This window comes from Muscardinus avellanarius (assembly GCF_963383645.1).
Source record: "Muscardinus avellanarius genome assembly, chromosome: X".
Taxonomy (NCBI): Eukaryota; Metazoa; Chordata; class Mammalia; order Rodentia; family Gliridae; genus Muscardinus; species Muscardinus avellanarius.
Genome location: NC_137792.1, coordinates 46,769,529 through 46,841,396, shown reverse-complemented (window position 1 = coordinate 46,841,396; position 71,868 = coordinate 46,769,529). Strand labels below are relative to the sequence as shown.

At 47.8% G+C, this 71,868-nt stretch overlaps 2 protein-coding genes across 2 annotated transcripts; one reads left to right on the top strand and one right to left on the bottom strand.

Moving 5' to 3' along the window:
• Nucleotides 1-16,220: 16,220 nt before the first annotated feature.
• Nucleotides 16,221-22,538, bottom strand: MAGED2 (MAGE family member D2; the record flags this gene model as incomplete). The annotated part of the gene is made up of 11 exons (XM_080719119.1): nt 16,221-16,673; nt 17,075-17,189; nt 18,241-18,303; nt 18,597-18,639; nt 18,733-18,812; nt 19,634-19,728; nt 20,198-20,277; nt 20,538-20,601; nt 20,722-21,030; nt 21,621-22,112; nt 22,494-22,538. The coding sequence occupies 11 exons, from the start codon at nt 22,536-22,538 to the stop codon at nt 16,221-16,223; spliced, it is 1,839 nt and encodes a 612-aa protein (XP_080575245.1).
• A 12,082-nt stretch (nt 22,539-34,620) lies between these two features.
• ITIH6 (inter-alpha-trypsin inhibitor heavy chain family member 6) lies at nt 34,621-68,075 on the top strand (the record flags this gene model as incomplete). Its single annotated transcript, XM_080718382.1, has 13 exons — nt 34,621-34,722; nt 35,775-35,929; nt 44,081-44,191; nt 45,058-45,305; nt 47,498-47,667; nt 51,405-51,521; nt 57,582-57,753; nt 58,677-60,722; nt 63,352-63,444; nt 64,932-64,967; nt 65,145-65,258; nt 66,147-66,524; nt 67,864-68,075. The coding sequence occupies 13 exons, from the start codon at nt 34,621-34,623 to the stop codon at nt 68,073-68,075; spliced, it is 3,954 nt and encodes a 1,317-aa protein (XP_080574508.1).
• Between the last annotated feature and the right edge of the window lie 3,793 nt (nt 68,076-71,868).

Sequence of the window (71,868 nt, the reverse complement as noted above, 5' to 3'; positions counted from 1 at the left end):
AGCAGGGATTTAGAGGAGGATGCTGAGCAGAGGACAAGGAGGAGGAAGACAAGCTCAGCCCAGCAGCAGCTCCTGCCTGCGGGCTCAGGGGCCCGGGCAGCAGGTGCGCCTGTGGCTGGGAGCCAGCCTGCTCGTAGGCTAAGGGAACTGGATGGGGAGCGTGCTCTGACAGAACGTGGGCGCTCTGTCCCCCAAAGGCATGACCACGTGACCGCAGAATGGAGGGGTGCCCTCTTGAGAGGTGGTTCGAAGGAAGCTGAAAGCCTTCGTAGAAACCAGGCACAGAAAGAAAGCCGGAGCGGACCCTGGCACACCAGGGCTGCAGAAAGCAGGAGCGACATGTTTTAGGCAGGGCCTCCCTTCTCACGGGGGTTTGCTCCACGTGGCCTAGGGCCCCATTCAACCGGGAATGGCTGACTGGCACCTCGACTTCACCTTCCAGTTCCCTTCTCTGGCCCCGTGGGAACTCAGAGGTGCGGCCCTTGTCTTGATACATGGAACTCAGCTTGCTCTGGCCTTGCCTGAGGGAGACTTGCTGAGCATCCCGAGCGGACCGCAGCGCTGCCCCGGCCTGTCCCATCGCAGAGCCCGGGGGCCTTTCCCGTCCTTGTGCCCCCTCACCTGCACGTCCCCGATGATGTCCTGCATGGCCACGTCGTACTGCACTATGAACTCAGCCATGAGGCCCGAGCCGGAGAAGGCAGACTGGTCTCCCAGTGAGGGGCAGTAGGTGACCCGCACACAGGTCTCTCCCCTCTCGATCCTGGTGGACGGGGGCGACTCCGTGGCACCTGGGCGGATGGAGAAGTTTGGGGTGCGTGGCACAGAGGGCGGGGCAGACAAAAGGGCCACCAGCAGGTAGAGCCAAAGGGCCAGTGTCTAGGCACAAGATGCATGGATCCCCCACCCTCACCTGCCGCTCCCTGTGCCCCTGACAGCCTTCCACCGACCCAGCGCTGATGCCTCCCCAGCCCCAGCGGTCGCTCCTGCAGCACTCTTCATCCATCATCCCAGCCCAACAGGCCTGCCCTGCTGCCGTCCCCACGCTGGGACCCGCTCTTTCGCTGGCTCCCAGCCTGGCCCTGCCTCCCTTCCCATCCGGTGTGGCCCTCTCTGTTGTGGTGTCAGGGCCCCAGGTGGGCTGCAACCTGCTCTCTCCCCCACCTCACTCCCACCCCAAGACAGGCAGCGTGGTGGATTCAGTGAGGACAGAGCCAGACACACACAAGGGCCTGCCCCTGCCCGCTCACTGAGTGTGACCCGAAGGCCCCGTGGGCTTCTCTGTGGGGGAGAATTTCCTGCGTTCTCTCCTTCCCCTCTGCCTCCTGCACCCCGCGTGTGAAGGAGCCTTTAGCGGCTCATGAAATCACTGGTGACTTTCTGGTCCCGGATGTTTGCCGAGCTGGCCGCAAGAGCGACTCCTCTGGAATTTTAGTCCAAGACAAGTGTCCATTTAGAAATGTCTGTGTGCCTCCTTTTTGTCCCAGAAGATGGAGACATGGGAATTCTGCTCCCCCCTTCCCGCGACAGCTGCCAGGAAGCTTAGGGGCACACTGAGCCCCCATACTCTCCGCGGCGCCTGCTCACATACATTGCCTGGGCTTCCTTCCTTCCAGGGCTCTTTGTTCTGTTTTATCCCCACAGGATTGCTTCTATCCTCTGTTTTAACCTTTAAGGAGCAAGAGGCGGGAGCTGCCATTTATAGCTTGGGCCTTAAGAGTCCATGCAGCCCGCAGAGCTCAGATGGCCTGCGCGCCCAGGTCCCTGCCGCAGCCCTGCCTCGTCCCTTGATGAGTCCTCTCTCCCTCTTCCTCTCCCTTTCCCTCTACCTTTCCCTCTCCCTCTCCCTCTCCCTCTCCCTCTCCTTCTCCCTCTCCCTCTCCCTCTCTCTCTGTCTGTCAGCCTCAGTCTGCACACCTGTAGTATGAGGAGGACATTAGCTCCTAGTTCACGTACCGTGTTGGGGGGATTAAATGTGGGCCTTGGGGTAAGCCTTGAAACCACACGTGGATCCTCATACATGCCAACGACCGGGGACTATCTATTACAGCCAGCGTCCCATAGTCACTACTCCACATCAAGTCCCATGGAGGGAGGAGAATTCTCACATTCTCACCCTGCTCCGGGGCCATGGGTGGTCTGTCCTCCATTTCACAGATAGAATGCCTAGCTTCCATGGCCCCACGTTGGGGGAGCATCAAAGCCGGGCTTTGAGCCATCCTTTGTGCCCGTGTCTGTCCACTCCGCCCACTGCACTGCCTGTCTGGGTGAGCGGGGTCAAATCAGCCAGGACCTCCAAGGCTCTGGGCTCCGTGAGTGTGGCCACAGGAGCCAGGGGATTTCCCTGTGGCCTCACCTCTCAGATGAGGTGTGCAGGCTGCTGCAGCAGCTACCAGCCTAGCTGGACATCAAGTCCTGAACCTGCTTAAGGATGCAGATTCCCGGTCCCCACTCCAAACCCGTAAGCCAGGCTCTGAGGCGGAGGTGCAGGAATCTGTGTCTCTAGCAGCTCAGGGTGTCACTGTGCTGTGGGGAGTCCGGCCTTCCCAGTTGTCCTCTGCAAGGCATTCGAAGGCAGCTTGGCAGGGAGCAGCCTTTGTGCCCCCAGGACCTGGGCAGCCCGTGCTTCCTGGCCTCCTGTGGTCCTCCCTCTATGTAGGATCGGCCCAGTGGCCTGGGTCCTGCTCAGTGGGATAAACTGGCAACTTTCCTGGAGACTCACCAGAGCCCCAGCTGCACCTCCGTTCTCTGGGATCCATGCCCTCTCTGGCGGCTCCTTCACCCACTCTTGTTACTCACACGCTCCGCCTTCCTTCTGCAGTGACATTCACTCTGCTTCGGGATGTTGTCAAAGGCAGATGGTGCCCTCCATAGGAGGACTGCGTATCCATGACTGAGGACTCGAATCAGAGGGGCCGGTGTTTTGGAGCCCACAGTCACAGTCTGCCTCCCCAGGACTGCAGCAGTCAAAAGGCATCACCGCCCCAAGAACCTGAGGCCCAGGAGCAGGGGAGTTGCAGGGAACCGGCCATGTCGCAGCCACAGAAGTGCGTGCTGGAGAGAGCTGTGGCCGCGGTTGGCGGAGCTGCCCTGAAGCAGAGGCCCAGCCAGCTCACAGGGGCGTGGGTTTAAACGCACCTGTCCCCTCTGCCCACACTCGGGGAGCCGAGAAGAGGGCCCCCAACACCAGCCCCTGAGAGGCCCTTGCTCCCACTGGTGTCTGGCGCAGCCACCTGTCCTACATCAAGGTCTCTGACGTGGACACATGCTACTTGGTGAACCGAGTGCAGGACCACATCCAGAGCCGCTCCGTCTACTACCTCGTGAACATCCTTGTCACACCCCGCTCCATCTACCTGTGCCGGCGTGGCGACAGTGAACTCAGCCTCAGAGGCCGCATCGGCGGTGACTCTGGCCTCTCCGCTTGGGGCCAGCAGGGAGGGAGGGACACGCATACTCAGGTGGCTTTGGCGAGATGGCCTGGGTGCCATTGCTACTGCCTGGGTCCTGAGGAAGGGTTACTATTATAATTTGGGGTTGGAATGTCCTACTAAATGTTCATGTGTTGAAAGCATGTCTCCAATGCAGTGAGGTTCAGAGATAGAGCATGTCTGGAGGAGGTGGGGCACTGTGGCGGGGCTTGTGGACTCGCTATGTCCCACCTCTTCCCCCCCCCTTTCTGCTTCCAGCCTACATGATGCGAGGGTGGTATCCCTCCACTATGCACCCTGTGGCATAGTGCCAACCATCCCTGGACTGAACCCACTGGAAACCAAGAAACCACAAACCTCAATAAAGATTTCTATCTCTAAGTTGTGCTTGTCAGGTATTTTGATCACAGTTATGGAAAAACTCATTGAGTCCAAAATTGGTGCAGAAGAGTGAGCTATCACTGTCACTAAACTTGGCTATGTGGTACAGAAGCCTTTGGAACTGGTTTGTGGGAGGAGTTTGGAAAGGTCTAGAAATGCAAGCTTGAAAAGCCTTAGAATTTTATAAACAGCCCTTAGAGAGTGATTCTGGTGGGAGGATGAAAGGCCAGAATGCTGATAGGAATGTAGACAGTAAGGACCATGTTTGTGAAGTTTCACATGGCAAGGAGGACACCACAGGGAAATGGAGTAGAGGTCACATGTCTTACATTCTCTCAAAGAACTTATCTACACTTTGCCCGTGTCCTGAAACTTTGAGTGAAGCCTAATTTAAAGAAGATGGACTAATTAATCTGACAGTGGAAATTTTAAGGCAGCTAACACTCTGGTGGAAGCATGGTAGATTTTAGGTAGATTTGCTGTGATAAGAGGCAATAAGCTTGGTATGGTGGCGCACACTTATAATCCCAGCATTTGGGAGTCTGAGACAGGAGGATCATAAATTTGCAGACAGCCTCAGCTACTACTTAGTAAGGCCCTTTGCAACTCAGTGAAACCCTGTTTCAAATAAATAGTAAAAAATAGGCCTGGGGTGTATCTCAGAAGTAAAATGGCCCTGGGTTCTGTCCCCAGTACCAAAAAAAAAAAAGAGGGAACAGAAAGCAGAAGAGAAAGAAGATTTGGGAAAGTTATAGTTTGGCCAGAAAAGCACATATAAAATGGGCTAATAAAGTTGTGGTTGCTGAAGAGATTTTGGTCACTAAAACGAAGTAAAATACTTTGTACAGTGACAATAGGAAGGGTGTTTTGAGGATAATTGGGCAATCAACAAGAACCCACACACTGTAGGTTCATGGTGGAAACTTGCTTAAAGAGGTCATTTCAAAAAGAGACCCTAGAAGGTCACTTCCCGTGTGGGTGTTGATTTCCTGCAGTGTTTCCATCCTCTCTCTTTTTGCTGCCAGAGAGCTGCCATCATGGATCACATACGCTCCCAGGAAGGGCCTGTTACAGGCAGCTCTGTGTTCCCACCTGACAGAAGTTGACATCTGACGATGTAAAGGAGCAGATTTATAAACTGGCCAAGAAGGGTCTAACTCCCTCACAGATTGGTGTGATCCTGAGGGACTCATATATCATGGCCCAAGTGCATTTTGTGACAGGCAAAAAATATTGAAAATCCAGAAATCAAAAGGACTTGCTTTCGATCTTCCTGAGGATTTCTACCATTTAATTAAGAAAACAGTTGCTGTTCGAAATCATCTTGATCTACAGATTCAACACAATACTTATTAAATTACCAAGGCCATTCCTTACAGACATAGAAAAATCAGTCCTTCAATTCATTTGGAACAACAAAAGCCCCAGAATAGCCAAAGTAGTTCTCAGCAACAAGAACCATGCAGGAGGTATCACAGTACCTGACTTCAAACTACACTACAAAGCCATAGTCATAAAAACAACATGGTATTGGCATAAAACAGACACATAGACCAGTGGAGCAGAATAGAAGACTCAGAAACAAATCCACACACTTACAGCCAATTGATTTTTGACAAAGGGGTCAAAAACATATAATGGAAAAAAATAGCCTCTTCAACAAATGATGTTAGCAAAACTGGTTAACCATATACAGGAAAATGGAAATAAATCCCACTTTTTCACCCTGCACAATAGTCAATTTAAGATGGATCAAACACTTGGAAATCAGACCAGAGACCTTGAAGCTCCTTGAAGAGAGCATTGGTCCAACACTTCAACATACAGGCACAGGTAAAAACTTTCTCAACAAGACCACAAAGGCACAAGAAACTAAAACGCAGATCAAAGTATGGGATTACATTAAACTTAAGCGCTTCTGTACAGCAAAGGAAACTATCAAGAACCTCAACCGAGAGCCAACAGAATGGGAGAAAAATTTTGCCAATTACTCCTCTGATAGAGGACTAATATCTAGAATATACAGAGAACTCAAGAAACTCAGCACTAAGAAAACAAATAAACAAAAATGGCCAAGTGAACTAAATAGACACTTTGCAAAAGAAGAAATTTAAATGGCCAATAAATGCGTGAAAATAATGCTCAACATCATTAGTGATCAGAGTGGTGCAAATCAAAACTACCTTGAGATTTCACCTAACCCTAATTAGAAAAGCAATCATTAAAAATACAAACAACAGCAAACACTGGCAAGGGTGTGGAGAAGTGGGAACTCTAGTACATTGTTGGTGGAATTGCAAATTAGTGCAACCACTTTGGAAAACAGTATGAAGGATCCTCAGAAGAATGAGAATGAACCTACCATATGATCCACCAATACCACTTCTGGGTATCTACTACAAAAAATGGAAACCAAACTACCAAACTAATACATGTGTATCTATGTTCATAGCCACACAATACCCAGTTGTCAAACTATGGAAGTAGCCAAGATGTCCATCAACAAATGAATGGGTTACAAAACTATGGGATATGTACACAATGCAATTTTACTCGGCCATAAAGAAGAACAAAATTATGTCATTTGCAGGGAAATGGATGGAACTGGAGGACATTATGCTAAAGGAGATTGGTCAGTCACAAAAAGTAAGGAAGCAGATGTTCTCCCTAATATTTGGAAGCTAAGAAGAAAATGGGTCATGGGAAGAACTCTAGACAAAGAAGGAGAAACCATAGATGAGCAAATAAGGCAACATACTGAGGGGAATGAGAGGAAGGAAGAGAGAAATTTCCTAATGTACATGATGTACATTCACAAACATATCACAGTCAACCAGTAAGCCAAACATTAGAAGGAGGGAGGGGGCAGGAAATGAGGTGGGAAGTGAGGAAAGGATAACGAGTAATGTGTGCCTGTATGCCTCTACCATATTGTACATCATTAAGATGTATGACTGCAATGCACCAATTAAAAAAAACAAAAATACAGCCGAGTATGGTGGAACACACTTGTAATCCCAGTGCTTGGGAGGCTGAGACAGGAGGATCGCGGTTCTATGACAGCCTCAGCTACTACTTAGTGAGGCCCTCTGCAAATCATTGACACATGGTTTCAAAATGAAGAATAAAGGACTCCCCCCCACCCGGAAGGCCCTGGAGGTCTGGGTCGCATGGCCCCAACCCCGGGAGGGTGGGCGGGCATGGGTGGGGCTCCCTTAGATGACCCCCCACCCAGAAGGCCCCAACCTGGGGGTGGGCAGGTAGAAATAGGTAACATACACCAGAACCAGAGAAACAAGATTTTCCATGCAACAGACAACTAAGATTGGTTATCTTTGGAGATTCATTATTTATGTCAGTCTTTTACCTATTTCTAAATTATATTGTTTGCTTTTATTGTGGCTAATTTTTAGGATTTCTATTTAGAATATTAATATACTTTCAGATATAGCATTTGGAAATATTTTATCCCATTCTATCAGTAACTTTTAACTCTGTTTACAATGTCTTTGGATATACAATATTTTTTTATTTTTATGGAGTTTGTTTACCCTTCTGTTACCTGTGCCATTGAAATCATATCCAAGAAATCACTGCCAATTTCAGTGTTGTGAGGTTTTATGACCCAGATTTTCTTCTAAAAGTTTATAGTCTTAAGATATATATTTAGGTCTTTTATCTATTTTGAGTTAATATTTGTATATGGTGTTAGGTAAGGGTCCAATTTTATTCTTTTTCATGTAATTATTATTTTTCAACAATATTTAGTTAAAAGATTATTATTTCCTTCATCAAATATTCGTGGAAACCTTGTCAAAAATAAGTTGACAATATATGGAAGAATTTATCTCTAGGCTTTTATTTAACTCCAATGGTTTATATATCTGCCTTTAGAACAGTACTACACTGTTTCAATTATTGTACCTTTATATGGTTTGAAATCAGAAATTATACATCTTCTAGCTTTGTTCTTTTTCGAGATCACTTTAAGTGTCTAGAGTCCATATTCCATATTAGGATAGATTTTTTTCTGAAAAATAAATAAATAAATGTATGATAGTTTCACCTTAAAAAAAGAAAAAAATGGTAAGAAAGAAAGCAAAAAGAAATATTGAAATGTTATCTTTAAATCATCAAAAGCTTGGTATCAGACAAATGAAGTTGTTATGTGAGATTATCATTTTTAATTTTGGATAAATTGCTATAACACTAGATGTCAACCACTAAGCCAAGCATGGGAAGGAGGGATGGGGAGGGAATGGGGTGGGGATCGGGTGGGGGTTAACTGGGCAATGTGTGCATGTATGTCTACAAAAGTTTTTTTTATCCCATTATGATGTATGAATACAGTGCACCAATAAAAAAATTTTAAAAAAGATTTGAAATGGTGGAGGCAGTTGCATTGGCAGCGGCAAGTACTCAGGGGAGACAGAGATCTGACGTAATATACCTGGAACTTTTGAAGAAATTACCTCAGAGGCAGAATACTACCACCACGCACCCTTGGGAAGGTGGGACAACCTGCTGGGTGAAGAGGGGTGAGGCTGGTGCCAGGGCCAGCGAGGCTGGGATCTCAGCCTGCTGTGAGGCAAGGCCGCTACTGAGGCCTCCAAGGCCGGGAACAGAGCCTGCCGAGGGGTTAGGCTGGTCCTGGGGTCAGTGAGGATGGAATCGGAGCCTGCCGTGAGGCAAGGCCGGTTCTGGGGCCTCCAAGGGCGGGATCAGAGCCTGCTGAGCATTTGGGCTGCTGCTGGGGCCAGCGAGGCCAGGATCAGAGCCTGCTGTGAGACAAGGCTGGTACTGGGGCCTCCAAGGCCGGGATTGGAGCCTGCTGTGGGGTTAGGCCAGTCAGGGCCAACAAGGCTGGGATCAGAGCCTGCCGTGAGGCAAGGCCGGTGCTGGGCCCTCCAAGGTCCGGATCGGAGCTAGCTGATGCATTAGGCCAGTGCCGGAGCCAGCAAGGCTGGAATCGGAGCCTGCCATGAGACAAGGCTGGTACTGAGGCCTCCGAGGCCGGGATCAGAGACTGCCGAGGTGTTAGGCCTGTGCCGGGGCTATGGAGGCCGGGATCGGAGCCTGCTGTGAGGCAAGGCAGGTGCTGGGGCCTCCGAGGCCTGGATTGGAGCCTGCCGAGGGGTTAGGCCAGTGCCGGGGCCAACAAGGCCGGGATCGGAGCATGCTGTGAGGCAAGGCTGCTACTGAGACCTCCGAGGCAGGGATCAGCACCAGCAAAGGGGTAAAGCCTGTGCCAGCGCCAGCGAGGTCGGGATCGGAAACTTCTGTGAGGCAAAGATGGAGCTGGGACTTGCAAGACCATGATAGGAGTATGCCAAGGGGTTAGGCCAGTGCCAGGGTCAGTGAGGCTGGGATTGGAGCCTGCCTTGAGGCAAGGCCGGTGCTGGGGCCTCTGGGGCCAGGAGAGGAGCCAGCTGAGAGGCTAGTTCGGTGTGGGGGCCAGCAAGGCCAGGATCGGGGCCTCCCATGAGGCAAGGCTGGTTCTGGAGCCAGCGAGATCAGGATCAGAGTCCTCCGGGTGGCCAGGCCACTACTAGGGCCGTCAAGAGTGGGATCAGAACTTGCAATGTGGCATGCACAGAGAAATAGCGCAGAAAATAAAATCCAGATGCTTCCCCTTATTAGCAAGAACTAGGAGGAAAGGGGTAACAGGAGGAGGTCGAGTAGTAGAAAAGGCCCTATTAAGAAGCAATTAAGGTGACCAATCAGAAGGGAGTGGATGGGGGAGGATGGAATCTCTTTAAAACTCATGAGGTGCATAAACCATTATATCAAAGATAATCACCAATTAAGTATGGAATCAAGGGAGGGGGAGGGAATGGGACGTGGATTGGATGAGGGCTTATTGGATGATATGTGCTTGTATATCCTCTCAAGTCTTGTATTCCAAAGTAATGTATGATTACAAAAAATAATAATAATAAATAATTGCCACAAATAATAAAGAATAAAAATAGGGCTGGGGGTGAAGCTCAGAGGTAGAATACCCCTGGGTTCCATCCCCAGTACTGGAAAAAATAAATTAATATTTAGTTAATTTAATTAAATAAAAATTGAAATTTTTTTAATAGAAAAGAAAGCACTTAGGAGGAACAGAAAGGATAAGGATGCTAAATTCCATCTAATTCTGATAGAGATCAGAATTCACTAATTGACTCATTATTATAAGACCAAACATGTCCTTCCCCCAATTGAAAATACAAGTCATCCACAGTCTCTGTCCTAGTGGCATAGATTTGTCTGTGTACTCAAGCAATAAAATATTTTAACTAAAAATATAAAAATAAAATAAAAAGAGGCCCTGTTGAGCATGCTACTTACATGAGGCCACCTAGGAAGTTTTTTTCCCCCCAGGATTCATTTCACCATGCTCAGCTGGCCAGACACTCAGGCCATTGCTGCCATGGTCTGAAGGGACCCAGCTATGGCTGAAGCTGGCGGCAGACCTTAGCATAGTTCATGTGGTGCTGGCTCTGCAGGAATGCGAGATGCTGGAGTTTAGTCTCATGAAGACAACTCCCAAGGTTTCAAAGGAAGGCCTGGGAGGCCAGGGGATGTGTAGCAACGTCAGAATCCCCGTGGGTAGACCTGAGTGGGCCGCTTGAGAAGCTGAGAGCGAGGCCAAAGCAGCAATAGACACCCCAGGTAGCAAGAAATTCCAGGAACATGGAACATCTGCTGAGGACGACATACAAGCTGCAGGTAGTGGCAGCAGGCCAAAAGAGCCGCCACTGGCTGCAACTAGCACTGCCATGGCGGAGGGCTGCCGAGGCCCTTTGGAGATCGCATCTCACCACCGTGTTCCCCAGAAGACAAGACAGGCAGCTACAGGATTTAATGTTGCTCTTGCTGCATTTTGGTCTTGCTTTTGTCCCATTCCCTCTTTCTGTGGCCCTCTTTCTCCCTTTGGGAATAGAAATGTTTACTCTGAACACTGTATATTGGAAGCACTTAACAGCTGTTCTCTTTTAGAGGGGCATGGAGCTAAGAGTTTGCCTCGAGTCTCAGAAGATATTTGGCCTTGGGCTTTTGAGCAATGCTGGAACTGTTAAGACTGTGGAGACTCTTGGAGACGGACTGAATGCATTTTGCACTGCAAGATGGGCATGAGTTTTGGGGGGCCAGGGACAGAGTACTATTGTTTGGGATTGGACTGTCCCCCCAAAGGCTCGTATAGAAAGCATGTCTCCAATACAGCAAGGTTCAAAAGTGAGGCATGGCAGGAGGAGATGGCTCATCTGGGATGGGCCTTGGGACTCTATATATACCTGACCCCCTTTCTGGCCTCTTCGCTTCTGGCTGCCACGGTGTGAGGGTGTCATCTCTGTGGCATGTGCCTGTAGACACAGTGCCAAACAGCCACACTGGAACCTCTGGAGCCTCTGAAAGTGTGAGCCCCAATAAGCCTTCCTTCCTCCAAGTTGTACTTGTCAGGTATTTTGGTCACAGTGACAGAAAAGCTGACTAAAACAGATACCCAGTGATGGGGAAGGAGCAGACTCTGGTCCACACCACCAGACACTCAGTCTTCAACTCAGCCAGTGAGATGTTCTTTCATGTGTAACTGCTTGGTCCTGATCCTCTAGACCTGCCCAAACCTGGCTGCTTCTGCAGCCCTGTCACAGCAATCACCCTGTGCCCCCACTGATGGGTCCTCTCATCATCCTCATGACTCTGGGCCTTTGCTCCTGTCCAGCTGGCTGCCCTCCTCTGTCCCCGGTCAGCTGGTGGCCACCAAGTGCACAGGCAGCTGCTCTAGGGGCCCCCTCCTGAGTCCCTCTTCTCCCCGCCTCAGGGCTGATACTCACCCCCACTCTGCCTCCCTGACAGACACAAGAGTCACACTGTCAGCATTTTCCCTGTCCCTTATCGTGTGTCCCTGTCTTCCCTGTTTTCTCCCAGCACCCAGCTCCTGCTCCAAATCTGGTCCAGGAAGCTCTCCCCACCCGCCCCTCCTCCCAGACTCCACCTCTCCCCATGTCTTTTCATCTAAGCCACTCACAGGGCAAGAGTCTTTTCCCCCAACCAAGCACAGTGACCTGTACCTTCTGGGTGCTGGCCACATAAAGAGACACATGTCCCCAGAATCTGGCCCTGTGCCTGGGCTTGTTAGCACATTGGTCACAATGCTTGTTAGGCATTGGTCACTGGAGGATGGCTGGGGATAGGACAAATGGTAAGTGGATTGCTGCAGGGACACTCATTGTTGCTATTGACATTTATTGGACACCTGTGCACAGTACCGGTACCATCTGCTTGCACACGTGTGGCCTTGTTCCGTCTTCACCACAGCTGCGTGGGGGGGTGGCATTACCATCACTGGTTTATGGGATGAGGAAGCTGCAATGCAGAGAGATACCAGGAGCATTCCCAGGTCACACTGTGACACAGGACAGAGTGAAGTCTGGATCCCCATCCCTCAGTGCTGGATGGCGAGGAAGTGTCCCAGGTCTAGACCTCAGGGCTGTTCTCTGTTGCCTCCCCTTGAGGAGGCTCTGATCTGGCTCCCACTTCTGCTCCTCACAGCAGAGGCACAGGCTGCTGGAGGGGTCACCCTGCCCCATGGCCACCACCTGCATCCCGGGATCTCTTGACTAGAGCTGATTTCAATCCGCACACATGCTTCACACACACACAAGCATGCATACATGCACACATACACACCTGGTACCAGGCCTGGTTTAAAAGCACTTTCCCCAGAGGGATGCCATGGAAGTAGAAGGGGTACCAGTAGGGAGTGAGGGAGTGGGGGGCAGTATCAGGGGTGAAATGGATGAAACTGAATTTTATATATGCACACATACACTTCACACCTTCAGTGTGAAGCCCATGGTTATGTATAATCAAGATATGCTAAAAAAAAAGTAAAAAAAAAATGAAAGCACATTCCCATTGACTGTGACCCCTTCCTTCCCTGTAACTGTCACTCATGAAGCACCTACTGTGTGCCAGGGAGTAGTTGGGGTGCTCCCGGCTCACCATCCAAAGTGGTGTTCACGGAGATCAGGCTAGAGAGCAAACACTGGCACCTTACAGGTAGGATACGAGGCCAGAGAGAGCAGGGATGTGTCTGAGGGTGACTGCTACAAATGTGTCAGGGAGCTCACAATCCTGGTCACACCTACACCTGTGGAATGGCTTGCCTCTCTTGGCTCACCCCTAGGGCCTCCTATGGAGTCCTCAGAAAGCCAGCTTCCTGCAGAAGAAAAGACACCTAGGACCACGGCTTAAAGATGCTGCAGATGATAACGAGAAACTAGCTGGAAGTTGGTCTGCTGTTGACAGACCCACGATGAAGTGACCATGATAGGAAGGGAGGAGAGGAGGACCTTGTAGGGACCGAGCCTAAGGTTGATCTCTTCATCCAGAAAGCAAGTTGGCCAGGGACACTGATCAATAATGGATGAAGTCAGGCCAGATTGTCAGAGACCAAAGTGGAACAAGATTAGAAGACTGATAGCAATAACAATAGGCAATAACAAGGGAGCACACATTATGGTCAATGCAGTTTTATTTATTTAACTTATTTATTTATGTGTGGTACTGGGGATTGAACCCAGAGGCATTATCCTATCTTTGAGCTACACTCCCAGCCCAGCCTTATTTTATTTCTTTTTTTTAATTTTTGAAACAGGGTCTCGCTAAGTTGTGGAGGGCCTCACAGTTGAGCCTGGCTGTGGACATGCAATCTTTCTGTCTCAGTCTCCCGAGTACTGGGATTATAGGTAGGTACCACTGTGTCTCACTAAGGCATAGTTATAATAGCTTTGCCCAAATAGATGTTAAGGAGTAAGTGAACAGGTCTCTCAAAAGGGGCTCTTTGGAAATATTTTTATCCCATGCGAATGCTCCCATGATGATTCAGCCTGTGGAATTCTGTCAACCTCTTTCTCATACACCCCAATGCCTTTTCAGTGAGCCAATAAAATTACCATAGTAAAGGGGTGGCTTTCATGTATGGGTTTAACATAGATTTATTTTCAGATTTCCCTTTAAACTTACAACATCTCATTTACTCATTATTCACCCTGTATTAAATGCAGAGAGTAAGATTTATGCTTACTCTTTTGGGGGGTAGGCACTGGGAATTAACCCACGGACCTTCTACCCCTGAGCTATGGCCCAGCATTTTTCTGTTTTAGTTTGAAAGAGAGTCCTGCTAATTTGCTGAGGCTGGCCTCTAACCTGAGATGCTCCTATCTCAGTACCCACCAAGCATCATTCTTAGGAGGCCAGATCTGTGCCTGGCCTTATCTGCCTGTCCTAGGTACTACCCAACCTCCTGAGGAAACTGTGTGCTTGTTCTCAATAGAAGAACCTCTTTCAGTGGAGACCACCCCAGTATTGAAGCAATCTAAATTCATGTAACAGGCAGGGAGGTGTCTTCTTAAAATAGTTTCCTAAGCAATAAACATTCTTCATTTATTGATTCTAGAGTCTATAGAAGGGAAAAGGTGGTCATTGCAAAGGGCCTCATTGTCTATAAGAATGTCAGTGATTAGGAACTTGGTAATGTAGAGATCAAAGATGGTAAGGGATCCTTAGAAAAGATCTAGGCAGTATCTCCAAACACAAGGTGATCTCTGATAGTCTTTGCGCCCTGAACCTCAGCAAGTAGTATGGATAGAAGAGCCACCCACAACCATAGGAAAGGACTTTGGTACTTGGCTCAGTCTCCTGTCTGTCTCAATTCTTGCCACCATATAAGTGTTCTGTCCAAATGAACATTCCAACCAATATTCTGGCCTCTCAAGCTACTGACTTCTCATCTGCAGATACCATCATCTTCTCTCCCCTTCAACCACCCACTCCTTGGACCTCTTCATTACCCAGAGATCTCTCTACCCCATCTCCTTACATAAAAACATCCCCATCCAATTAATCCCCAGTTCAACCTTCATTTAATACCTGTCCCTGATACTTGAACAATGTTAGATCTGACAGCAGCCACTTGAGGTATTTATTTAACATTGAGACCCATTCATGGATTTATTTCGTGGTACTGGGGGGTGAAATCCAGAGTCTTTCTACCTCCGGGCTATGCTTCCAGACCTATTTTATACTTTATTTGGAAACAGGGTCTCACTAAGTTGCTGAGAGCCTCACTAAGTGAGGCTAGCTTTGAACCTGTGCGATCCTCCAGTCTCAGCCTCCCAGGTGCAGGGATTACAAGTGTGAGCCACCACGCCCAGTTCCATTCATGGATTTAAATGAGCCTCTTATCCACAGATCCCCATCCTTAGCTTCCCAGTCCATCTCACACTCTCCTCATCCTTCTCCAAGCCTACCTAGGTCCCAAGGCCCATGTCCTCCACCACTCTGCATACCTACTTTATGTCAGGAACCAGAGACACAGTAGTGAAGATCTAGACTCATGTATGCTGCCCTGGGTTCTATGTCCTTATTCAAAACCAAGACAGAACCCAAATCTAGGCATGACCCAGTACCAATCATCTTCCTGCAACCACATTACTAAGCACCTTGCTATGCTCCCCTCCAAAATCATGGGTTCCATTGTCTATTAGGGCCTCCTCACTGCTTGACATCCTTCCAGTCTCCTCTCATAGTCCTGTCTGGACAGTGCCTTCTTCCAGGCCTTCCCCACACCTATCCCCTCACCTCAGGGACTGAGCTGCATGGGTCAGTATTCAATTTCTTTTCCATTGGATCCTGCCCTGTTAGGTCACTCTGCCCTTTTCCAAGAAAATGGTCCCTTGTTTCCGTATTTTTCTTTAGCTACCTACCTTTCTTTTCTTCCCATTCATCCATATTTCTCAAAAGGACAGTCTATACATGATGACCAGTTTCCTATACCTCTGCTTTCTGCTCCACACAGGCCTACAATAGGCCTCTAATCCAAAAACTGTCTTTGTGCCAACAATCCCCATGACTCCACTGCACAGAAATCCTACCTTCTCTGTAGGCTAGTGATGGGGTCTGGCCTGTGCCCAAGAGATATACTAACCTTGTTCTTAGAAGCCAATAATGTTACCTCAAACTAAACATAGACTAAGATGCAAACTTCTCCAACTCCTTTTAAAAGGTGATACCCAAACTTGACACCCCCCAAAAAATACTGCAATAAAGTCAGAAATGGCAAATAGATTTAATGCAGAGTATCAACTTTAGTTGATTGATAATGGCTGCCTAGAGTGCCGTGTTGAGTAGGTTTCTGAGGGTGCACTCTGGCTCGAAGAGAAAGACTGCAGGGATTAGCAATTATCTGCAAACACAAGTAAAAGAAGATCAAAAAGTCAATTGACATCTACCAAACCAAAAGGAATAAAATGCCCCAATTGGCATCTCTGAACAGTCCACTAACCAGCTTCAGCCCTCATCCCATCCCCAGGAACCCGGGCTACCTCCACCAAAATCATGCAGGTACCTGAAATTTCACTTGTAGGAGAAACCACAGGCCCCAGAGCTGCCACTGCTGCTGGCACCAGCTCCACCAAGGCCAGCAAAGAGCCCAAATGTGAGAGTGGCGGTCAGGCTGGCACTAGCACCGAAGCCACCACTGGCACCAGCACTGGCACCGGTGCTGGCGCTGGCACTGGTACTGGTACTGGTACTGGTACCAGCACCAGCACTAGCACCACCACTCTCTTGCGCTTTGGCTTTAGCTTCAGCTCCCGCCTGGATCCGGGCTTTGGCCCAAGGCCCAATATCAGCTTCGTCCCAGTTGCAGGGCCCAGCGGCATTCTCAGAGCCAAGCCCGATGCCCATCCGGGCTCTTAGCTCAGCCCTCGCCTTGGCTTCCGCTGCAGCTTCAGCCGCAGCCTTCAAATCTGCCTCCATTGCCTCTCGGTACTGAGCTGCCCATTCCTTTGGATCCTTCTTTTGTACCTGAAATGGAAATAACAAGCATCAGAAGGATGAGTTTCAGAGGATTATGTGCCTGCTCTTTGCTAGGTGCCAGGCTACATGCTATGCATAATAGCAATGAGATAGTAGTGCTACTATAATACTGCATCTAATATCCCATCCCTGAGCTGACACCAGCCCCACGATTTGGACATATCACCTACCAACCCCTCCAGGGCTCTGTGTTCTCATATGCAAAAGGGCAATGCCCAAACAACTGTAAGAATTAAATGATCCAATAAAGTGCTAGCCACGGTGTCTAGCAACTAACAGAAACCTTGGAATGTTTCCATACCAAATGCAGGCTGTTCTGTGCATAGGCTGCCCCAGCTGGGGGCACCTCATGCTCCTAATAAGCCAAGCTCAGGCAGCTCTCCAATTACCTTGCAGGCAAACTTGAGCACTTTCATCTTGCTGGTCTCATAGTAGGAACGCAGGCCCCAGAAGAACTCATACTCAGGAGGATTGCTATTGGGGACTCTGGCATAATCCAGGTACCTTGAAAAGAGAGGTTCAAAGTATTCACATCTAGGACCACCCATGCATGGACTGGACAAGCTCTGGGCAGCCCCTCCACCTCTAAATACTGCAGCTTTCCCCCTAGATTGAGCCCTGTCCCATTGGTCCTGCCCAGAAGCCACGTGGAGGTACATATGTAGGGCATTTGTTCATAGAGAGGCCACAATTTTTGTGCCCCTCATCACAATAACCCCAGTTTCCTGTTGGGTGTGTTTTAAACAGAGGAGCATTCTTCAAGCCCCCTGCTCTGAGCACACCTCATAGCCAGGGTCTCAAAGGAGGCCCAGGTGAGCCTTGGGAAGATCTACTAGAGAATGACTGGAGGGACTATAAAGGAAGAAACAGTCAACCAAGTATAGCACACTCTGTATATGTTCCTGATTTTGTGTGTGTGTGTGCATGTGTATGTTTGTGACACTGATGGAGTGTTCACATGTTTTCCAAAGAACACTGGTGGGGTGGGCTCTGGCCACAAAGTCAAGAAGGTTGGACTCCACGTCCCAAATAAGCCTTGCCAGCTGTGGGCCATGTTCAAATATCCCCCTCAGGGGATGGGATAACATCCTGCAGGGGCGTGATGAAAAGGAAATCAGATGTTCCTGTCAAGTCTGGCTATAGGAAAATACCATTCTAGGGTATTTTTTAATAGAAATCAATTTCTATGAAGCCCTGGTTAGCACAGTACAAAGAACCAAGGCACTGGAGTCGTTTTAAATGCAACCTTCCCATCTGATACCTGTATAACCCTGAGCAAATGACTTCACCTCCCTGAGCCTCAGTTTCCACATATGCACAATGCCTGGGATGACAACCCCTCCCTTATAAAGTTGTTCTGGAAACACATGTGAGCATCTGTATAGCAGATCAATAAATGTGTGCTGCCCCTGTTGCCCATCACCACAACAGAAATAACCTACCGCCTACATACATACATGTATACCTGTACACACATCCAAGCACCGTGGCCTTAGCACTTCTTCTGAAATAGGCAAAATGCATGGGCATATCAACATTAAACAAAGGTACTTACTTCTGCTTCACAAACTCATCAGTAATGAGCTTCTTTACATCCCCGAAGAGCGAATGATGTATCCTGAGCACAGAATAAAGAAAAACAAACAAATGCATTTTCTAGGGAGCATTTTCCAGAGAGAAAATAGGTTTCTAGCACAGAGGGAAACTCCAGAGAAGCTCAAGAGATAGTTGCAGAAGGAGCAGATTATTTTAGGACAATTTCCCCATCCTCCCAGGTCAAAACCCTGGGCCCTCGCCCCTGCCCAGCACCCCCAACCGCACCCCCAGACCACCAGACTGATGCAATCCTAGGACTGTCCTCTCTTGCCAAAGGACAACACAACAGGAACCGCTGAGAGAGCCCAATCATACCCAGGGCGCAGCCCCAACTTGCGCAGCACCTCCCAGATGACAGCTGCAAGGGGAGGCAAGAGGGGACAGGGACAGAAAATGAACACGTGGAATTCAGACTACAGCCACCCATCCGGCTGCATGCCTGCTCACTCACCCTCACTGGACCGATTTCCATTCATGAAGATGATGCTGAGAAGCACCATGAGGAGACCCAGCTTGGGCGAGTCCTTGGTCCTAAGGGAATAGGACAGAGGGGGAATGTCTTTATCCAGGAGTCATCTGTAAAATGCACTGGCCAACTCCAGGCAGGCCTCTCCCAGATTCCTCACATATGAGAGAATTCTGCCCAGTCTATGCTTCCAGCTCCATGTGACTCCAGGCAAGGCACTTAAACTTTCTAACTCAGGTCTCCTATTCAGTAAAATGGGGAAATCACATCCTAACTCCACCCCAGGTTGCTAAGGAGAAGAATGGCAGTCCACTCTGTGCAACATAGGGGCCCAGACTATGTGAGCCCTTCCTTTCTCTCCCAGGGCTGCTCACATTTGAGAGAATTCTAAGCACAGCCCCAAGTGATGATACTCCTAATGATTGTGGGAAAGTTCCCAGCTCCCTACGGGTCTCAGTTTCTCTGTCTATGCAGTAAGGAGTAATCACTACAAAAAGATGTACACAGAAGCGCATCCAAACTTTTATTTGCCCTTCAAGTATCATGATTCACCTGTACCAGAAAGCCCTCCCTAGAGAATTGCTCTACCAAGGCCAGGCCAGGCACTCAGTAGGAAAACATACAAGCCTGCTTTCCTGGGATGTTCCTAGAGAAGCAGCAAACTGGACAGCAGGAATGCCCCATCCATGTTCTTCACACCCTTCACTCAATCAAAATCGGGCATCCCTACACAAGTGCACGATCTGTTTTAGGGAGCTGTGGTGGGGGATAGTTTAGGCCTTGCCTTTCCAGACCCTCTAAGAGGATATGGGGAGGGAGGGTAGGAGTAGTACCAGAGATGAAAATGCAAGCCCTCCCTCGGACCCTAGCCCTGTTCCCAGCTTACGTTCCCAGTATGCCTGCATCAGTGGGCTCTAAGGTGCTGAGAAGAATGTACAAGTGGTCATTTTTATCGATTTCCTTCAGTTGAATTCCAAACACCTGTGGATGAGGGAGAACAGCTATTGAGACCACAAAATTCCACTTCCTAGGCAGCCCACAGTTCTCCACGTGCCTTAGGGTTTTACATATGTGAAAAATCATTGCAGTGATGCCCAAATGCATAGTAAACACATGACAAATGTTCTACTGTCATCAACACCATCTTTGTGGTTAGTGGGAATCTAGGGCGACAGGTGAGCATCTGAAATACATGATGGAACATGTCCAGCAGCAGACAGAAGCCAGAACTCAGTTGGGTGGCCTGGATTCTAGCTGTGCTTTCACCACTGACTTGCTGTGTGGCCCTTGGCAGGTCTATGCCCCTCCCTAGGCCACTGTCTGCCCATCTGCCCAGTGACAGGGCTGTATTAGTGGGTCTCTGTGGAGCCTCCCCAAGAATGGGCACTGCACACTTCTATTCCATTCCAGGCTGCCCCAGTGCACCCATCCCCCAGGGCTGCCTCTTCACCTTCTCCAAGGAATAGCCTGCTCGTTCAATGATTTCAGGGTACACATCGGTGTATTCTTTGATGATGTCCTTCAGCATGTCTGCAGGGGGAGAGTGTTGCAAGCACCTGGGCTGAAGAGATGCCAGGTGCACCTGTGCCCAAACTATCAACCCTTTGCCAACCGTGCCACGGGTGGAGTAACAAGGTTCTGGGCTTATCAATAGAGATAATGGCACTGCCAAATTAGAACTTGGGGAGGACAGAGGAAGGCAAATAAGAGTGGGGGATATCCCCAACATGTGGAGGAGAGGGCCACAGAGAGCAGAGCTTAGAGTAGGAGAGGGCCCATAGGGTTCTTACCCGAGCGTTTGATGGGAATCTTTGTCTGGTCTTTAGCCAACAGGTACTTCACCAAATCATTTGCCTGGAAGATAAGGAAAAGATGAGCAGAGCAAAATCAGGTTGCAGAAAACTCAAGAGGATGGCAAAGGAGGCGTCAGCCAAGGCAGTAGAAAAGGCAGGCTAGAAAGGAGGGAGTTCTTACCCTTCCTTGCAAAAGGGCCACATCGCGAGGTGGGGGTGCTTCAGGTTCTTGGGAGGACTGCAGCTTGGCGGCTCTGCGACGGGCCTTGCCCCTACGGGCTTTAGGTGATCTCAGGGAGAGCAAGGCTCTTCGGGCCCAAGCAGCCAACCGAGTCCTTGATGCCCTGCGGGCCCAAAAGGCTATGGGCCCCCGTGAAGCCCTGCGGGCCATTGAGGCCATGAGGGCCTTTGAGACCCTTCGACCACCTGTGGTGCCAGAAGTCTGACTCTGGTCGCTGCCACCATCCTCTTCACCATCCAGATGCTTCACCTGTATGAACAGAGAGGGAGCTCAGCCTCAGCACAGAAAGCTGATGGTCAATCCTCCTCACCTTATCTCTTCCAGGAAGCACCCGCTAATCCTGCCCCTGCACTAACACTCATCCACTAGACAACAGGTTTATTTTTCACTGACTTCCAGTTGGGAGTTCCATCCCCACAGTGAGCTAGGAGTAAGCCACAGATGGGGTCTGAGGCTCTTCCTCTCTGGCCACTACAAGTTGCCTCTCTGGGACTCGGCTTCTTTCTCTATAAAACTGAGATTGTTAAGAGTTACTTTCATGACTGAATGAGCTAACCTGTGTGAATGCGCTTAGATCAAGACCTCACATATGGGCATCTACTATGAAAACACAAACTTTACATTCAGACACAAGCATTATGCTCAGATCATAGCTACGTGTATTCCTGTCTTATCTCCCCACTGGTCTGGGAGCTCTCCAAAGCCAGGGATTATATCCCATTCCTCTCGGTGTTCCCACAGCCTTGATGAGCACAGAGATCTAAATGTTTGTAGAACAAATACACCAAGGGAAGAGAAGAGGACTGGGGAAGGGAGGGCGGTGAGTGCAGAAGTCTTACCTTTCGGGCTTTCTTGGCCTTGACCTTGGGCCGAGTATCCTGATTCTCCTGAGCCTGGGCAGCTGCCCCCTCAGGCTCAGCTTCATCTTCTGGAGCCTGAGAGGCAGCGGCCTCAGTCTCTGGAGTCTTTGTATTGACCTTCGTCTCAGCCACACGGCTGCCCTTTTTGGTCTCAGGGGCAGGCACTGTCGCAGCCTGTGGATCAGCCTTTGGCTTCTTGGTGTCAGCCGCTGGACTCTTGTTTTTAGCTGCCGGAACCTGAGTGTCTGTCAGCTGTGTGGTAGGTGAGGCCTTGGTGGCAGCTGCCTCCTGAGGCTCTGAGGCCTTTGAGATCTCAGCGGCTTTTGAGGCCCCGGAGGCTTTTGAGCCCTTGGTAGCCTCTGAGACTTGTGGTGCCTTTGAGGCCTTCGGTGTCTCTGAGACCTCCAAGTTCTGGGTCACTTTCGCCGAAGTGTTCATCATGGAGCCACTATCCTTCTCTGAAGCTTTAGCCTACAAGAGGAAGCCAGGAAGCTTACTGATCTCCCAACCTACGACTAGGCAAATGGCTCCAAAATTCCAAGACCTCACTTCTCTGACCTGTACTGATTCCTACCTGCAGTGCACTCTGCCCACCTCAGCTCAGCAAGGCCTCCCCTTCTTCTGAGCAAGAACTGATCAAGAACTGATGACGGAAAAGGGGCCCGCCCACCCTCTCTCCCTCCCTTCCTCCCTCCGGACCTCCCTCCACTGGGGGGGGGGGCTGGGGCACCCAGGCAAGGAAGTGGGTGGAGAAGGGCAAATGGGATGGGAGGGGAAGTGCCAAGGGATTTGGAGCAGCAACAGGGGCTGGAGAGAAAAAGCAGCTGCAGAGAGGACAGAAAGAGGCCTCACCTGGAAGCGAGCTGGACCCGCACCGCTCTCGCTGGTGTCAGACATGTCTCAAGTTGGCCTGGCAATTGCTGAGCCTGGAGAGGAGAAGGCCTGGGTTAAGTGGGAAGCCCACTGATCGTTCTCTCCCGCTTCGCCTGCAAGCTGATCCTCACCTTCCCCTAGGGCCCGATCCCCAAACCCTCCCCCACCCCCAACGACTCCGTTCTCAGAAACACAAATCCAAAGGGTCTAGGTCTCAATTCTCTGCAGCCGCACCCTCCCCTTCTCCAGGAAGATGTGCCAGCGCGGCAGCTCTGAGGACCCCGCCCCTTTTCCCAGTGCAGCCCCCCCAGCCGCAGGTCGGCAGTGCGCATGCGCGTCGGCTGCAGGGCCCATCTCAGCCCCGCCTGCTTTCCCAGCACAAACCCTTTCTTTGATGTCCACCGTGCACATGCGCATTAGGCAGCTGGCCCGTCTTGGTGCTGGCCCTTCTCACACGCCCCTTTCGAGCGGTGTCTAATGCGCATGCGCAGTGATCACGGTCTCAGTCCAGCACTCTGCCCCAACACACACCCCTCTACAGGTCTGCAGAGCCTTTCGGTCCCGCCCCCTCCCCAAGAAGCCTCCCTCCAGGGCTGTCGCAGTATCTGGGGGTCCAGGCCCCTCCTCTACTCACACCCAATGCACCAAGTCCACAGTGCCTCCTGGTCCCGCCCTTTTTCCTAACACGCCCCCCTTCAAACAGGGGCAAAACACATCTTGGTTCCGCCCCTTCCCTATTACACCCACCCCTCAAATCAGTATCGAACTAGTGATTCCATCTTGGGCCCAGCTAAACCGGGTCCAGTCCCCTCCCTTCCCAGCCGGATGGATCCGGTATGATCCGGTCCTTACGGCAGGTTTTCACCAGATCCCAGAGGGTGGAGCCGACCCCTCGCGAGCTCTCACCCAAAGCTGGCCCCGCGGCTCACCTCGTCCTCTTGCAATTCCCGAGCGCGTCCACTCTCTGCAAGCCCCTCCGAAACTCGGAGACTGCCCTCCCCCCCTCTCCGGGCCGGAAGTGGTCCCGCCCCTTTCCGCCTCCCTAGGGGGCCTCCGTCCCAGCCTGTCTGCCCCTCCCCCGCTCCCTGCTCCTCATTCCTTATCCCCCTCCCTATTCCCTCTGCCACGCTCCTTACTCCCTATTCCCCCATCGCATTTCCTATTCACCCCCACAGAATTCCTTTCCCCCATGCCTTACATCCTCCTGTGTGTCACCTAGGCACACCCTCCCTCCAGTACACCTTAACCCCTCTCTGCATCCCCTGTACTCTCTGGATCTCCACTGGCCCTTAGTACTCCTGTTCCCCCTAGTATTCCCTGTCCCGCAGCCAACATCCTCGCCTATCCGCTTTTCTCCCCTCTTCTTCCACTAGGCTCTGCTCCTCAGTCCAAATCCAGCTCGCTACTTTCTCAGTCGTCCCCATTGCCTAGACCCCACTCTGGGTCACCTTTGCTTCAGCTGCAGCAGCGCAGGAAGAGTTGCCCACCTGTCTGCCTGGGGATTGGAACCACTGACTGGCGGCCAGCAACCCCCAATCTCGACGTCCCTCACCTTGTCCTCGAGCGAGTCCGGGATGCGTCTGCCCTCTCTCAGTCCCTCTCTCGAAGTCTCAGCCTTCTGGACTAGAGCTGCAGACAGCCCAGCCCAGCCCAGCCCCTTTCCGCAGCCCCCTGCCACCCCCCCTCGCCTTCCTCGGGGGTGGGGCAATGGGGCCCCGCTCAGGGCTGTCTGACGCCAAAGCCCATGTTTATGCCACTGTACCAGGCTCTCGGTCTGAAGCCCTTCCAACCCAAACCACCCCCTGAAAGCGATTCATTCATTGAATTTATTTACTTTTATATCTTTATTTTTCTTATTGCAAAGGTAATGTGTTGACGTGGAGAAAATTTGAATAATGCAAAAATATGTAACAGACCAATGAAAGGCCACCCTTAGCTCTTTCCCAAGGAATGACCGCTATTAACATTTCCATATACGTTCCTCTAGATTTTCTTCTCTTTATATACTAATTATTTGCGTTTTCTCCCCAAACATGATACACTATATCTACTGTTCTTCTCAGTTGTATATTTAAACATCTTTCCCTCAATGCACATTTGTCCTAACGGCCCCATAGTTTTTTCTGGTGCAAATGTCCCATAATTTAATTAGCCTGTCCAGCATACATGGACAGCTGGATTATTTCCCCCACTATTACATACAATGCAGCAGGAACATCCCAGTATCTGGATCGGACTGGGGTTTGGTGGTGGTGGTGGTTGTTGTTGTTGTTGTTGTTGTTGTTGTTGTTGTTGTTGTTTGGTATTTGTTAAATACTGTAAAAGTCCTTCCTTTTGATACAAAATTTGTCAATCTGTTTCCAAAAAATACAGAGAATAACATTCTCACCAACAATGATATGCTTCTGTATCACATACTCTCAATATTTTTCAAATTACTTGGGATAGTTTTTGCTATGAAAAAGGATTTAATTATGGGTCGCAGCATGCCTGTAATCCCCTCTACTCCTGGAGACTGAAGTAGGAGAATCATAAGTTCAAGTTTACTCTCAGCAATTTAGAAAGATCTGTCTAAAAAAAAAAGGCTAGGTGTAGCTCACTAGTAGAGGGCCGCTCGGCTCAATCCCCAGTAACACTAACACACACACACACAAATTAATACAATAAAACAAAGAGCTTAAATTATTATGTAGTCAAATATATCCATTTTTCCTTTATTATGTCCAGATTCTGTTTCTTGCTTAGAGATACTTTACTACTTCTATATTATAACAATCTCTGTTTTTAAACACTTTTATGGATTTATTATTTACATTTAAATGTTTTATCATTCCAAAATTTGTTTTCCAAAATCAATCTCTTGCCTTGTGCAAGCCAGCACATTTTCCCCTCCCTAGTTTTAAATGGCACCTCTATCACACAATAAATTCACATAAGCAAATGAGACTGTTCAAATAAACAAAATAAGATGTTAAGATTGTGGAAAGTAGACTACATCAGCATTTGTTACAAAGTACATAAATACAGACTTGGAAAACCCGAGTGTCAACTAAAAACTTATGAGAAAACAGTATAAATTAGCACTGAGGTCAGTTGCCTACATACTATTCAGTATATTTCCCATTTCCAAATTTGATTCGATGGTCACAAATCTTCTGCTTCATAAGGTGACCTTCTGCTTTAATAAGCAAATAAAATATCTTGAATTCCTGTCTTCTATGGATAATTTAAGACACACACACACGCGTTTCCCACATATTTAAGATGGCCTTCCATTCTCCTCTTTCCTCTTCTTCTCTGAATTGTTACTTCCCCCAGGTTCGTGATACCACCTCACCACTTTCTTGCCTCCTAGGTTTTTCTTCCTTCCTGTGCACACTAGATGTAGCCTCTCATTTTCCTTCAATTCTGGAGTCCCAAATTCCTGCCTCTTCCAAAGTATGACAAGCCTTGAATGCCAAGATAAGGACTTTAGTCTTGATCTTGAGAACAATGCAGGGTTATTGAAAGAAGAATGGATGGCACTAGAAGAGACATGAACTAGGGAGGAACTCTGAGTACCAGGAGGCACGGACTAGGGAGGAGCCCTGAGTACCAGCCGTATCTATGATCTATGGTGGAGGAAAAGGATCGCTGGAAGGAGGCTGATAAGGAGGGACCAACGAGGTAGGAGAAAACAGGAGAAAGCTGAACCACAAAACTAAGGGAAGAGAATGTTTTAAAAGAAGGGAGAGGTCAAATAGTGTTGAAAGCTGTCAAAAGGTTAAAAAAATTAAAGCCTGGGAAAAAATGCCCAGAAATTTTGACAATTGGTGGAGGTCTCTGGTGACTTTGGAAGTAATATTTTCTGTGCAGATATTTTGTGGCTTCAATTACTAATTACTTGCACTGATATCCCTTCTCCTTAGTAATAGCACATCTTCCTTAGTAATAGCACATCTCATTTTCAGATGGCTATGTAAGCCCCCAAAGCCCTGGAGATAAAGGCCAGAAGACTAGGGTCACACTTTAGAATAGTGACACAGTAAACTAAAAAGAACCTGGGTCCCCTTGGACATGGTAATGCACACCTGCAATCCTAGTACTTGGGAGGCTGAGACAGGAGGATCACAGGTTCAAGATCAGCCTCAGCAACTTAGTGAGGCCCTCAGCAACTTAAAGGCATGACCCTGTTTCAAAATTTAAAAAAATAAAATAGGTCTGAAACTTTAGTTCAGAAGTAGAATGTCCCTGCATTCAATCTCTAGTGCTGCAAAAAGAAGAAAGAAAGAAAGAAAGAAAGAAAGAAAGAAAGAAAGAAAGAAAGAAAGAAAGAAAAGAAAGAAAATACAGGTCTCTCTAGGTTGTTGAGAGTCCCTCAGATAGTTGCTGTCTCAGCCTCCCAAGTACTGAGATTACAGGACTGCTGCCACCAAACCTAGCTCCACGACTTCTAACCTTTAAATTTTGTAATATTGTGAGTTCCAGCACCAGCCTCTAAAATCCTGGAATAACAGAATGAGAACTTTAGGAGATATTACTGGATTCAAGAAATCTCAGTCCAAGTCCATCAGAGGCAATTCCCAAAGATTTTCCAACCCAAACTTCCCCAGTCCCCTCTCAATTTCACCTTCATAACACAGTACCATAAATGTCTTTGGGATATAAAGATTGGAGAAAAGGAGGCAATCTTATCGGGAGAGAAAAGACAAATTAGTTCACAGTCTGCACCCTTTGGCTAAGAAAGATTTTCTTGTACTTTATACTTGTAAATTCTTTGAACCTTAATATCAGCATTCACCCATAAACTCTGAAAACTAGGTCACTAGGTTTCAAGCCCATTTCCAGCATCCAAAGATCAGAAAAATACATGAGATTATTATATAGATACTAAATTTTACCAACTAAGGAGAAAGACAAAAAGGTGGATTATCCCCAGGCATCTCCATTCAGTCAATAAGGAAAGGTGGGCTAAAAATTGCTTCATGCAGAATTAAAAAGTCTGATCCCAGAGCAACCAAGACTCCATACTCTGAAGCTCAAACTGAAAGGTCAACATATCCTCACTGTCAAGCCTGTGCTAGCCAATTTCCCTTCCCCCAACCTGTATAAAATTGATATCTCTACAGTTCAGAGAATTCAGAAGCAATGCTGGGAACAGGTGGTCAAGATTCCCTTCCAAAGCTACCTATCACGACTCTAATCAACTAAGCTGCCACAGCAGATTTAAACTGGACATTAGACTGTTTTGTTCTTTACATTTACACAGCTTTTCCCACCACTTGGAAAGCTTACATACTGTCCCTCCTCTCGGGCCCCATTCCCTCCCTGATGGGCCCTATCTGTCCTCCCCAATATGCTGATAACCTCACTCCTTTCCTTTTGAATTGCTTTTTTTAACCCTTTTATACATAAGTCATTTGGCTTGCTTTGTGTCACTCTAAACCTGAGGGCTATCTATCCACATTTTGTCAAATCAAAGGCAAATTTCCCATAGACAAAAATAGAAGCCTGCTACCCACTTTGGGGGAACTGTTCATGGTGCGCTGATTTCTTCCTCAGAAAAGCCTCTCTGAGGTAGGATTGCACCATTCAACAAAAAATGAAGGACAACTATGGACTGGGCATGTTGACAGAGGTGGCCCTTGTTTTCAAAGGGCTTCTATTCCTTTTTCTTTTCTTTTTGGGGGGAGAAGGGTACTGGGAATTGAGCCCAGGGTCATTCTACCTCTGAGCAACACACCCCCAGCTCTTTTTATTTTCTTGGTTTTGAAAACAAGGTCTCCCTAGATTGCTAAGAGTCTCACTATGTTGCCACGGCCTTGAACCTGCGATCCTCCTGTTTTATCCTCCCAAATATTGGGATTACAGGACTATTCCATCACACCCATCTGTTACATCCCTACTCTATGAGCACCTGCCTTGTTTTACAGAGGGCAGAGTTACAGAGGATAAGAAAGGTGAATGAATAGTCCAAGGCAATGCAACTAATGAGTGATACATCGAGGAACTGAACCCAGATGATGGGGATGCCAAATACCAGAGCATTAACCACTGCGCTAGACTTCCTAGTCCCAGGATATTCTGTCTATTCTGTATTGTGGATGTGGTTTGACTCCCAATGGTCCAAGTGCTGGAAGCTCATGCCTCATTGTGGTAGTGTTGAGGTGGTGGAAACTTTAAGAGGTGGGGCCTAAATCGGGCCTCGTGGCACATGCCTATAATCCCAGTACTTTAGAGGTTGAAACAGGAGGATTGCAAGTTCGAGGCTAGCCTCAGCAATTTAATGAGTCCTTGTTTCCAAATAAAAAGGGCTGGGGCCTGGGTTCAATCATCAGTAACCCCCAAAACTCCCCAGCACAGCCATGCATACACACACATAAACATGCAGAGGTGAGCTCTAGTGGAAGGTGACTGAGGACACCACCCTCGGGAGAGATTAATGTAGTTCTCATGGCAACCTGGTGAGCTTCTGCAAGAGTGGCTTAGCCTCGCCCCTGAATCTCTCCGGTTTCCTGTTGTGCCATACAATTGCTTCTTTTTGCTTATGTTCCTATTATGATGCCACTCACCATGTTGTGATGCAGCCAACAGGGAGTTCACCCAAAGTGGAACAGATGGAGCCACCTGATCTTGGACCTTCAAAACTGTGAGCTACAAGCACCTCTTTTACGTGTGTGTGTGTGTGTGTGTGTGTGTGTGTGTCTGTGTGTGTGTGGTGCTAGGGGTGGAACCCAGGGATTTTTCTACCTCTTGGCTAAAATCCCAGACCCATTTTATACTTTATTTGGGAACAGGGTCTCACTAAGTTGCTGAGAGCCTCACTAAATAGCTGAGGCTGGCTTCGAACCTGTGTGATCCTCCTGTCTCAACTCACAAGCACTGGGATTATAAGCGTGAGCCACCATGCCCGGCCCTCTTTTACTTCTAAAGTACCCAGTCTCAGGGATTTTATTACAGCAATGGAAAAGAGATTAATACACCAGCCCTCTTCATGAACATATGTTAGGCACATTACAGTGTGATTTCCATCGATGATAATAAGTCTGGATAACTGGATATATATATGCTCATTTAGATGTTGTCATAAAATGGCATGGGGTAGATAATGATTTCATTTGTGAGATCAACATAAGGTTTTTAATACTTGACTTTTATAAAAATCCATGAGCTTATATAACAACAAATCAAACAATACAGAAAAGCATATGATAAAAACGGTCCCCTGCCTTAATCCTTCCCATCCCATTTCACTTCCCTAAAGCCACCTTTGAAGAGTTTTGGGGTTTAGTTCTACCAGTGATTCCATTTACAAACCTAGACACTATGTGTATAGTGCATCTTAGTTTGTAAGGTTTAGAAAATATCCTATTCATTCCCTAAGATGAAAATGGTAATTCTATGTATATAGCCTTCTCGTGTCCCTCCATTCCCCTGGAATGGTTGCTTGATACTCCTTTTTTGTTACAGGTTAATTCTGTGTCTTAAAAAATAATCAGACCTCTATTTCTTCTTCCATCCACTTTTGACACATGATTTTAACTGCCTACTTTTTAGGACAAGGATATCAGTTTCCCTACCCTCCCCCACCGGCTTGAGGTACCACATTGTCAATTTCATCTTAACTTCTGCATTATCCAGATGATTGACGTTTACATCCTGTTCTGCAGTCACAACCCGGTCTTCCCTGCTTTGTCTCTGCAGATTGACTCTAAAACCTGAAAACCAATAAACAGCATTTACATTGTCATGGCTATGTAAATATTTTTCAAAATTCAGCGAAGCAGTGAGCCACAAATATACTTCCTTCTCCACAAGTCCAATGTCATAGTCTTCGGGACTCTCAAAGGGGAATGTTTCTAGGGTCAAGGTCAAATGGGTTCTCTCTTATACTCCTGTTTCTAGCTATATTTTATTTTATTTTACTTTTTTTTAGATAGTACTGGTGATTGAACCCAGTGGCATTCTACCTCCAAACTACATCCCCAGTCCTTTTTATTTTTTGTTTTTGAAGCAGGGTCCCATTAGGTTACTGAAAGTCTTCCTACATAGCTGAGACTGATCTCAAAACAGCAGTCCTCCCTGTCTCAGCCTCCCAAGTACTGAGATGACAGGTATGCACCACCACACCTGGTATTCTTTACCTCTGAACCATGAATGTATTACATAATTATCCATATAATTATAACTAAAAGAGAAAGTTATTTTTAAAAAGATCTCTTCCTTGAAGCATATGCATTTTATTCATTTATCCAACAAAAATTTATTGAGTGTCTACTGTGTGTCAGGCACTGTTCCAAGAACTAAAAATACAGCAATGAAGAAGACAGTAGCAATTTTACCCTCCCTCCCCCCATGCAGCTGATCCAAGTGAAGGAAAGAGAGGAAGGGATCAGATAAACAAATTAAATACATATCAATTTAAAATGTGTCAAAAAAGCCATGGAGAGAAATAAAGTGGGGGTAAAAACAGTGGAAGTTTCCAGTGAAGGTAGAAGGTTATTTCAGTTTTAAGTAGGATGGTCAAGCCGGGCATGATGATGCATGCTTATAATCCCAGTACTTGGGAGGCTGAGACAAGAGAATTATGGGTTTGTGGCCAGCCTCAGCTACTACTTAGTGAGGCCCTTTGTAACTCAGTGAGACCCTGTTTCAAAATAAAGAATAAAAATGGGGCTGGGGGCGTAGTTCAGAGGTAGAATGCCCCTGGGTTCAATCCCCAGTACCATCAAATAGATACATAGATGATAGATAGATAGATAGATAGATAGATAGATAGATAGATAGATAGATGATACATAGATAATAGATGATAGATAGATGATACATACATAGATAGATAATAGATAGATGATAGATAGATCATAGATAGATGATAGATAGATAGATAGATAGATGATAGATAGATAGATAGAATGGTCAAATAATTACTCACTGAAATGGTAGCATGTAAAGATTTGCATGTGATGAGAGAGCTGGCCAACTGAAGAACTGGGGAAAGAATATTCCAAACAGAAAGAGCAATAAGTGCAGAGACTCGGGGGACAGGACTATGCCTGTCACTTTTGAAAAACATAAGGGCCATCCAGGCATGGGGGTGCATACTTGTAATCCCAGAATTTGGGAAGCAGAGACCGGAGGATCACAGTTTGCAGCCAACCTCAGCTCCTTAGTGAGGCCCTTTGCAACTTAGTGAGAACCTGTCTCAAAATAAAGAATAAAAAAATAGGGCAGGGGGTGGAGCTTGGAGGTCGAATGACCCTGGGTTCCACCCCTAGACCCTCAAAAAAAAAAAGGAAAACAAAAAGGCCAGGTTTGCTAGAGTGGTAGAAGAGGGAATGGGGAGAACTAATAAGAATTGAGGTCAGATAGGTAAGGAGGGATTACTTCACCAATCTTTCTCAAACAGACTTCAGTAAACTATGGTGGGACCCACCAGAAGGTTTTGATGAGAGGAGAGAGGCTTTGATCTGAGTTCTGAAAGAGCCTGAAAATATACTGATGTGGGGGAGGAATATACGAGAGGATGACAAAGACTACTGTGGCACCACTGCAGTTATTGCTTGAGTTGGACCCATGATTTCCTGTACTAATTCTGGGCACCTGCTCTGGACTCCTTTCTTTAGCTATAGGGAATTATCTACTGATAAGTCTTTAATACTGTTTTCTTCATTGCTTCTGTTCCATTAGTCTGAAACATCTCTTATTGAAGGGTTGAACCTGCTACAGTGATCCATATATCTTCCATCGTTTTCTCTCATATTTTCTATTTCTTTGCTTTTGGGATTTTGTTGTTGCTTTGCTTTGATCTTTTTGCCTTATATTCTGGGAGATTTCCTCAATGTCATTTTCCAGTTGTCCTAATTTTTTATTTTTATTTTTTGGAATTGGGGATTGACCCAGGGGCATTCTACCTCCGAGATACATCCCTAGCCCTATTTTTATTTATTAGTTTGAAACAGGTTCTCACTAAGTTGCTGAGAGCCTCACTAGGTAGCTGATGCTGACATCAAACCTGCGATCCTCCTGTCTCAGTCTCCCAAGTACTGGGATTACAAGCACTTGCCACCACGCCCGCCACCACGCCCGGCTCTTCCTGTTGCTTTTTAATGTTTTTTTCACAACTTGTTTCCAGTTGCTGGGGAATCTTTTTTTCTAGTTGCTCCTGTTTGATGGCCCCTATTTCTCAGTTTGTGCATATGCCACTGAGAATATTACCATTTCCCCCCGGAAGTTTTCTTTGGTTTCCAAAACTCCCAAGTTGCTCTAGGGTCGGGGTTCTTTTGTGCCACACACTCCCTTAATGCTCCTGAGGACCTGTGGTCACCTATTCATCTTTAAGAGAAAGTGACTGGGTAGCCCATGTGGCTTTTCTCTGTTGCTGCTTAAGCTGAGTTGTTCTCTAACTAGGACTCTTCGCCATGAAAAAATTCTAACAGGAAACTCTACAGGCTTGGAGAAGGTGGCAACTCACAGGCTTTGTGAACCCTGCCTGCCAGGATGAGATTTCCTTGAGCAATCTGAGTTTCCTGGGACCATTTGTGAATTGTTAGCCAAGGTTTTGCCCCTGAAGGTAAATGATGGAGTTGTTTGATCCTTGTGAGTAGAAAGGAAGGATGAGGGTTCTGATCCACGCTTGATGGCCCCCATACAGACCTCCAAGTTCTTCCTTATTCTCAGCCCCATTTTATGTTTTACTTTTTATTTAATTTTAATGGGTTTTTTTTTTTTTGCAGTACTGGAGGATGGAACCCAGGGGCATTCTACCTCTAAGCTACATCCCCCTGCTCTAGTTTTTATTCTTTATTTTGAAACAGGGTCTCACTAAGTTGTGGAGGGCCTCACTAAGTAGCGGAGGCTGTCCTTGAACCCATAATTCTTCTCAGCTTTCCAAGTATTGGAATTACAAGCATGCGCCACCACGCCCAGTTTTTTATTTGTTTATTTACTTACTTAATTAGTGGTACTGAGGATTGAACCTAAAGACAGTCTACTTCTGAGCCAAATCCCCAGCCCTATTTCTTTCTTTCTTTATTCATTCATTTATTCATTTTGTGGTACTAGGGATTGAATCCAGGGGCATTTTGCCTCTGAGCTACAGCCTCAGCCCTACTTTTATTTTTTATTTGAAATAAGATCGTGCTAAGTTACTGTGATCCTCCTGTCTCAGCCTCCCAAATACTAGGATTACAGGTGTGTAACGCCACACCTGGCTTTGTTTTTTATTTTGAAACAGAGTCTCTACGTTTTTGAGGGGCTCTCTCACTAGGTTGTGGAGGCTAGCCTCAAACCTGTGATTCTCCTGTCTCAAGGTACTGCAATTATAGGTGCACACCACCACATCCCGTTTCTCCGCCCCTTTCTCCACCCAGTCTTCCACAGGACCTTCAGACACTGCGTTCAGAGCACTTCAACACTTATATGCCAAGCATTTCAAAAATACAAACTCATTTAATCTTCACAACTGTGTGAAGTAGGTGCTATTGTTATCCTCATTTTCCAGATGACAAAACTGGAGCTATGTAGAGCTCCGTTGAAGGGGACTAAGTCAAGGACCCGTGTTTTGAACCACTGTATTTATTATATTCTTCTTCAGTTCTGCTCCAGTCTACCTCATCCTCTGAATAGTCTGGAGATCAGAAGTCTCTTGTTTGTGAGAGCCCTGGGCACTCCCTCCCATCCCAAGACTAAAGTCAGGTACCAAAAAGGACCAGGACTTTGGGGGTCACCTCTCCACCCTTCTTTCATCTCTGTCCCTTTTTAAGATGATCGGTGCTGAGTGACCTTTCTCTGGCCCCAGTTACTGGGCTCCAGTGAATGTTTATAGGAAAGAAAAACCCCACCCTCGGCCAACATAGCAAACAGACAGCCCCAGCCTCTGGTATGTTTAGTTTCCATTCATCTTACAGCTGGATGAGGGAAAAAGGGAAGCATGGAACTGGCCCTTCTCCAGGCAAGATGCCAGTCCCAGATTTTGGACAATCCTGGCTTGTGTGGGCCTCAATGCCACATTCAGAGCCTTCCCCACCCTTCAGGATGGTCCCTCCCTCTCAAGAGAAGGGATACCTGGAGCTTTAAAAGAGCCAGGGTTTGACGAGCGGGCTCAGACCTTCTGAATGGGAACAACATGTCTGGGTTGAAGTCCCTCGTCTCTGTCAGCTTTTGGCTGACCACTCTCCTTGAAATGACATACCAGGGACCTCCTGGCCCCTCCTCATCCAGCACAAAGGTCAGTTCTGGAATGAGGGACCGAAGTTCTGGGATTGGTGAGAAAATGAGCTCCTTGGGGAAGGGGGACAGGGGAAGGCCATTGAGTCTGTTTCTTCAGTCCGATTACTGAGAAGCTAATGCGAGAGAAAGGAATTGGGATTTCATGAGCACATGTCCAGGGCTGAGGTGGAGTCTTAGGACTACTATTTCAGTGAATCCTCCTGGCATCTCTGCCAGGCAGCTTCTCTATTCTTCCCATTACAGAGAGGAGGAAACAGAGGCTCCGAGGTTAAGATGCGGGAAGTGGCTAAATCAGGATTTGAACCCAGGTCTCGCTGATCCCAAATTACCTCTATTTCTCACTGCCCCATCTTGGGCATGAGCATGAACTAGATGTATGTTCTGTGTGGGTAGGCAGAGGGATCACGAGTTCAGGACGGGCGAGGAAAAGGACAGATGTCTTACTAGCTCTGGACTTTAGCCTCTGGGCCTCAGTTAACACTTCTGTAAATGATGGACAATAATGATGTTGAGCTCCTACAGTGGATGCGAGGACTAAATAAGATCCTGGGTGGCAAATGCTAACCATGCTTGCAGTGCACGTTTGCAATTATCAGGTGCAATTCTTTACAGCTGCGCTCTCACAGAGGCAAAATTAAATATTCCTCAGATTGCCCAGCACAGAGTAGAGCTCGGTGAATGTGGCTGCCTCACTGAGGTGATGTATTCACTGTAAAATGAAATCCATGGACCAGCAGCATCAGAAAGGTGGAATCAGAACCTGCCTTTTAGCAGGAGGTCCATGTGAATGTTAAAGTTGGAAAAGCACCTTTCCAGAAGTTCTTTGATTCTTGATCGTTCAGAATCTTTGATCGTTTAGAATCTTTGATCCTGAGACTTGCTAAAGCTTTTTAAACTATCAAGAAGGTCTACAAATGAATGGCAGAGGCCAATTTTCCTCTTTGAGCCACGGTTTCTCTACCTGTACCCTGAGGCTAGTGGAGAAATCTTGGGTTTCCCTGTAGGCCAAGGATCGAGTCTACCTAACCCACCTCCGGTCTTGTCTCTCAGCTACTGATGACAAGCTACGCTATACGCTCCACTGTGGTGTCCCGCTATGCCCACACCTCAGTAACTTCTGTCCTGTTCAATCCACATACTGAGGCCCAGGAAGCCATCTTTGACCTGGATCTTCCCCGCCTCGCCTTCATCTCCAACTTCACCATGTAAGTCTTCTTCTAAACATACCACTTCATTCCTTCATGTCCACATCCCTGCACTCTTGTTGTTCTTTCAGCAGAGCACTCTGATTAAGTGGATGCACTCTGAGATCAGAATCTTTGAGTTTGAATCTTGATTCTGCCAGTCACGGGACTCAGGGGAAGTTACTTCCAAGTCTCATTTTACAGTCTTTAAAATGGGGATAAAATTAGCCAGGCGTGGTGGCGCACTCTTGTAATTCCCGCGCTTGGGAGGCAGAGACTGGAGGATCGCGCAGGTTCGAAGCCAGCCACGCGTGCACTGGCTTAGGAGACCCTGTTTCCAAATAAAAATGTAAAAGTAGGTCTGGGAGTGTAGTGTAGCCCGCAGGTAGAAGGGCTTCCAGGAACCCCAGTACCACCAAAAAATAAAAAAAAAATGGGGATAAAATTAGAACCCACTTGCAACGATCAGAGGAGTTAATATATGTGTAAATCTGTGTTAAAATAAGTTAAGGGCACATAAGTAATTGATAATATAAGATTTAATTTATTTATTTATTGTGGTACTGGATTAAACCCAAGGACAATTTATCACTGCACTAGACCCCAATCCTTTTATTTTTAATTTTATAAAAAATTTTATGGTACTGGAGATTGAACCCAGGGGCCTTTTACCTGTACACTATACCCCAAACTTTTATTTATTTTTTTTATTTTTATTATTTGTGGGTCTGGGGATGGAACCCAGGGGCATTTGACCTCCAAGCTACACCCCCTGCCCTACTTTTATTTTTTATTTTGAAACAGGGTCTCACTAAGTTGTGGGCAGCCTCACTAAGTAGCTGAGACTGCCCGCAAACCACAATCCTCCAGTCCCAGCCTCCCGAATGCTGGGATTACAAGCCTGCACCACCATGCCTAGTTAATTTTGTATTTTTAAATAGGGTCTCACTAACTTATGAAGACTGGCCTCGAACCTGCAGCCCTCCTGTTTCGGCCTCCTAAATTCTGAGATTACAGGTATGCACTATCATGTCCAGCAAGCTTAACTTTTTTTTTAAAGAATCGTTTCCTGATGCTGACTGTGTGACTTTTGCTGTGCTGGGTACAATGGAAAGAGGAACAGGGATTATACACAGTCCCAGCTCCCAGAGTCTAATGGGGGACATGCAAAAGGAGGCAGATGATTTTAATAAAGTAGGCTTGGAAAAAAAGGGAAGTCTGAATGTTCTATGGTAAGCAGGAGAGAGTGATCAGTCCCCCAACCCCAGTGAGCAGGAGAAAGCCTGTGAGTGATAACAGCTATCCTGAGGCTTGACATGTGTGATGTTCACCAGCCAAGCTGGGTGAAGGCAGGTCTGAGCAATCAAGGCAAAGGAAAAAGACATAAATGTTCCCTCATTTGGAGGACTGAACATACTTCTGTGTCACTGGAGAACAGAGGTAGAAAGTGGTCAGAAATGAAACTTGAAGCCGGGCGTGGTAGTGCACGCTTATAATCCCCACGTTTGGGAGGCTGAGACAGGAGGATCGTGCAGATTCGAAGCCAACCTCAGCTACTTAGTGAGGTTCCCATTAACTTAGTGAGACCCTGTTTCCAAATATAAAAAATAGGGCTGGGAGCATAGCCTGGTAGTAGAGACCCCTGGGTTCCACCCGCAGTACCACAAAAAAAAAGTAATGAAACTTGAAAGCTGGGCACAGTGGCACACCTCTGTAATCACAGTACTTGGGAGGCTGAGACAGGAGGATACTGGCTCATAGCCAGCGTCCACCAATTAGTGAGGCCCTGTTTAAAAAAAAATTAAAGTGCTGGGGATGTAGCTCAGTGGCTGAACACTCTTGAGTTCAATCCCCAGTAAAATAAATAAATAAATAAATAAATAAATAAATAAATAAATGGAGATGAGGCTTGAGCAGTAGGGAAAGACTAAATTGCAAGTATTTGGCTCTTCTTTAGTGATCTCCAGACCACCTTTATATATTTGCACACATATAAAAAAATTGATCATGTACTCCCCAAATAGGTGTATTTATTAACTTATACATTATATAAATATATTCAAGAACAAATATATTAGGTGCATTGTAAAGTATATAAATATAAATTATTAAAGGATGAGGAAAGAATTCTATAGTGTGCTAACATTCTCATCGTACTCCTATTGATTGGCCTCCATCATCTGCAGGGCCTACTTTAGAAATAACTGCGGCTTGCCGGGTGTGGTGGCGCACACTTGTAATCCCCGCGCTTGGGAGGCGGAGACAGGAGGATCGCGCAGGTTCGAAGCCAGCCGTGCTGGCGTAAGAGACCCTGTTTCAAAAATATAAAATAGGTCTGGTAGTGTAGCCCGGAAGAAGGAGGGCTTCCAGGAACCCCAGTACCACCAAAAAAAAAAAAAGAAAGAAAGAAATAACTGCGGCCCAAGCGAGTCATGGTGGCACATGCTTCTAATCCCAGTACTTGGGAGGCTGAGATAAGATTGTAGGTTCGAAGCCAGGCGTGGTGGCACACGCTTGTAATCCCAGCATTAGGGAGGCTGAGAATGGAGGATTGCGGTTCGCGGACAGTCTCAGCTACTTAGTGAGGCCCTCTGTAACTCAGTGAGACCCGGTTTCAAAGTAAAGAATAAAAAAAAATAGGGCGGGGGGTATAGCTCGGAGGTCAAATGCCCCTGGGTTCCATCCCCAGACCCGCAAAAAAAAAAAAAAATATATATATATATATATATATATTTAGGTTTGAGGCCAGGCTCAGCAACCTAGCAAGACCCTGTTTCAAAAATATATAAAAAGGACTAGGGTGTAGCTCAAGAGGTAGACCTCCCCCCATGCGATCTCCATCATCACTAAAAAATAAAAAAGACACAACTGTGATTCATAATGAGTAGACATGGCAAGCTTGTAAGCAAGGAGTGACAGTCGTGGAGCAGGAGAACACTGGAAGAACCAGCCAGGAAGGCCAGGAAACAAAGTAAGAAACAGGGATGCAAGGGATACCAAGGCTGGAACTGAACTAGGGTGGTGGAATTTGAGAGACAACTGGAAGAGAAACACCCTGACTGTATGTGGAGTTTAAGTATAGACTATACATGGTGCCTCCAGTCTGGGGGTGGGGAGGTGCAGAAGTTTGTCAGACCTTGTAGACTGTAGTGCTTTGGTTGACTAACAAGAGGAGGAACAGATGAAGGGAGCACTTCACAGGGCCTCGCCAGCCCATATCACACCTTAGTGTAAATTATCAAAAGGCCTCTTTTGGGGATCCACACTCTCAGACCTAGCAGATTAGTGTACCCAGTACAGGCAGGATTTTTGCCCTCACTAGGCTACCTGTACCCGTTAGTGGAGAGAAGTTTCTTGGGCCACAAAAACCCTGTACCATCAAGAACCTCTTGGCAGTACTTGGGAGGTTAAGACAGGAAGATGGCAAGTTCGAGGACAGCCTGAGCAAATTTTAAGACCCTGTCTCAAATAGAAATTTAAAAGGGCTGGGGGGGTGCCAGGCATGTTGGTTTATACTTGTAATCCCAGTTCTTGGGAGGTTGAGAAAGGAGGACTGCAGGTTTGAGGTCAACCTCTGTACCTTAGCAAGACTCTTGTTTCAAAATAAAAGCAATAGGGGCTGTGGGTGTAGCTCAGAGGTAGAATACCCTTGGGTTCAATCCCCAGTACCCCCCAACACACACACACAGAGGCATGGTTAGGAGTATAGGGACTAACCCAAGAAGCTGGCAGTCCAGTGATGCGAGGGCCAAGCAGTCAGGCAGAATTTGGATTTTTGCTTCAATAGAAAAAAACACCAAAAGAATTTTTTTTTCAAATTAAGCAAAGCAGGCTGGAGGAAATGTTCTTGGGCAGACTCTGTGGAAAGTGTGCTGGCTGGAGGCAGCGCTCTAACAGAGGCCCCAGTGTGCTGCTGCCAGGAGACCTTGGGACCCTGCCAGCTTGGCCCACCCCCACACCAGCCCAGCCGTGGCAATGCCGTTTCAGCTGCCTCAAGACACTCTCTGGCTTGAGTGGGCTCTTCTGCCAGCTGCATATTCTCCTGAAGTCTTCCTGGGAGCGGCTGCCCGGATCAAGCAGCTTTCTCAAAATGCGAGCCTCAGCTACTCCTTTTGTGAAATGGAGACTGTCACATGAGCCCACTGAGCCTTGTGTTCGAAGTCCTCCATTCGCTAGGTCTACCCGACCACCCTAAGCTCCTCTCCATACCCCTACTCTGACCTGCAGATCCATTCTTCCTTGGAACACACTCTGAATTTCCTTGCTGTCTATCTGGGATGCCCATTCTTTGAGCAATAATTGAGTACTTACTGTGTGCCGGGCCATATTCCAGGTCCCAGGGTTACAGCAGCAAATAAGAAAGACAAAATCTTCGCTGTTCAGGAGCTCACAGCCTTGTAGTGAAGACAAATATGGGAAAATAAGCACACAAATGTCAGTCTGTAGATAAGTGCTATAGAGAAATAGAAATTAGAAGGGAGACAGAGGCTGAGCGGAAGGGGCTATTTAGAAGGATTAAAGATGTCTCTCTGAGGAACTGATATTTACAAAATTACCTGAAAAAAAACATAGGGTATGAAGAGTTGTAAAGATCTGGACAGAAACCATTCCAGGCCAAGAGACAAGGGGACAGTCATTGCAAAGGCTCTGATACAGAAGTGTGCTGAACAAGTTCAAGAAATAGCAATGACCAAGAAATGGAAGCACAGACGGGCGTGGTGGTGCACGCTTGTAATCCCCACGCTTGGGAGGTGAAGACAGGAGAAGCATGCAGGTTCAAAGCCAGCCGCTCTGGCTTAAGTAGAGGGGTTCCATCCCCAGTACCACCAAAAAAAAGAAGGAAAGAAAGAAAGAAAGAAAGAAAGAAAGAAAGAAAGAAAGAAAGAAAGAAAGAAGCACCAAAGTGTCCAGCAACCCTCGAATGGATTAAAAAAAAAACCCATAGTACACACACACAATGGGATACTATTCAGTCATAAAAAGAATGAAATCCCGTCACTTACAATGACAGGGATGGAACTGGTGATCACTTTGTTACATGAGATAAGCCAGGCACTAGAAGCCAAATACTCCATGATCTCAATCATATGTTCAATATGAAAAAGTTGATCTCATAAAAATGGAGAGTAGAATGGTGGTTTCTAGATGCTGGGGAGAGTGAGGGTGGGGGAGGGATGGAAAGGTTGAAGCCATGGGGTACTAGTGCACAGTATGGTGATTAGAGATAACACCTAGGTACTCAAAAAACTAGAATAAAGGATTTTGGGGGGTACTGGGGAATTAAGTCCAGGGGCATTTTACCTCCAGCCCTATTTTCTTTTGAAACAGGGTGTCACTAAGTTGCTGAGGGCTTCAATAAATTGCTAAGGCTAGCCTCGAACCTGCAATCCTCCTGTCCCGGCCTCCCAAGTACTGTGATGACAGGTGTATACCACAATACCCAGCTGAAGAAAAGGGTTTGAATGTTTTCCCCACAAACAAATGATAAATGGCCAGGCATGGCGGCTCACACTTGTAATCCCAGAGCTTGGGAGGCTGAGACAGGAGGATTGTGCAGGTTCAAAGCCAGGCTCAGCTACTTAGTGAGGCTCTTAGCAATTTAGTGAGACCCTGTTTTCAAATAAAATAGAAAAAAATAGGTCTGGGAGTATAGCCCAGAGGTAGAAGGCCCCTGGGTTCCACCCCCAGTACCACAAAAAAAAAAAAGAAAAGAAAAATGCTTGAGGAGATAAATATATTTGACATGTGAATATTACACAATGTATACATAAAGGGAGCACTACATGGCACCCCTTAACATGTACAACTTTTATGATTTTATGTATCAGCTAAAAATAAAGTTTTTAATTTTGTAAAAAGAAATCACAAGGAGGCTAGTGTAGCTGGCACAGAACGAGAGACAGGAAGACTCAGAGGAGGGTCAGGGAGGTGACACTGAGTCCAGTTGCACAGGGCTGTGGGGGCCTGGCGAGGAGTTTGGCTTTTCCTCTGAGTAGAGATGGAAGCCACAGAGAGATTGGAGCAGAGGAAGTGCGTGGCCTGCTTCAGGATTAACAGGATCTCTCTGACGGCTGTGAGAACAAGAAGCAAGGGCTTAAAGAGGCAGGCCACTTCGTAGGTTACTGCGTTTACCTAAGCAAGGGATGTTGGTTGTTTGAACCAGGGCAATAAATGTGGGAGTGGTGAGAAGTGGTTAGATCGAGGATTTATTCTAAAGATAGAGCAGAAAATCCCTGATGGATTGAATGTGGAGCGTGAGAGAAAGAGGGGAGTTAAGCCTGACTCTAAGATTATAGCTGAGAAACTATTTCCTGAGATAAGGAAACCAGGGGAGGAACAGAGTCGGGAGGAGGGAGGGAGACCTATGGAACATTCTAGTGGAGATGTCAAGTAAGCAATTGAATGTATGGCTCTGGAGTTCAAGGGACAGATTCGTGTCGGAGATACAAATTTGGGAGACATCTGTGTATAAATAGTACTCAAGGCCATGGGACTGGATGACGTCACCTAGAGAGTGAATGTAGAAAGAAAAGAGGAGGGGAGAGGAGAGAGGAGGGAAGGCCAGGAACAGAGCCTTAAAGTGTTTCAAAGATTTAGAGGTCAGGAAGAGAAGCAGACAACAAAGGATACTGCAGAGGCATGACCAGTGTGAACTATTTTCTCGGCAGCCTGCCTGTTTCTCAGACCCTGTCCCAAGGCCTCCTCCAAGCTCCTTGTCTGAAGTTTGGACAAAAGCCTTCTCGCCCTTCTTTAAACTCTTACACTCTATGACCTCTCTTAGACAAATGGGGAAAGTGGGTTCGCAAGCCTATGTATAACTCCTGCATCGCTGAGCTTCCTGAGGGCGACTCTTCCTCCCCAGGCCTTTGCGGTAATTTGCTCACTGTTTCCACAATTTTTACCATGTGTGCCTCTATCATATTGTTTATTTAATATATTATACTTAAATAGGCATACTTTCAAGATTGACTTAGTTGTATCCTGAGCAACAATATTTGCAAGCTCATGAGTTTAATGGGTTATATTTTAAAAGAAATGTTATGACCACATGCGGTGGTGCATACCTCTGATCTCAGTACTTGAGAGGCTGAGATAGAGGATTGTAGGATTGATGCCAGCCTTGGTAACTTAGCAAGACCTTCAGTTACTTATAAAGACCCTGTTTCAAACTTTGCAAAAAGCTGGAGGTGTATTTTAGAGGTAGAACAACCCTGGGTTTAAACCCCAGAACCAAGCCAGGCATAGTGGCGCATGCTTTTAATCCTAGTATTTGGAGGCTGAGACAGGAGGATAGCAGATTGCAGCCAGCGTCGGCTCCTTAGTGAGGTCCTTTGCAATTCAGTGAGACTCTGGTTCAAGATAAAGAATTAAAAATAGGGCTGGGGGTGAAGCTTTGAGATAGAATTCCCCTGGTGCCACACACACACACACACACACACAAATTAACCCCAGCACCAAAAAAGGAAGGAAGGAAGGAAAGGAAGAAAGAAAGAAAGAGAAAGGGCTGGAGGTATAGCTCAGAGGTAGAATGTCCCTGGCTTCAATCCTCAGTACCAAATAACAACAACAACAATAATAAATGTTATAGTAAATATATAACAATTATAATCAAAATGGTCAGTTATATCCTAAGGTTTTGTGTGCCAATGAGGTGAAATTCCTGAATATTGTGAGAAAAAACAAACCTCTAACAACAGGTCCACCATCTGTTGTGAGGTAGAAAGCCCCTGGGTTCCACCCCCAGTACCATTCTGGGTTTTTGTGTTTTTGGTTGGTGTGTGTGTGTGTGTGTGTGTGTGTGTGTGTGTGTGTTACTGGGGGTGGAACCCAGGGGCTTTCTACCTCTGGGCTATACTCCCAGACCTATTTTATACTTTTATTTGGAAACAGGGTCTCACTAAGTTGCTGAGAGCATCACTCAGTAGCTGAGGCTGGCTTCGAACCTGCGTGATCCTCCTGTCTCAGCCTCCCAAGCACGGGGATTACAAGCTTGTGCCACTACGCCCAGTGACTTCATCCTGTTTTATCTCCTCCTTTCCTCTCTTCTCTTCAATTCGGGATTTATAGCACTATTTTCTTCTTTCTTTCCACCTCTGCTCCTCATTCTTTCTCTTTCAATATCTCTGACCCTCCCCCATCCTTTTCTATCCCTTCTTTTTCCTGCCCCATCAGGACCATCAACAATAAAGTCTATGTCGCAAAAGTCAAAGAGAAGCACCAAGCTAAGAAAATGTATGAGGAAGCACATCACCAGGGGAAGATAGCTGCTCATGTGGGTATCAGGTAAGACTCCATCCAGTTTGAAATTTGACTAAGTCCTCTTTGCCATGTGATCAGGGGAGACGGATATTTTCGCTGGCCTTAGTCTCTATAGAAATAAAGTGGGAACAGTTATCTCTACTTCCTAGGATGCTATGCAGGTGATGTGTGTTCATGAATCCCAAAGCCTCTACTGGAGCAGTTGTTCAGTAAATGGGAGCTGACTTCCCCATTTCCATATTTCTCATGCTGTCAGGATGTGGCTTGTTTAAGAACTGGCAACTTCCGGGAAGGTTATGAGCAAGTGAGATTTTTCTAAATTGAATGCTTCTTCCTCAGTTCTACTCAGTCAGCAGAAACTCACCGACTTCTTTCATTATTTCTCCCCAACTTCCAAGACAGTTTAGTCCTGCATTGGAACTTCAGATTTGGCTACTACAAAGCCATATAAACAAGCTCAGTGTAACACATGGGGGAGAGAAGGCATGAGGTGCTAGAAGGAGAAAGGGTTCTGTGTGTAAGTGGATTTTTTCTTTTGTAAACAAAGGATTCTAGACTCAGGTTTTCATGGGCTTAGTTTACTTAAGGGTGAGCCTCCTCTGATATAATTTGTGGGGCAGAATTTTTAGATGAGTTTGGATACATTCAGAGTGGTACGACCCTGGGGATAGGATGTTTCCAGGGGGACTGAGGGAGGGAAATGAGTGGACCAAGGTATCCCTCGGTGCCTGACTGTAGGCCAAGCACATAGTCAAAACAGAAGCCTGGTTAAGTCAACTGGGACTAGAGTGACAGGGAGCAGAAATGGATCACCAAAGAGACCATCTACCAGCTTCTCAATTCCTTGGGAAACTTCATTTTCTTCCCACTCCTCTGTCTTTTCTGCCCAGGGACCGGGAATCTGAAAAATTCCGAATCTCCACCAGCCTAGCAGCAGGCACAGAGGTAACTTTTGGCCTGGCCTACGAAGAACTGCTACAGCGGCAACAGGGCCGATACCAGCTGGTGCTGAGCATCAGGCCTGGGCAGTTGGTGAGAAGGATGAGTATAGAAGTCACAGTGTCAGAAAGGACAGGCATCTCCTACTTGCGGGTACCACCTCTGAGAACCAGCCGCCTGCATACTGACAACAACAACAGTACGTGGGCACTACTCTGGATCAACACCACAATGGCCCTCCCTGAATGGGGAACTTCCCCTTCTGCTGGGAATCTCTTCTGTGCTGCTTCCATCCAGAGCACACTGCAAGTCCCTGCCCAGCTCAGAGAGGCGAGCACATCTATAGAGTTGAAAATATTTGAGGTCTGATATTAGCCTGGTACTTACAGGCCTTATGAAACTGGCACATCAAAAACTTCACAAAGTCTTGAATTCCATCTTCAAAAGAATAAGTTTGGGTGGGATCAGGAAATCTTCAGTTAATAAGATGAAATGGGTAGAAAGCACACAAGCCAAAACCAGCCTTCCCGCAGAATCCCAGCCGGGAGGGAGGACCACAGGAGGCCAAGAAGCATGGGCCGCCCAGGTCCTGGGGGGGAACAGAAGAAGCCCCCTGCCAGGCTGCCTTCGAATGACTTGCAGAGGACAACAGGGAAGGCTGGACTCCCCACAGCACAGTGACACCCTGAGCTGCTAGAGACACAGATTCCTGCACCTCCGCCTCAGAGCCTGGCTTACGGGTTTGGAGTGGGGACCAGGAATATGCATCCTTAAGCAGGTTCAGGACTTGATGTCCAGCTAGGCTGGTAGCTGCTGCAGCAGCCTGCACACCTCATCTGAGAGGTGAGGCCACAGGGAAATCCCCTGGCTCCTGTGGCCACACTCACGGAGCCCGGAGCCTTGGAGGTCCTGGCTGATTTGACCCCGCTGACCCAGACAGGGAGTGCAGTGGGCGGAGTGGACAGACACGGGCACACAGGATGGCTCAAAGCCCGGCTTTGATGCTCCCCCAACGTGGGGCCATGGAAGCTAGGCATTCTATCTGTGAAATGGAGGACAGACCACCCATGGCCCCGGAGCAGGGTGAGAATGTGAGAATTCTCCTCCCTCCATGGGACTTGATGTGGAGTAGTGACTATGGGACGCTGGCTGTAATAGATAGTCCCCGGTCGTTGGCATGTATGAGGATCCACGTGTGGTTTCAAGGCTTACCCCAAGGCCCACATTTAATCCCCCCAACACGGTATGTGAACTAGGAGCTAATGTCCTCCTCATACTACAGGTGTGCAGACTGAGGCTGACAGACAGAGAGAGAGGGAGAGGGACAGGGAGAAGGAGAGGGAGAGGGAGAGGGAGAGGGAGAGGGAGAGGGAGAGGGAGAGAGGACTCATCAAGGGATGAGGCAGGGCTGCGGCAGGGACCTGGGCGCGCAGGCCATCTGAGCTCTGCGGGCTGCATGGACTCTTAAGGCCCAAGCTATAAATGGCAGCTCCCGCCTCTTGCTCCTTAAAGGTTAAAACAGAGGATAGAAGCAATCCTGTGGGGATAAAACAGAACAAAGAGCCCTGGAAGGAAGGAAGCCCAGGCAATGTATGTGAGCAGGCGCCGTGGAGAGTATGGGGGCTCAGTGTGCCCCTAAGCTTCCTGGCAGCTGTCGCGGGAAGGGGGGAGCAGAATTCCCATGTCTCCATCTTCTGGGACAAAAAGGAGGCACACAGACATTTCTAAATGGACACTTGTCTTGGACTAAAATTCCAGAGGAGTCGCTCTTGCGGCCAACTCGGCAAACATCCGGGACCAGAAAGTCACCAGTGATTTCATGAGCCGCTAAAGGCTCCTTCACACGCGGGGTGCAGGAGGCAGAGGGGAAGGAGAGAACGCAGGAAATTCTCCCCCACAGAGAAGCCCACGGGGCCTTCGGGTCACACTCAGTGAGCGGGCAGGGGCAGGCCCCTTGTGTGTGTCTGGCTCTGTCCTCACTGAATCCACCACGCTGCCTGTCTTGGGGTGGGAGTGAGGTGGGGGAGAGAGCAGGTTGCAGCCCACCTGGGGCCCTGACACCACAACAGAGAGGGCCACACCGGATGGGAAGGGAGGCAGGGCCAGGCTGGGAGCCAGCGAAAGAGCAGGTCCCAGCGTGGGGACGGCAGCAGGGCAGGCCTGTTGGGCTGGGGTGATGGATGAAGAGTGCTGCAGGAGCGACCGCTGGGGCTGGGGAGGCATCAGCGCTGGGTCGGTGGAAGGCTGTCAGGGGCACAGGGAGCGGCAGGTGAGGGTGGGGGATCCATGCATCTTGTGCCTAGACACTGGCCCTTTGGCTCTACCTGCTGGTGGCCCTTTTGTCTGCCCCGCCCTCTGTGCCACGCACCCCAAACTTCTCCATCCGCCCAGGTGCCACGGAGTCGCCCCCGTCCACCAGGATCGAGAGGGGAGAGACCTGTGTGCGGGTCACCTACTGCCCCTCACTGGGAGACCAGTCTGCCTTCTCCGGCTCGGGCCTCATGGCTGAGTTCATAGTGCAGTACGACGTGGCCATGCAGGACATCATCGGGGACGTGCAGGTGAGGGGGCACAAGGACGGGAAAGGCCCCGGGCTCTGCGATGGGACAGGCCGGGGCAGCGCTGCGGTCCGCTCGGGATGCTCAGCAAGTCTCCCTCAGGCAAGGCCAGAGCAAGCTGAGTTCCATGTATCAAGACAAGGGCCGCACCTCTGAGTTCCCACGGGGCCAGAGAAGGGAACTGGAAGGTGAAGTCGAGGTGCCAGTCAGCCATTCCCAGTTGAATGGGGCCCTAGGCCACGTGGAGCAAACCCCCGTGAGAAGGGAGGCCCTGCCTAAAACATGTCGCTCCTGCTTTCTGCAGCCCTGGTGTGCCAGGGTCCGCTCCGGCTTTCTTTCTGTGCCTGGTTTCTACGAAGGCTTTCAGCTTCCTTCGAACCACCTCTCAAGAGGGCACCCCTCCATTCTGCGGTCACGTGGTCATGCCTTTGGGGGGCAGAGCACCCACGTTCTGTCAGAGCACGCTCCCCATCCAGTTCCCTTAGCCTACGAGCAGGCTGGCTCCCAGCCACAGGCGCACCTGCTGCCCGGGCCCCTGAGCCCGCAGGCAGGAGCTGCTGCTGGGCTGAGCTTGTCTTCCTCCTCCTTGTCCTCTGCTCAGCATCCTCCTCTAAATCCCTGCTCAAACACCTCTTTCCTCCTCAGCGCACCCCACCCATGCCTCTGTTCTTCGTCTGCCTGACTTGGGGCCTTGGATCAGCCTCTCCTCTGCCCTTGCCTCCACTCAGACCTGACCTGTCTCCTCCCAAACAGCTTCTGCCCTTGTCGCTGGCCCTCGGCATCCACAATTCTCTGGGCTCACCCCCCCATCTCGCTCCATTAGTTCCTGGTGTCCAGCAGCCCGATCCACAGAGGCAGCGTGGACAGGAAGTACCTACGTGCCCTGCCCATCCCTGGGGTGGCAGTGAAGGAGGGCTTCCGCACAGGTTCCTGGGAGTGGACATTTAAGGTCATTGGGCAAAACCAGTAGGACCGGCGCCCAAGTCCTTGGCTATGGTGAAGGGCAAACCTGCAGAGGACAGGGAACAGAATGAGCAGGGGTGCAGAGGAATGAGGAGCAGCTGAGCTGAGGGAGTGAGAGCAGTTCAGCCTCTTGGGAGAGGGGCTGGGTCCCCTAGCAGCCTGTGGCAGAAGAGCCTCAGCGGGGTCCTGCCTGGTGGGAGCCTTTTCTTCATGGAGGCCTTGTCTCCTGCTTCCTTCTTCACTCTTCCCACAATGTTGTGGAGTGAGGCTACAGAGGGAATTGGTCAGATTCAGAATTTAAAATAACCTGCGAACTCTCGCTCCTGGTGCCACACCCTCCGAGCCCATCACTTTTCTGCCCGAGTGTGTCCCCATTCCACAGCCAGAAGGCAACCTGCTCCTTCATCAGGACCTACTGGGCCCTAACCCATGTGCCGGCCAGGGCTGGCTGCCCATGGGAACCCCGCAGGAACTCCCAGGAGGGCCTATGTCTCTCTAAGTGAAGCAGACAGAGATTTTGACGGGCAGCGAGAAACGCCCTTCCCAGGACAAGGTGAGGCACAGGGGAAGTTAGAACCAGGGGAGCTGTAGGCAAAGGCGGCAAGAAAGATTCCCTGTCGGTTCCCTCATCCCTCCAGGAGACAAGTCCACAGTGAGCAGTGTAGAGGGAAGGGTGGGTAAACGGGATGGAGAATGAGATGCACGGTTTGCAGGTGGCCAGTCATGGGTGCCATCCAAGGCAGTGGGCCAGGTCAGGGAGAAGGAGGAGAGGTGCCATGCTAGGTCCCCCGGGGAGAGGGGGGCTCAGAGAGGGCCTGTCGCTCCCCTGGCCCTTGTTCTCCTCAGACCTCCAGGAACTAGGCCCTGCCCACATCAACCAGCCTGCTCAGAGCCCCAACTCCCCAGCACTTCACACCACAGAGGCATGATCTCAAAGCCTGTCTTTGCATACCATGGCCTGGCAAACACTGGAAGCACTGCTGAGGGACAGGAGGCCTCATGGCACTCACACAGGGAGACTCAATGAGGTGGCCTGGGGGTGGCAGGGGGATAGGGAGAGCAGAGGGTCTCACCATCCCAGGGAGAGAGGCTTGGGAGAAAGCAGAGCCACCGTCCACTGGAGACACAGTGGTGCTGCCCATTCTGGTGAGACCCCCAAATACACCATGCGCTCATGGAGGCCATCTCCTTGTCCTACCTTTGGTGAAGGGCTGTCAGTGGGAGGTGAGACAGGGGCCACCTTCAGGTGCTGGAGGAGTGATTGGGAGCTGAGGGACCAGTGGGGGCCCAATTCCTTAGCCTGGGATGCTGAGGGAGGGGAGGGGAAGGGAGGGCCTGGCTGGAGGTTTCTGGACTGCTGGAATCAAGGGGTTGTCTCGGCACATGGAGAACACCGATTCCTATATTCTGAGGAAGAGCCAGTGGGATGCGCGTTGGGGGCTTCGGTGAGAGGGAGACCGAGGGCAGAGAATGCTCAGGGCTTGGAGCCCGTGGGCTCGGTGGCAGGACAGTGTGGTCTTCTTGAGGCAGAGGAGGCTAGGGGCCGTGGGCCCTGGAGGCAGCCTGGCCTAGGACCATACTTCCTCCTGAGCTGAGTGCATCAGGTGGCCTCTCAGGGGACTGGGAGCTTGGTGGGTCGAGTCCTGCCCCGGGTGAAAGAGATCAAGTGGGGCGCTGGTCGGCATGGGATAGGGCGAGTTGGCAAGGGGTCCCAGGTAGCTCTCCAGCCCAGGCAAGGAGGCTATGGCAGGAGGCCGGCTGGGTTCTGCTCCTGGCTTGGACAAGGGCTCAGCTGTGGTTCCTCCTTGCCTTGGGGGACTTGGACGGAGAGCCAGGAACAAATGGTCAGGGCTGCTGTGCGTGCACACGTGTATTGACGTAATGGTTGGGCAAGGGCCTGAGCAGCCTGCCCTCCTTCTCTCCTCTCTCCCTCAGGCTGAGGTCAAAGCAGGCAGTGTCCTGCCTCCAGGCCACAGAACACCTGAAGGCAGAGTGGAGGAGGAGCCGGTCCCCCGCCCAGTGTCTGCGCAGGCCTCAGGCTTCAGCTTGTGCAAAGCCCAGACCCTCTGCAAGTCCAGCCATCTCTGGGCTGAGCTGACACTGGTCCTGAGGGACCTGCTGGCCCCCTCCCCTTCCCCCAGCAGGCTTGGAGCCCAGGATCTGAGCAGGGAGAGATGGAGGGGAAAGAGGCCCTCAGCAGCCAATCGCAGCTGGGGCAGCCCCAGGCCTCTGCACCTGGCCCAGCCAATCCCCTCTGAACAAACAGCTCCACTGGCCTCCTCTGCCTCCTCCCTCCTGCTCTGCCCAGCAACAGCAGACAGGAGGCTTGAGGAGGAGAGGGAGGCCCTGCAAACTCCCAGCCCTTGGCAGCAAGGAGCGCGGGGCCCCAGGCTCGCTCTGTTGAGGGAGGTTAAAACAATACTTACAGTTCCTGGAGCCCAGGCAGAGTGTCCCCAGGGACCCCGCAGCCTGTGCAAGCCCAGCTCTCTCACGGACAGGAACTCACATATTACAGAGATCCTGATCCTTGGAGCCCTGGGCCCCGCGCCAACCTCCTTCACTCCCGGGCTCTGGGCAAGGCCTGGGAGGAAGGTCTGAGCATCAGACACGCAGTGCTGGTGGGGACATGGACACTGAGCAAGCAGTGGCACCAGGGCTCTGCGATGGGGAACAGGGGCAAGCCCGGGCTGGAGACTGCAGTGTGAGGAGCAGGAGCATGAGGGGCCTCCTTCACATGGGCTCTCACGGCTCTTCTCCGTTTCCCTTCCTTTGTCCAGATTTACGGTGGCTATTTTATTCATTACTTTGCCCCCAGGGGCCTCCAGCCAGTGGAGAAGGACGTGGTGTTCGTTATTGACGTGAGCGGCTCCATGTTTGGTACCAAGATGAAGCAGGTAACAGGGTCCCGGGGGACCTAACTGAAGAGTCCTGGCTTTAGAGGGCCCGGAGCGCAGAGAGTTCTGGGACAACTGTACCCTCGGTCTAGAGGACCTACCTTCCCGTCACCCTCCTTCCCTTCTTCTGTGGCCAGGCCACCCCATGGCTTCTAGTTCCTTCTTCCATGACAGGACCCATGTGGACTTATAGCCGCAGAATTCTGGGAACATTGAAACATTGGGTTGGAGGCCTGAAACCATTGAGGCCCCCAGCCACACAATTCTAGGCCTCAGTTGGTCTCCAGGTGAGAGAACCCTTAGGCTAGAGAGAATAGCTTGTGGTCATAACATCCTGAGCCATTACAACCGGAGGCAATGGAGAGCTGGGCTCTGAAATTACAGGGCACTGGCATTAGAGTGTAAAAAATCAGAACATTCTGGGCTCATCAATTTTAATTGGGGAGCACTTTTACCAGTTCCCCATGAGTCACGGCCCTGGGGCCATAGACCAATTGGACTGTGCCTTCAGTACCTCAATCTATAAAGTCCTGGCATAGGACACTCTGGGTCTCCAGAATTATGAAATTCAAGTGTCCCAGGACAGTAGAGCCTTTGTGTCTTGAAACTTTCAGTCCCCGGGCCCACGAGACCAGAGGATAGGCAAGTTGTTCTTTTGTGGTAACCCACCTGTGGGAAGGGAAGTATCCCAAACCACCCCTGGTTTCAGTGTAGAGGGAGGTGTGCCCTCACCCCACACAGCACACAAGTGTGGGCTTTGGCCTCAGCAGTACTTGTGAGCTGGCTGTGGTGGTGCACACTTGTAATCTCAGAATTTGGGAAGCTGAGATGGGAGGATCGCGGGTTTGAGGCCAGCCTCGGCAACGTAGGCTCTCTGCAACCTAGGGTGACAGTGTTTCCTAAGAAAAAGATAAAATAGTGCTGAGGGTGCAGCTCAGGGGTAGAATGCCACTGGGATAAATCCTCAGTAACATACACACATGTACATACATACACACACACACACACACACACACACACACACACACACTGAAGTACTTGTCATCTACTTCACCAAGACTGAGACTTCACCAAGGAAAAATAGAATACTTCCTCTCACCACATCAGCTGGACTCCTGCCTAATAGATGATAGTAATCACTGAAAACATCACAGTCCTTAGAGCATTGTTTTGGAAAAAGTCCCTAGAGAATCCTAACGACAAAATTAAGAACTAAAATGCAGACACCAAAACATCGCTTAGCCCCTGACCGCTCCATGTACTACCAACCACAAAGGTAGCTTTACTCCTGGTCACACTGAAAGTCTATTTGCAAATGGGAACAGTAGTGCAGGCCTGTTACTCCAGTAGTTGAGCGGCTGAGACAGGAAGCTGGCGGGTTCAAGCCCAGCCTTGGCAACTTAGCAAGACCCTCTCGCAACTTAGGGAGACCCTGTTTTCAAATACAAAACAAAGAGGTCTGGGAGTGGAGCTCAGAGTTAGAATGCCCCTGTTTGCATCCCCAGTACCCAGCAACAGTAGCAGCAACAAAAATCTGTTTGCTTTATTTCATTTTACCCAATACATACTCTGTGCTGTCAGCATAAAATTACAAAGTGTGTTAAAGGGAGGAAAAAAAACACCACAATCTCAAGAGATAAATGTATCGTTTGAACTCGACATAGATATGTTGAAAATGTTGCAATTTTCACAGCAGGAATTTAAAATAGTTATGATTATTAGGCCAAGGGCTCTATGGAAAATTCTGCAAACATGCAAGAACTGATATGTGACATAAACAGCAGAGATACTGAAGGCCCAAGAAAATCCAAAGGAACCTGCTAGAAATGAGGAATGACTTTGATAGACTCATCAGGAAACAGAGCATGGCTGAGGAAAGAATCATCAGGCATAGATATGTTAAGAGAAATGTCTCTACTTGAAAAAATTAAGAGGGCCTGGCGTGGCGGCGCAAGCTTGTAATCCCCGCGCTTGGGAGGCTGAGACAGGAGGATCGCACAGGTTCGAAGCCAGCCTCAGCTACTGAGTGAGGCTCTCAGCAACTTAGTGAGACCCTTTTTCCAAATAAAATATAAAATAAGTCTGGGAGTAGAAAGGGGGTAGAAAGCCAATGGGTTCCACCCCCAGTACCACAAAAAAAGAGAAAAAATGACAAATAAACCCAAACAACACTAAGATTATTATAAAACTATCACATATATGGAATGAGGATTATAGAAAAAAAAAAGAAATGAAGAAAGGACAGAAGAAATATTGGAAGTTTTGATGGATTTCCCAAAGAAATGATTGAAAACATACCACAAAAAACTCCAAGCATGATAAGAATCCAAAAATTGTACCTAGGTATAGTATATTCAAAGTATAGAAAATTAAAGACAGAACATTTCACAAAGCCACAGGATTAAGCACCTCACATGTAGATGAACTAATTTTTTTCCATCAGAGTTCTCTTCAGAACTGTAGAAGCAAGAAAAGAGTAGCAAGTAATACACCCAAATCTAGAATTTCCTTTCTTTTCTTTTGTTCCTTTCTTTCTTTATTTTATTTTTTTTTGTGTGTGTGGTACTGGTGATTGAGCCCATGGGGCATTCTACCTCCAAGCTACACCCCCAGACCAATTATCTGTTCATTATTTTGAAACAGGGTCTCACTAAGTTGTGGATGGCCTCTCTAAGTAGCTGAGGCTGGCCGGGGGAATCTGTGACCAGCCTGTGTCCGCCTCCCAAGTACTGGGATTACAAGCGTGCACCACCAGGCCCCAGCCTAGAATTTTCTGTACATCGAATTTATCTTCCCAGTGTAAAGAAATACCTTCTGAGACAAACCCACATTGAGGGAATTGTTTCCAGTAGACTTGTTTTGCATGAAAATATTAAATAAGAATGATAGTATACTTAAGATACTTGAATCTACATAAGGGAAGGGAAAGTGTTAGAGAAGGTAAGATATGTTATTTGTCTTATTAACTGAACTAACAGATGACGGTTTGATCAAAAAATAATATAGCAGTGCATTCAGTGAACATGGCTTATGGAGAAGTTCAATGGATGCCAGTAGAGTAATGAGGGATGAGAAGGAAATATTGGGAGACTCTTGCAAGGTACTTGCTTCTATGCACGAAACTGTGTAGTGTTATTTCTTGTTGTTTGTTTGGGGTTTTATGGTACTATGGATTGAACATAGTGGCATTGTATATCTGAGTTACACCCCCAGGACTTTTTATGTTTCATTTAGAAACAAGGTCTCACTATCTTTCTGAGTGTCACTAAATTGCTGAGGCTGACCTTGAATTTACAATCCTCCTGTCTCAGACTAAGTACTAAGATTCCAGACATGTGCCCCATGCATGATTAGTATAGTGGTATTTGAAAGTGTGCTTGAATTAGTTGCAAATGCATATTGCCAATTCAGGGGCAGCCACTAAAAGTTTCTCTTTCTAGTGGATATGCTGAGACATGAGAAGAAAAAAGACATAGGAAGATTAAAGGTAAAGATAGACTGGGAAAGATACACCACACAAACACAATAAAAAAAAAACTTGGGGTGGTTATATTAGCTTAATATAAAATATCAGGGGGACAAATCCATGATGTTTTGATGAAGAATTCAGTTAAGCCGGGTGTGGTGGTGAACGCTTGTAATACCAGCATTTGGGAGGCTGAGATAGGAGGATTTCAGTTTGCAAGCAGCCTCAGCTATTTAGTGAGGCCCTTTGCATCCTGTTTCAAAAGAAAGAATAAAAAATAGGGCAGGGGGTGTAGCTTGAAGGTAGAATGCCCCTGGGTTCTATCTCCAGTACTGCAAAAAAAAAAAAAAAAAAGGAATTCAGTTCCCCAGAAAGACGTAACAATCCTTTGTGTGAGCACACCGAACAGCAATACCCAAGTAAGTGGGGTAAAATCTGATATAACTGCAAGGGTAAAGAGAGGAATCCACCATTAGAGTTGGAGTCTTCACCACCTCTCTATCAGTAATTGACAGATCCCACAGGCAGAAAATGAGTAAGGACATTGTTGATCTGAACAGCTCCATCAATCAACAGGATCAAACTGACACCCATAGAATATTTTAGCCACCAACAATATTGACAATGAAGATTATATTCTTATGATCCATGCTGGAATGTGAATACACATTCTTTTCAAGCTTGCATAGAACATTTACCAACAGACTACATTCTGGGCTTCCAAACATACTTTACTGTATTTAAAACAATATAAATCATACAAAGTATGCTCTCAGACCAAGTGGAATTAAAGAAGTCTGTAACAGAAAGACAGCTGGAAAATCTCAAAATAACTGAAAATTAAATACACACCTCTCAAAACACAATCTGCCCATGGTTGACAAGTTTCTGACTTCTAGGCCCCCATAGGCTCTCACTTTTCTATTGCTCTTCTTAGGAAAGGCCAACCTCTCAAGTCTCAACCCTCTCAATGAAAACAAAAGTACTCAGCTCCCTACCCCACGATGTGTGACATGTCCCCTAAACTCTCCATGCAGCAAGAAGGACACTTCTCCCCTTGTATCCAAGACATCCACTGTCAGTTTAAGGAGTAGAGAGAGGTGGATCTCAAATGTCCTTCCTGTGGTCTCTGAAAACCCATGTCTACCTGAAAGGTTGAAGGACGATACTGTGCTTTGGATCACTGGATTTAACACTTCTCCAATAGACATTTAAGTCCTGGATCTGTCAACTATTATCTGTGTGACTCTGAGCAAGTCACCCCACCTCTCTGAACCTCAGTGTCTTCACCTGTAAGATGTCAATAGTATCAGTGCCTTCATTGTGCTTCTATAAGTATTAAATGAGTTGATCCAGCTAAAATATTTAATACAATGTGTGAACATAGTAGGTATCCTATAGAGGGCACCTAATTCTAGAATCCACATACCCTATTCCCCAAATCTCCAATGTCCCTAGCCCTACATTAGGTTTGTCATGGAAAGAGAGGAAGAAAGGAGAAGTCCTGTTGTTCTCAAAGGACTTGATATGTGCCTGGACAATGAGCTATCCACATAAGACAGGGAACTGTCTGGGACAAAGAATATCTTGGTGACAATAAGCAACTCAAGGAAGAACTTTTCAGAGAGGGAGCAACTGAGAAAACAATGGAGATATGAACAAAAGTCGAGCATGGTGGGGCACACCTGTAACCCCAGTTCTTGGGAGGCTCGCAGGTTTGAGGTTGGTGTGTGGTCATTAAGTGAGGCCTTGATTCAAAATAAAAATAAAACATGGCTGAGGTGTAGCTCAGAGGTATAATGCCTCTGAATTTAATTGCCAGTACCACAAGAAAAGGAAAATAAAAAATAAAAGGCCTCGGGGCAAGCCAAGAGTGGTAGGGCACACCTATAATCCTGGTAGTTGGGAGACTGAGATAGGAGAATTGGAGGTGAGAGGCCAGCCTTAGTAAGGCCCTCAGCAACTTAAGGATAACTTTTTCATAAAAATAAATGAAAAGGTTTGGGGGTATAGCTTGGAAGTAGAAGCGCCAGGGCTCAATCTTCAGTATCAAAAAAATAAAATATGAAATCCTAAGGTTCTCAAACTTTAGGGTTCCAGAATCATTGGATTCTGGATCATAGCATCAGGAACCATAGAACATATGGATCCTAGACCTCTGTAAACACAGAGCTTGACACCTTTAGACCACTGCTGTCCAGTAGAACATTCTTAATCAAAATGTCCTAAAATTCTATGTTGTCTAATATAGTAGCCACTGGCCACCTGTGATTTTTGAACACATGAAATGTGACTGGCAAGTAGAAAACTGAATTTTTAATTTTTTCTTTAATGCTAACCAATTTAACAGTTCAGTTTAAATGGCTTTGTGCAGTTGATGGCTGCCATATTGGAAAATAAAGTTCCAGGAATTGGACTACATATAAAGTTCTTAGAGCATTTGACCTGATAATCCTAGATTCACAGAATGCTGAGGTCAGAGGGTCTTAAAACCATCCAACACTTAGACTTTAGTGCCTTGTGTAGAAAGAGCCTTTCAAGCTCTTGGACCTCAAGTCTTGCCCCATCTCCATCCCTTCATCCATATCCCACAGACTAAAAAAGCCATGAATGTGATCCTCAGTGACCTGCAAGCCAACGACTACTTCAACATCATCTCCTTTTCTGACACAGTCAGTGTCTGGAAAGCCGGAGGCTCAATCCAGGCCACAGTCCAGAATGTCCACAGTGCCAAGGACTACTTGGGTCGCATGGAAGCCGATGGCTGTAAGTGTTAGACCCACCTTCCCCAATGGGCGGGCTGCGGTCATGTGGGAAATTCCTGAAACCCTCTCTTCATTCTTCCATCCTCCTGGCCTCTCTCAGTGCCTGAAATCTCACTAGTGCATTTCACACAAATACATTCCTTCATCTACTGTGCTCCCGCTCCATCTCCCTTTCCTGCTGGAAAGAGCAGAGGTGATTCTCCATGTACCTTAGGGCACATTTCTCTTTAGGCCTGAGTTTCTGCCTCCTGAAAACAAGCACACAGAAGAATTTGCTCAGACTTTTAACATTAATAATCTATTTATTTCCAAGTATTTGAGCAAGCTGCTGCTTTTACTCAATCATCTCTCAGACAATGACTGAAATCTCCCCCATCCACCGCCTCCAGTCAGTTCCACCCTTTCTTCCCTGCTAGCAAGGAGATAGAGTGTCAGCTAGGAACAAGCCTGAAATCCCAGTACTTGGGAGGCTGAGATAGGAGGATCACAGGTTTGAGGCCAGCCCCAGCAACTTAGCAAGACCCTGTCTCAAAATAAAACATAAAAAGGGCTGGGGTGTAGCTCAGAGGTAGAATGGCCCTGGGTTCAATCTCCAGTACCAAAAAAAGAAGGAGGAGAAGGAGCTATCTTTGAGTAGCTGCCAATCTGACTAGGGAATGAGACACCCCCCAACCAGGAAACAACAGAGAGCAGTCTGAGACAGGGAGGGAGAGATAAGCTCCAAGGACGCGTGGGCCCCGCTGGCTGTTCTATCTCAGGGATCCTGGGCGGGGCTGGAGGAATGGGAAGGATAAGCAGCAGAAATAGCCTGAGAAAGATTCGGGGATTCAACTGAGCCTGGGAGGTTGGCAGGGTGCCAGGTGCATCTACCACAGGGTTAGAAGTGACCAGAGAAGGGGGATTCATGTTCTCCTCTCTGATTAGGGACCGACATCAACGCAGCTCTGCTGGCGGCTGCTTCTGTGCTGAACCACAGCCATCAGGAGGCCGGGAAGGGCCTGGGACGCATCCCTCTGGTCATCTTGCTGACTGACGGGGAGCCCACAGCCGGTGTGACGACCCCCAGCACAATCCTCTCCAATGTCCGGCAGGCCCTGGGCCACAGGGTGTCCCTTTTCAGCTTGGCCTTTGGGGATGATGCTGACTTCCCATTACTACGTCGCCTGTCCCTGGAAAACCGGGGAGCAGCCCGACGCGTGTACGAGGACAGTGACGCAGCCCTGCAGCTCGAGGGCCTGTATGAGGAGATCTCCAGGCCTCTGCTGGCGGACGTGCGCCTGGACTACCTGGGTGGCTTGGTCGGTTCCTCTCCCTGGGCCCTTTTCCCCAACTACTTTGGTGGCTCAGAGCTGGTGGTAGCTGGTCAGGTGCAGCCAGGCGAGCAAGAGCTGGGCATCCACTTGGCAGCCCGGGGCCCCAAGGGTCAGCTTCTCGTGGCCCGCCACAGTGAAGGAGCCACCAACAGTAGCCAGAAGGTCTTTGGTTGCCCGGGAGAGCTGGCCCCCAACGTGACCCACTTCATCCGCCGCCTCTGGGCCTATGTCACCATCCGAGAGCTGTTGGAGACCCGCTTCCAAGCCCGTGACACTCCCACTCGCCGCCTGCTAGCTGCCAGAGTTCTCAACCTGTCCCTTGAATACAACTTTGTCACACCTCTGACTTCACTGGTCATGGTGCAGCCTGAAGAAGCCTATGAGGAAGAGAGGAGGCTGACATCCAGCACAGCCAGCTCAGGCGCCATCACACTCCCATCCAGCAGCCCCCACAGTCCTGGGGTGGCTACAGCTCAGCCATCCTCAGCACCCAAGGTCTCCAACAAACTGAGGCCTGGAAAACCAACTTCAATCACTATTGCTTTTACAAAGAAGATGCCCATTTCCAAGGAGTTGGAACCAATGAGTCAGAATACCAGTACCCTGCCCACCTCAGTACACCCAAAGCCCAGAATTCTGGCACAAGATGTTGGGATATTGGCTCAGCCAACTCCCAAGACAAGACCCATTGCCCTTGTGCCCACAAATGCTAGTGCTTTGTTGCTTCTGAGGCCCAGTACCCCATCCCACCAGAATCCTGGTATCCAGTCATCTGTGAATTCCAAGACACAGGTCCCACCTGGAAATCCCAGCATCTCGGCCCAGCCCAAAGCTGTCACTATGAAGCATTCTACTCCACTGCAGTCCAAACATGGTGCTCCGTCACGACCTAAAACAGATGCTTCATCACGCTCCCCATCTGGGGTATTCACATCACAATCACCCCCAAACCTGTCACAGCCTGGAACTGAAACCTCTGCACTTCAGGTTCCCAAACACCCACCACGTACCAGACCTAAATTTCCCACTCCTAAGACCTCAAACAACCAGTCACCCCCTAGACCTGGGATCCTCTTGCCTAAGACTCCTAAGGCTCCATCACCTCTTAAACCAAGTGCCTCACCTCCCCAGACCTCCACAGGTGTATCACTTTCCAAACTCAAGACCATGACCTCTTATACACTCAAAACCCCACTGCCCCCTAGACCTGCCAGACCCAGGCCCCTACCTCCTCAGAGCCTTAGCACATTCCCAAACACAATCTCAAGTCCCACAGGACACAGTGGTACTGTGACCACCTCTGTGCTCAGAGAGCCCCTCCCCTCTCCCTTTACTCCCACTCCGCCCTTCCTGCTGCCAACTGGAAGGCTCTGGCAGCAGCAAGACCTGCTGCTAGGATCCCAGAGCACCAGGCAAGCTCTCGGAGCACTGGTACCAGAAGTACCAACCGTGGGCCTATCCAACAGCTCTGATCCTAAGCCAGAAGGTGGACCCCCAGACCTGCCCATCTTGCTACCTTCCAGCACCCTCCCTGAGGCCATTGGTCTCCTTCTCCCAGAGGAGCTGGAACTGCTGCCTGAGTCAAAGGTGGAGTCCAAGTTCGTGGAATCTTTGAATCCACCAGCTTTCTATACTATCCTTACTCCCAACAAAGATGGTGAGTGCCAAGAGCAAGAGAACAAGCTGCAGAGGGGAGGTATGGGTGGAGAGCACCAGAAGCTGAGAGTCCACAAGGTGTGTGCAGATTCTAGGAATAGTCCAGCTGCTTGCTTGATTGCTTTGAGACCTTGAACTAGCTACTTAACATCTCTGGGCCTTAGTACACAGGCTGGGAATGCTGAACAGAAACATAGTGGCCAAGCTGTAGCTTTGACATTCACTTTATCAGGCAAGAGGATTGCTGATGATTCCCAAGCAGGGAAGCGATACAGGTATATAATTGGAGCATCTCTAGGCAGGTCAGGTCTGATTGGCTTTTCTGTTTTTTTTTAATATCCCTGCTTAATAGGACAGCCATAAAAGGGAGATGATAACTGCCTCCAAATTTCCCCAAGATTATGAAGTAATAACATATTTTAGGTCTTCCAATGTGCAAGTACTTCCCTATATATTGTACTCATGATCTCTCATTTAAACCCCCAAAATTGCTTATTATATACATTGCCCACAGAGAAACCAAAGCACAGAGAGATCAAATAACTTGTTCAGTGTCACACAGCTAATCAGAGATGTGACTCCATGCCATAATTTGGTCCCCAAATACATGTGATTCAATGCTCCACTTCCCATTCTGCCTTCCTACGGGAAGGGATTTCATGGGTGACCTTATAGGGAAGAATTAGAAACAGTTGAGTTTGGCAGTAAATCACAGGGATACAAATTTGGGAATGAAATTCTCAACATATCCCCTCCTCCATCTTTCCCTAATACCCCATATACCCCTAATTTCTAGCCATGTTGCCTCTTAATACATTTCCCAAATCCACTCACTTATCATGACTCCAGCTGTCACTATCCTATGGCAGATCACCATCAGGTCTCATCTATAAATCTATTCCAGCCTCCTCAACTGATCTCCCCACTTCCTCGCCTGTCCTGTTCCAGGACGTTCTCTCCCTGAGACCAAAAGGATCTTTTTATATACTTTTATTGATGCGTTATAATTATACATCCATAGCAAGGTTCAAAGTGATATAAACAGTGCTTGTTGTGTTTCCTTCTGCATCCTACCCTGTACAAGTTAGTGGGATAGGTAGTGATACCTTCATTTATGGACATAACATTATTTGGTCTTTTTCCTTCCTATATCCTCCTTTCCTATCTCCCCATCTCTGTTCTACAATCCCCTTCCACGAGTCTACTGATCTCCCTCTTTATTTATCTAAAGTTCCTTTTGTTTCCAGTTTAGACTCTATCAAACTCCAGTTAGAATGGCAATCGTCAAAAATATAAACAACAATAAATGGTGGTGAGGATGTGGAGAAATAGGAACTCTTATATACCATTGGTATATAAGTGTAGCTGCTATGGAGATCAATGTGGAGGTTCTTCAAAAGACTGGAAATGGAGCCAGACATAGTGGCGCATGCTTGTAATCCCAGTACTTGGGAGGCTGAGACAGGAGGATTGCAGGTTTGCTGCCAGCCTCAGCTACTTAGTGATGCCCTCTGCAACTTAGTGAGACCTTGTTTCAAAATAAAGAATAAAAACCAGGGCTGTGGGTATAGTTCAGAGGTAGAATGCCCCTGGGTTCCATATCTAGTATTCAAAAAAAAAGATTAGAAATGGAACTACCATATGGCCCAGCTCTACCACTCCCAGGTATCTTTCCAAAAGAACTACAGTCTGCACACAATAGTGATACGTACATACCCACGTTTATAATAGTGCCATTTACAATAGCCAAACTATGGAACTAACAAAGGGATTTTCTGAAGACATAAATCACTTCATGTTCCTTCTCCACATAATCCCCTTCAAGAATTTCCTATCACACCAGAAATGAAGTCCAAAGTCCTCTTCTCCACCTACAAGGCCTCACATGATGTGCTCCCTATCTCTCTCTTTGACCTCACCTTCCCCCACTCATTCTCTGAACTCCAGTCCCACTTGTGATCTTCTGCTCTTCTCTCAGACCCCTTCTTTCATCTCTATTCAGGGATTTCTTGCAAGTTAGTTCCTGTCTTAATAATCACCTTGCCTTGTCCTGCCCATTCTTACTCCCCTCATTTCTTCCATTACCCCTCAAACTCCAATTTTCCTTAGATCTCAGATCAGATCCCTCTATCTACCTTCCCACCAGGTCAAAAACCGCATTTGTCTTTTTCACCACCATATCCTTGGTACTTAAGCAATGCCAGGATGGATGGGTGGATGGATGGATCGATCGATCTATGGGAAGCTGGACATGGTGGCACACACTCTTAATTCCAGTACTTGGGAGGCTGAGACAGGAGGATCTCAGGTTGGAGGCAACTTAGCAACTTAATGAGACACTGTTTCCAAACAAAAAATAAAAGGAGCTGGGGATATAGCTTGGAGGTAGAATGCCCCTGGGTCCAATCCCTAGTGCCACAGTTAATTGATTAATTAGTTAATCCATCCTATGCAAAAGAACTTTGACCATATCTGAGCTCATAAGACTACGTGGCTGCAGGGAGCACAAGGTGTCAGTCCTGGAGATGGTCAGTTAGAGAAGTAAGCGCGGCCTTTCCTAGTCAGAAGGAAGGTGGGCATCTTTGTCCTGGAAGTGTGAGGGATTTCTCTTATTTCTTTGAGTTTGGCAGGAAATCCCCATTGGCATGACAATTCTGAAGAGATTCTAGAAAGAGCCGAAGGCAGAATGGAATCTCAGAGAAGTTTTTCAGAGCCAGCAAAAGGTAAGCAAACATCCCCTAAGCCTTCATTTCCATTCATTTGGAATTCTCCTCAACACTGTGGAAACCCAGAGAAGGGTGGGCATATTCGTTTTCTATCACTGCATAACAAATTACCAAAACCTTAGCAGCTTAAAACAACACCTATTACCTTAGTCTATTTGCTGTTGCTATAATGGAATGCACAAACTGGGTAACTTATAAAAAGTAAAGGTTAGGGCTGAACATAGAGTCACACACATGTAATCTCAGTAATTGGGAGGCTGAGACAGGAGGATGCAAGTTGACAGCCTCAACATAGTGAGACACTCAGCAACCAACAAGACCCTGTTTCAAAAAAAAATAAAGGGCTGGAGGTGTGGCTTGGAGGGAGAATTTTTCTGGGTTCAATTCCCAGTACCATACACACAAAAAAGAATAAAGGTTAGTTAATCTCACAGTTCTGGAGTGTGAGAGGTCCACGGTTGTGGGGCTACATCTGCCAAGAGCCTCCTCAGTGGTAGGAATCTCTGAAGAGTCCCAAGTGGAGGACATTATGCTAAGTGAGATCAGTCAGTCACCAAAAATAAGAAATCAGATGCTTTTTCTAATATGTGAGAGCTAGGGAGAAATGGGTCATAGGAGGAACTCTAGATGAAAAAGGAAATCCTATAGAGGAGCAAACAAGACAACCTAAAGGAGGAGAAAGGAGGGGGGAAGAGGGAAATTCTCTAAAACACACAATGTACTTAAACATATCGAAGTCAACCACTAAGCCGAGCAAGGGAAGGAGGGACGGGGAGGGAATGGGGTGGGAATTGGGTGGGGGCTAAATGGGCGTTGTGTACATGTATGTACACACAAGTTTCTTACCCCAATATGATGTATGAATATAATGCACCCCCAATACAAATTTTTAAAAATAAAAAATGAAGTGGTACCAGACATCACAAAATGAGACAGAGCAAGCAAGACAGAAAACTTGCTTTTATAATAAAGTCACTTGCTCCATGACCTTCATTAATCCATGAATTGAGCTGGCCTTGAAGGAGCACCAGGAATTGATCCCTTGTAGTTAAGGAAAAGAAAAACATTAAGTAGCAGAAAAAATGGGAGCATAGGGTCACTAGCAAAAGAAGACAGGGCACTTATAAGAATATTTAGTGTGAGACAAGTGTGGAGGCACATACTTATAATTCCAGAGCCTGGGAGTCTGAAACAGAAGGATCACAGGCTCAAGACCAACATCAGCAACTTAGCAAAGCTGTGTATCAAAAATAATAAAGTAGGGCTAGAGGTATAGTTCAGTGGTAGAACAGCCCTGGGTTCAATATTCACTACCCACCCCCCGAAAAGAATAGTCAGTTGTGTTGGGCTAGAGCATAAAAGATTGGAGAGTTAGGCCTTAAACACCGAGCTCAGGAATTCAGTCCTCACCTGGGGAGGTGATTCAGAGGCTGGGGTCCAGCGTACCTGGGAATACGTTACATCAGTCCTTCTCACCTTTGTAGGCACACTGCCCAGTACCTTCACCTTCTCATCATCCGGTAAGTCAGCTACCTCCAATGCCTCTCCTGGGAGAGTACAGGACAGCTGTGCACTGAGAATGGAGTTGGGCTCTTTTTCTGGGGAAATGGATATGGCCTCTCCCCTCCCTTCCCTCTCCTCCCCTACCCCATTCCTTCTAAGGTCATAACTTCAGAGCTACATTCCCTGCCTTGCAGTGGATGGGGACCCCCACTTTGTGATCCACATTCCACACTCAGAAGAGAGGATCTGTTTCACATTGGATGGACGCCCAGGGGACCTGCTGCAGCTCATAGAGGATCCTAAGGCAGGCAAGTGCCTCGATGACTCTGTCCCCACACAATACTACAGCCAGATTTACTGACATCAACAATCCCAAGAATTGGACACCTCGCTAACTCACATGAAAACACACACAAATATACTCAGACAAACACCAAGATGCTCACAGACAGGCACACATACTGAGGCATATGATAAATCATTTCAAAACTGCCTATACCCACAAATATGCAAATATGCACCCAGACACACAGTAGCACATGATACATGCCCAGATATACACGGTCTGCATGTCAACACACTCGGCCACACAAGTACCTGATACCCCCAGATCTATCTCAGTTTCCCAGAATTCAGCCCAAGCAGGCAACTCAGTCCTCTACCAGTGTAGACATATGAAATGCACCAGTACACAGAAATACCCACCAAGATACACACTGACACACATCCAGATTCATGAACACTAACACCCCAGATATGCGTTAGTGCATATAATACGTGGCCAGACATACACACACACAACGTATATCAGCACCAAAACATACAGCACCAGCTTATCCAGAGACACACATAAAACAGATGACCCCAAAACACACATTAACATGCCACTTTCTGCAAACATGCAAGCGCACTGATATGCCCACAGATACCCATATGAATATAGCCAAACATGCACATCTGCTCACTTAGAGGCAGAGACATCCATATGTGTGCAGGCTGACATACTAGGGTGACATGTGCATACAGTACATCATGGCAGAAGCTTTTCCTTGCAGGATCTAGCCTTCTAGCCACACATCTGTACTACTGCATTTGCACCCCGGGCCCCAAGACCGCATCCTTGCCCATGCAGTGGGATGGCCACGGGACTGACCAGGTGAAATCTCCTGCTCTGAGCCTGCACTGCCCCCCTCCAGGGATTCACGTGAGTGGGCAGCTCCTTGGGGCTCCACCAAGACCAGGCCATGAGGACCAGACCCGCACCTACTTCCAGATCATCACAATCACTACAGATAAACCTCCCACCTACACCATCACCATCAGCCGCAGTGCCATAGCTGTGCAAGGTGAGGGCACCTTGGATCTGCCCTGGGACCAACCAGCCTTGGTGAGGAAGCCCCATCTGGAGCTCCGTGTGGCTGATCCAGCCCGCCTCACCATCCGCCTCGGGCTCCGTCTGGAGTTCCTCATCCTCCGGCATCGATACAGACACCCCAGCACCCTGCAACTACCTCACTTGGGGTTCTATGTGGCCAATGGCTCGGGCCTCAGCGTTTCAGCCCGTGGCCTGATGGGTAAGTGCTACTGAGGCTGAAAGGAGACAGGGAACAAGAATCTCAAGAGAGACCTCTGTCAGAATGAAAGTTCAATGGGTTTCCAGCACTCCGAACCACAAAGAAGAATCAGAGCTAGGCTTCAACCTTGGGGAGATCCTGGACTGGAGGGAAAAGAGGCCCAGACACAAACAGTGATCACAGGGAAAGATCCATGCTGGACAGAAAGCAGCCCAGAACTGGGTACCATGGCACACATATATAATCCCAGCACTTGGGAGACTGAAACAGGAGACTTGCACATTAGAAGCCATCCTTACAATGTGGTAAAACCCTGTTTCAAATTTTTAAACAAAAGTCATGCATGGTGGTGCACACTTGTAATCCCAGCATTTGGGAGTCTGAGACTGGAGGATTGTGGCTTGCCTCCAGCCTCAGCTACTTAATGAGGACCTCCACAACTTAGACCCTGTTTCAAAATAAAGAATAAAAAATAGGACAGGAGGTGTGGCTTGGAGGTCAAATGTCCCTGGATTCGATCCCCAGACCCACAAAACATGTTTTTTTTTTTTAAATTGAAGGGCTGGAGGTGTATCTCAGAAGTAGAATGCCCCCAGATTGAATCCCTAGAGCAAGTGATGGAGCAGGCAGGCAAGGCTCACGTTGGAGGACCTTGTCCAGCTCAGAGCTCAGAAGAGTCTCCTGGAGGGGCACACACCCCCAGGATGCACCTTGAAGGTGCACTGCACAACAATGTGGAGGGAAGGAATGGAGACTGGAAGAGCTGAAGCTGGATTGGTCAGAGCTGGATGCCAGGATGAGAAATTTGGCTCTATCCTGAAGGCAATAGGGAGCTACCAAAGGTTATAAGCAGAGGAAAGACACAGTCAGATATAAGAATTATAAGTTCCCTCTGGATCTATATAACACCATGAAAGGGACTGTGGAAAACCAGACTATATAGGCCAGGAGATACTGGCAGAACCTGAGGCAGGGGCCCACACCAAAGAGTTGAGCAGTGACAGTGGGCTGAACAGATAATATTCCCTCCTCTGGGCCTCCTAGCATCTCCCTTCTCCTCCTTCCCTTCAATCTACCCTGTCTCTCGTTCATGCCTGGCTGTTCCCCTTCCTCTGCTAACTTATCTGCCCTGGCTCTCAACTACCATGCTACTCTGTGATCCCATCTGTCTCCTGTCCATTTTCCACAATGTCCAGCTTCTTCCCTCTTGCAGGCCTTTCCAGCCCCTCTGGTCTCCCACTTTTCCCTCTGGATTTTCTCCTTTAGGATTCTCTCCCAGCCGTGAGCATAGACTCAGGACACTGCCCTTATTGCCAATGGATCTCTTTTTCTCTCTCAGGGCAGTTCCAGCACATGGACATTCGGCTGGCAACAGGGCCTGCTGGGCCTCGCCTGCAGAGACACAAAGGCCCAGATATTCCTGTGCTTCTAGGCAAGAGGCTGTTGAAGGACTCCCCACGGCGGCCGCCCCGCTGGGCTTCCTGCTGGCTGGTGACACGCTCTCATGTAGAGCAACTGCTGGGCCAGCCCTACGTCGCCTATGTCCTGTGAGGGCCCTTGGACTCTGGAGCCAGGAAGCCTGAATCTGGGGGATTCCAAGGCCAGGGCGTGGGGGAAGCCAAGGACAAAGAACTAGGAACCTGAAGGCAAACATTAGGACACACACTGACATATGTGCTAAGTTAAGGGACACATACATCAGGAACACACGGATACACAGACATGCAAACCTGTGGACACAGAGGCTGAGGGACCCTGTCTCCTCACAGTCCTTCCTGTTTGCAGTCTCTACTCCCTCCAAATCCATACTCCACAATAGCCTTAAAAGTGAATTTCTTAAAAACAGAACAAAACAACAACAAAAAAGAAAAGAAAGCTGAGCTGGGTGTGGTGTCTCACATCTGCGATTCCAGTACTTGGAAAACTGAGACAGAAGGATCACAGGTTCCCAGCTTTGGAAACTTAGTAAAACCTTGTTTCAAAAGAAATAATTAAAATGTGGCTGAAGGTGTAGCTGAGGTAGAATGTCCCTGGGTTCGACCCCCTAATATAAGAGAGGAGAGGAGAGGAGAGCAGAAGAGAAAGAAAAGAGAAGAGAGAGAAGAGAAGGAAAGAAGGAACGAACTGATGTAGTCACCCATCCTGTGCACAACTTTCAATGGCTCCCTTGTATGTATTTAAGGTTCTTGGAGATTCTTTAACAAACTGAGCTCTCTCCCACTGTTGAACTATTGCATGTGTTCTTCCTTCTTCATTGTAGGCCAATTAATTCATCCTTCAGACTTAGCTGTCACCTCCTCTAGGAGTCCTTCCCTACCCCTTCCTCAGATTGAGTTTGGCCCCTCTTCCATGTTGCCATATCCTTCTCCCATCCCTACCCCCAGCTAAGAGCACTTATCATACTATTTAATAGTCATCTAGTTACTAATCTGGGTCCCTAACTTAGACTAGAAGCTCTAGGAAGGCAATGACATTTTGAGAATCATCTATATAGCCCCAGTGCCTGGTACAAAGTAGGTGCTTAGTGAATATTTGCTGAAGAGCAAATGAATGAATAAGTAAGTAAGTAAATAAGTCATAAATAAGTAAATAAATAAAAAAATCTCATGAAAGAGCAATAGCTGCACATGTGTATATTCTTACAACCAAAGACAGAGGAGTACACACAAATGGAGAGCAACAAAGACACAAACACGGAAATAGACGGACAGAGATGTATAGAAATACAAAGCACAGGAATGTGAAAACCAAGAAACATGAGGCCAGGTGTGATGATGCATGCCTGTAATCCCAGTACTTGGAAGGCTGAGACAGGAAGATCACATCACAGGTTCAAAGACAGCCTCAGCAATGTAGTAAGACTCTCAGCAACCTAATGAGACTCTATTTCAAACCAAGAGCTGGGAGTGCAGCTCAGAAGTAGAACACTCCTGGATTCAATCCCCAATAACACACATACACACAAAACAAAAAAATAGACTTGACATGCCAACTTTTAGACATGAGCAGAAATGAGAGACAGAGAGATGTCACCACTGGAACAGAGACTCCAGATATACAAAAAATAAAGTACATACAAGGAAAGGATGAAAATGCTGAGAGAGAGAGAGAGAGAGAGAGAGAGAGAGAGAGAGAGAGAGAGAGAGAGAGAGAGAGAGAGAAAGAAGACAAGCACACAGAGACAAGAACAGAAGTGTGGAATATTGAGTCTTAGAGTCCCCTAGAAATGAGAATATATAGCTAATGAACCACAGAGAACTATAGGATAATGGAATAGGGATACATAAAAAATGTGACACAAAACCCAGCATGGTGGTGCATGCCTGTAATCCCAGCACTTGGGAGGCTTAGACAGGGGGATCACAGGTTTGAAGACAGCCTCAAAGTAATGAGACTCTCAGCAACTTAGTGAAACCCCCATTTTCCAAATAAAAATAAAATAGGGCTGGAAGTGTAGCTCAGAGGTAGAATTCCCCTAGGTTCAATCCCCAGTACCACACAAAACAAACAAAAAAGAATGTGGCACAGAAACTCACAGGGTACAGAAAACCAAGGACCACAATATGCAATGAAAACCATAGACACTAGAACAGATGTTGAGACACATAAACCTTGGGAAACTAAAATATGTAGATAAGAGATACAAGCCAGACACTTGCCATACAGGTATTAAGATGCAGGCGCCTGAAGAGAGACATAGGCAACCACTAAAATACACAGAGATATTGGCATGAACAAATACTTAACACAGAGAGACACTAGGACCAATGGCAGACAAACAGGGACGCTGGCACACAGAGACAATGGGATCAGACACTGGCACACAGGGCTAGCTACACACAGACAATGGCAGATACAGGGACACATAGAACCTGAAAAACAAAAAAACTGAGGAACAGAAACTGAAACATACAAAGATGAAGTTCAGAGACACATCAATTTACTGACACTGGGACACAAAGACACAAAGATTTTTATTTATTTATTTATTCATTTATTTTTATTTTTTTTGGTGGTACTGGAGTTCCTGGAAGCCCTTTTACCTCCGGGATACATTCCCATGGGTTACACTCCCAGACCTATTTTATATTTTTATTTGGAAACAGTGTCTCTTAAGCCAACGCGGCTGGCTTCGAACCTGTATGATCCTCCCGTCTCCGCATCCCAAGCGTGGGGATTAAAAGCGTGCGCCACCACGCCTGGCCACAAAGATATTTTTTGTGTCATCCAAGTATGTGGGAAAGGGAGATGGAAAGATCACAGATCTGAGGCCAGCCTCAGCCACTTAGTGAGACTGTCAGCAATTTAAAGACCCTGTTTTAAAATAAAAAGGCCAGGTATGATGGTGCACACTTGTAATCCCAATGTTTGAGAGCCTTAGACAGGAAGATTGCAGGTTCATGGCCAGCCTCAGCTGCTTAGTGAGGCCATTAGCAACTTAGTGAAACCTTGATTCAAAATAAAGAATAAAATATAGGGCTAGGGGTATAGCTCAGAGGTAGAATGCCCCTGAGTTCCATTCCCAGTGCCACAAAAATTAATTAATTAAAAATAAAAATATAGAGCCGGGAGTGGTGGTGCATGCTTGTAATCCCAGTACTCAGGAGGCTGAGACAGGAGGTTCACAGGTTCCAAGCCAGCCTCAGCTACTTAGTGAGGCTCTCAGCAACTTAATGAGACCCTGTTTCAAAATAAAGAAAAAAAACTAGGACTGGGAGTATAGCTTGGAGGTAGAATGTCCCTGGTTTCAATCCCCAGTACTGCAAAAAATAAAAATATAAAAGGGCTTGGGGTATAGCTCAGAGGTAGAAGCCCCCTCAATCTCCAGTACCACAAAAAGAAAAGAAAAGAAATGCTGAAACTAAAAAACATGATGTGTCCGGGCGTGGTGGCGCACGCTTGTAATCCCGTGCTTGGGAGTTGGAGACAGGAGGATCGCGCAGGTTCGAAGCCAGCCGCACTGGCGTAAGAGACCCTGTTTCCAAATAAAAGGTATAAAATAAGTCTGGGAGCCAGGCGTGGTGGCGCACACTTGTCATCCCAGCATTCGGGAGTCTGAGACCAGAGGATTGTGGTTCACGGACAGCCTCAGCTACTTAGTGAGGCCCTCTGCAACTCAGTGAGACCCAGTTTCAAAATAAAGAATAAAAAAAAAATAGGGCAGGGGATGTGGCTCGGAGGTCGAATGCCCCTGGGTTCCATCCCTAGACATGCAAAAAAATTAAAAAATAGGTCTGGGAGTGTAGCCTGGAGGTAGAAGGGTTTCTAGGAACCCCAGTACCACAAAAAAAAAAAAAAACCATGATGTGACATGTAGGTCACCAGGGTTCATAAACACTGGAAC